This window comes from Arctopsyche grandis, chromosome 9, assembly GCF_051622035.1.
Source record: "Arctopsyche grandis isolate Sample6627 chromosome 9, ASM5162203v2, whole genome shotgun sequence".
In the NCBI taxonomy this organism is placed as follows: Eukaryota; Metazoa; Arthropoda; class Insecta; order Trichoptera; family Hydropsychidae; genus Arctopsyche; species Arctopsyche grandis.
This window is the reverse complement of record NC_135363.1, coordinates 23755826-23827914: the sequence shown is the minus strand read 5'-3', so window position 1 is coordinate 23827914 and position 72089 is coordinate 23755826. Positions and strand designations below refer to the sequence as shown.

The window sequence follows — 72089 nt, the reverse complement described above, 5'->3', positions numbered from 1 at the left end:
TTCTTCTGTTGAATAAAAAAAATATCTATCAAATGCAGTTTTAGTATCGTATTGATATATCTTTTAAATCCGGAAGCTACTCATTCATCCTCATTATCATTTGCAGTTTCAGGTGGAGGCCAATCTCAAAACACGGAAAAATCTCTACGGACAAAACGTCGAACGACACAACGTCTACGACAAAATGATAACGCGACATAATGTCTACGGACAAAATATAACGCGACATTATATACATATGTATATATGTATACACAAAATATTCATATGTTCAAAGACTAATTTTTTAACGTTATAAATGTACAAGTATTCAATAAAACGCCTGGCGACGAAGATCTATACACGTCTTTTGACATATTATTAATAAATAAAAATCATATGAGCCAGTCTGAGTTCTCATGATAATATTAATAACATAGTATTTTTAATTGTTTTAACCTATTTTTGCCAGTATTTAAATGTGAAAGGTCAGTATTTATATTAAATGGTCAGTATCCATCGTTCAGTATACAAGTGGCCAGTGTGAATAATTAATGGTCGGTATTTATATTAAATGGTCAGTATTTAAACATAAATGATCAGTATTATCAGTATTATCAGTATTATCAGTATTAATGTTAAATGGTGATTTTTATTTTGAAAAATGGCCATTATTATATTTTGATTGATATCAACACAAGGTTGGTACGATATTTATAGGCAATTCCATCCAACAGGAAATGCTTTTTGCTCTGGTGAATGTAGGTCAGATTTCCAATTTATTTTATACTGTCCATTTGCTATTTATGCTGACATTTAGTAAAATAATACTGACCATTTTGTTAATAATTAATTGAGTTAAGTAATTAAGATGTATTTTTACATACCTCCTTTACGTTTCACATGACTTTCATGTCAGTGGTCATTTATATTTAAATTAGCTTGATAGCTAAGATAATATATAAATAAATAAATAAATAAAATTAATTTACATGTGTACTTACCGAAGTTGATTAAAATAGTTTTTATTTATTTATTAATAAATATGTCAAAAGACTTTGTATACATTTTCGTCATCACACGTTTTAATCGTTAAAAAAATCGTTTTTTAACATATGAATGTTTTGTGTATGTACAAACATTATGTCGCGTAATCATTTTGTCCGTAGATATTATTTCACGTTATTATTTTGTCGTAGACGTTGTGTCGTTCATCGTTTTGCCGTGGAACCCTATTCTGGGTAGCATTCTATCTAAATCCAACATATTTTTATTACTAGATGCACTTCCATTCAACCATTTATACTATATTTAGGTACCATTCCAACACTTTTATCCATTGCCATTTATATCTCTTCATCTGTTTACTATTGAGCTACCCTTATCAAACCTCTAGCCTATGTGTATGTTTCCAATCTCTCCTCGTTCCATACACCTTTGAATACATTGAACTTTGTGTAACATTCTGACATTCAATGCCTAAGTTCGCATCGTCATTACTAGCATACAGCATTCATTGGCCCAAATGCATTACATCTTAATTTCATTTGCACTCTTTTCGCTACCAAAAATTTGCCCTAAATAAATAAACAATCAATCTTTACTTGGAAAAAATCACCCATCACTTCCTTTATACATAGAACAATGTACTGGATCCACCACACGATAAACACGAATAGTTTAACTCGACGTGCTTGGAAATAGCTAAAATCGCACAGCCATCAGTGAAAGCCTTCATAAGTATATATGTATATACAAGTATGGAGATGGCAATTTGAGGTACACGATAAGACATCAGTGTCGTGTCGACTATAATAAAGTTGTCCACCTGTGTGCATGCGGTGGTCTCGCATGTGGACCACTAGGCACACGAGGAGCAAGCACGTCTTGCGTGACAGCTGATGGTACTACAAGTACTACCTACAGCACCGTGAAACAGTGGTTCAACACCCGGACTTGCACAAGGAACTGGTCCTACATTGTACGTATCTATTATATGAAGAATCTCACGCGGATCCAAATGAACTGATTTTATCAATGCTAAGGTCATCGTCATTAACCTTGTAAAGAAACTGATGTAAGTAGGCAGATATGTATGTACGTATATGGAACTAATGGATGTGAGTTGAGGTATGGTGTGGCTCGCTTGACCTGTTATGAAAGCTTTTGAAAGTTTTGAATCTTAAAATGGAAATGTTGACGATGTCTGTATTGTTCACATGCAAGAGCTCATCTCACGATTGACTTAGCACGCCACCATACTGTCTCGACTTGCTGTTTTTTTGCAAAACAAATTAAATTTCTTGAAACTGTGCATGCGCTTCGTATAATCATCACATTGTGGTTTAGTACCTACCTAGGTACTAACTATGTATGGAGATGTCAGTAATCAGGTTAAAAAAAGTACCAACAAGTCAATTAAATAAAAAGTTTCTATACTACAAAAACAGACTTTTACTTTCATTTTCGAATATTCCAGTTACGTACTTGTAAAATATAGGTCTGAAGGGTATTCGTATTACATATATGTAGAAAAAAAATCATACTATAAATATATGAATTCCTCATTATGTAGAACTTTGCCTCTGCCAAAAATACCCGATTCGACGACTTCAAAAGACATTTTTGGCTTAAAGAAAATCAATACTAATGTGATACGAAAATTTGCTAAAATTATCTCAAAATGATATAAAAACGTTCATTAATATTTATATACATACATATGCTTATAAAATGAAAAGGTTTTTAAATAATTTTGCATTTTAGTCATGCTTCAATTCACTATGATTATATGCTTTGAAGATTTAATTTAAAATCATATGTGTGTGGATGTCGTGTTTGATGATCATTTCAAAAGAAATTGAATTTAAAAATACCGTTTCGAAATTCGCAATGTTTCGTATTATAATAATACAAAACTTCCATGTACAATTTCATTTCATTTTGCGCACAGAATTATGATAATTCTGAATATAAAAGTATTTACATAACTGTCTACGAGTAAGTAACACATATCAATTTACAGACACGACTTGAATTTAATCGAAATACTGAAAATATCGAGAGCGAATAATTTTAATGACTTTTATTACATTCCACAAAACATGTCAACACACACACGTATCTAAAATTTGGCAATGAAATATTAATCGAAATAAATTTTATTCTGTATACATAAATAGGCGATAAAATTAAATTCAAGCACAATTTTGAATTTAAATTTATTGCTTAATTTAATACCGAAACAATCGAATGTTTTAATTTGTTTTATAATTGAAATAGTGATCGCCATTTAAGTTTAAAAGTGGTGCGGGTTTTGTGATTTGTTACGTATTTTATACATCATCATTCACAGCATCCGAAACACATGTGGACGGAACACATTGCAAATTCATTTTGACTGTTTTATTTGTAAATAAAATAATGATGTGATTTTGAAAAGTGCACTAGAATCTGATATTCTTCAGATTAACCTGAGATCAGCCGGTCAGTGAGTGATTTTTTGATCATGATTTTCAATTTTCCATTTTCTTATTATATGTACTCTTAGAGTTTTTATCTAAGAAAATCTTTTCAATATTTGTTTCAACACTTGCGGATTTTGTAACTACATAGTTCGAAAATAGTGAGGTTAGGTTTTATTTCTTAAGAAATTTTGAATTCTTGTATGGCATAAAAATTAATTTGATATTATAAAACTTACCATCTCCATACAGAGATTGTAAGGGTTTTTATTTAAAACATTATTTGTTAAATTAATTTTGGTTAAAGTACCTACTTCGAGGCACTTATCGGCGCTGAAAAAATCATCAAACATTCAACAGCATAGTGATTACGAATTTCTTATGGAGCTACATATACGAACTACATATGTTTCTATATTCTTATGTACCATCTTCTTTGATGAGGTTTTCGAAGTGCTTCTTCAAGAATTTCTCAGATACCTTTAAATTTAATACGTCAAATTAAGCCGTCTGCATTCTTACTTTGTCAAATCGCAAACCGCATACCCATCATCCAAGTCATCGTTGTCATAACGAATTAGACAAGTCTCCAACTTACACGCGAACCACAGCTTGAGTAATACAAGAGAGTTGTTAATTGAGTCACCGCAGTATTTATACATTTAGTAGGTAGAGTGAACGCGTTCGAAAGTTTTAATGTGTTTATATACTAAACGTGCAAAACGTTAATTACAATCACGTACCTACCTGCTGCTTACCTGTCCCACAGACGACAAAGGGCTTTCGTAATTTCGATTCGCAGGTAAATTCCCAAAGTCAACACACTCATACACACCTCGGCCGGCAATCGTTCAAAACGTTGGGTAACCCAATAGTGAAAACCTGATGAACCACCCACCCACCCACTGCAGATTCATCGTCGAAGCGTAATTTACGACACACTCATAAATTCACCCGGTCATCGTAAATATCCATGTGGTAGCAATAGCTAACATTTACCAGCGGGTGTCTAACTTTGATCGGTGGCTAACGTGCAGTCTCGTAAATACGCAGGTAACAAGTGCTTCCTGTATACATTTTCGAAATGTATGTGTATATGTAGCATATGTGACGTCATACTAAGCAAAATAAGTTTTCTTGAGGTTCATATTCGTGTTGATATGTTGATACTATGATAACCCTATGTTGATAATTTTTATTTTATTTTATTTTTAAATACCTCCTTTACGTTTCACTTACGATTACAATTCAGGGAAAAGTTTGCCTCTTATCCGATCGTTTTTATACTTTGCCATATTGCTCATTTTGGTCATCAATATAAGTTAATGGAGCCTCCGCCATTACGATAGAGATAAAATATCGTATAAGAAGCATTTCAGATCCGAAGATATTTAATCTCGGTGACAGTTGGTAGTCATTAATTTTATACATAGATGGCGGTAGTAAAAAAATATAGGTGTTTTTATTCAAAATAATAATTTTACATACAAATTATACAAGAGGTATGCTTTTAAAAAACTTTTTTTTATATATTTTTTTTACTTGGTACCGTCGTCTGAATTTTTTTAAGCTGAAAATGCCCACGAAGGCTGCTTTATATACGTTTATTTGTTTTCCAGTACGTTTTTTCGCAAGATAATATTTTACAGACATTTTCCTGGTCAAACCATTAGTGTCATCAGTAAAGCCCGGACCCTGAGGGGGCCGTTTATTGTTCAAATGTTGTAAATGCATTGTTAAAGGTTTGCCGAACCTTTTTTACAAAGCATTTATTCGGTGACTTTTTACACATGTAGATATATGTATGTATACCAGGAAGGCCTGACAGGTAGACCCCAATGCGCCTTCCTAGTCAATAAATTATAAACAATCCAGTATTTTTATTACATAAATCACTCTATTTAGAGAGGCTGAAGAACATGAAATTAACAATTAATTATTTAATTAATTAATTAATCCATTGAGACATCTATGGATTTAGACTTTTACATACATTTTTATTACATGTTGTATGTATATACATAAATCAAATTCAGATATTTGTGATAGCAGGTAGGATTTTTTTTGCCAATTTTAAAGAACCGTTACAACAATGAAAATCAAATAAATTGGCAAACTCTGATAAGAAACGATCGAAACACAAATATCCAAGTCTAACCAGCAGTATTTAAGATTAGACCGGGATCGAACATAGAAATCTCTCGGTGCTAATTAGGTAAATTAGCCATACTGCTGGCTAATTTACCTAATATAAAGATTGTCTTTCAATCTATAAGCAATTGTATATAAACTGTAGGTCAAAACTTACTCTGAGCCACAAGATGATACTTTGTACACCTATCTATTATTTTTTCAATCCAAGAATATTTATGTTAAAATTCTGAGAATTGAAACTTTTTGCTTCAAATTGTATACATAGGTCTGTTTTCGTATATACATCTTCCTACTAATACATATGCAACTAATCTCAATTTACATTATGCCTTGTGCATACAGATACAATATGTGCCATTTTTTGTGTTTTTAAACAACATTTACCAGTACGAAACAATTATTGCTATACCTTTAAACACTTTAAGGGTAGTTGATTTAGTGAATAGAGTGACAAAATTGTAATGGCATTGATCATTGAAATGGCATTGATCATTCTTCATATGTAGGTAGAAGAATGGACGAAAGGTAAACAAAATAAGGGCTAGAATGGTACCCTAGGGAATGTAAAAAGGTAAAAGGAAAATGGGTGGACGAAATATTATAAAAATGTGTGGGATATGTACCTATATATTATATGTATATGTACATATATATAGTGACCAGTACCAATTAAAGTAAATACATATGTATATGTAGAAGAATTATAATGTTTTAACAAGGAAACATTTTAAATGCATATATTACAGTTGAGGTGTATTTTCATTTGTAATATGTATATTCCAACTAGCTATTTAGGTAATTCATGTTAGAATATAAATCTCTACATGCGAAAAAAATACACTTTCAACAATGTGCGACAGTTGTAATATATTCTTTGACAATTCTAATGGTTTTGCGAATGCTTTAGAATTCAACAATGCATTCATATTTGCTAGGTATTACGAATGATGGTAATGAATATCGTATTATGATTACTCTAAAAACTAAAAATTTGACTTTCCAACTCAATTTAATAGTCGAGTGACGTTTTCATGAAAACCTAACCTTTCCATCTAACCTGGTATTAGTTATAGTGTATTTTCAGTTGTAGTTATAGTTATAGTATACTTTGACCAGTTGGAATATAATTATACGTTTACGTACTGTATGGAATAACGCCTCGAATACTAACCTTTCCAAGCTCCAAGTAATACAAAATAAATCCCTAAAAATAATTTATAATACACCCATATATACTTACCTGAAAAAGCTGCATGCCATATATAATATTCCGTTTGTTACAGACATTACTAACAAACTAACCAGTAGATTATATGACAGAATCACTAATAACCATACTAACACACTTGTGAAGATTCTCGGTGATTACAACAAAATGTCTATACCCTTCAGGTATAAACACAGATTACCTAAACACAATCTGCTTTAGGTCATTGAATTTAGAGAGTCTTTAATTAATATTATGTATTAGATGTATTATGAGCATTTATAAGAATTGTAAATAGGTTTATCACGCTGTACATATTAACATTATAATAGTATAATACTATGATTACTTACAAAATTAAATTAAAATTGTAAAATAGACAATGATCAGTAGATCAGTAGCTATTAAAATAGATATAAGATGTATTGTGAACATAATTTCGTAATAATAAAAAGCATTTAAAAATCAAAAATCAAAAATACGTTTGCGTATGTACGTATTACGTACATAGATAAAAGTAGTTGCTTAGTGGATTATCGGAATATTTCATTACTTCCCAATGCTCCATCTCCAAAATAAACATATCGTAAATCTATGTACTACTCAATCGCTTCATTCACTCGGCGAATTACATCACACTTTAATTCATATGAACGTGTCATAATAGCACATGTGCGAGTTTTCGCTGACTCCTCGTAAACAATATTTAGAAATACACACACATGACTCTCGTCTCGTAATCGTATTGAAATTTGCCTTCTGGAAGTTTATATTTCCTCGTCCGTTTGTTGTGTGGTCTGTATTGTATTTATCTAACAATCGGCTCGTTTCCTTTCTTACAATTTCAATTTTAAACCGTTCGCTTCCGTTTTCAAACGCGAATCATGTTGCATTTGCGACCATTTTCCCGGGAATTGCACACGCTTACACCGTTTCTCGGATTTTGCAATAAGCGACTTTTCAAAGTATGGACTTGGCACTTCTCGATGGCTTCATTATCCACTTGTCGACTAATCCTTTTGATCGCATCGTGTGACCGGCCCTATCGTACATACATATAGTGGTAGACCCTAATTGGAAATTAAGATGATTTGTGGCCGTGTCAACTTTTAATTACGCTCGATAGCGGCAGTATCAATTAATTCATTAGTGGACATTTTCATTTTTTGTCTGTCACACTCGTCTCGTTAGCCACTTGATATCTTCACACAGTCGTCGAGGAATTATTTTTAATTTAAAAAATATTTAACGCGTACTCCCTAGGTGTGAAAATCCACTGACGAGTCTGCTTAGTAAAGATTGGATTTGTATGAATTAACATATGTATTTCACATGTGAATTTGTCTTCGCAAGGTGTGAAAATCGTATACCAGCTTCACACCCATTCAAGTGTGACTTGTAGCAACGCTTTTATTGTATGTATGTATGTATTTATGTACATTTATTGCTTAAGATTTCTGCCGGATGCCAATTCCGTTTCGGGTTTAATAATATTTTCCGATAAATACATACGTACAACTTCGAAAGTCGATGAAATATACGTACATAATATTCGGGCGTTCGGGTTCAATATGTTGCAACCGAAAATTCAATTTCGTTTCTGAAATACGAGGCGCTTAATATGCTTATTAAATTTGTTTACTGTTAAAAATATATTAAATTGAATTTTTTTGTACTCGTTTCGGCCGCTTCTTATATGTATGTATTGCATCTTTCAATTTTTTATATCGATTAAAATACTTCAGACCAACATTAAAATGTAATGAAAGTATCATACATGTAGATCGGGCATTTTTAATCAGTAGCTTGTATATAAACTTCTCAGAAGCCCGAAATGAGATTTCGAAAGGTTTGCAGAGTAGATTGGCACTCATTTTGAAAAATAAGTTCCTTTGAAGCACTTTAAACGCAAAATGAATAGAAAACTACGTGACTTTTACCAGGAGACTTGTACTTATTAGAAAATTATACTGTGGCGTAATTTTTACTTTATCTATGTACCTAGTAACAATAGATGAAGTTTTGTGATCATGCGAAAGTTAGAACTCGAGATTTTGACTGATTCGAACTCAGAATCGATTACTGATCACGTTTTCATGATCTAGAAAAAATGTGTGTGTGTCTTGGAGATTTTTTGAACACTGTTAGTCCTATCAAACCGAAACTTAGTATCAGTTACTGAAATTTTTATCGACACGACGTAAATTTTTAAGTTGACCGGAAATGGTACCTCCCCTTATAGGTGTCCTCTTTTTTTTTAAGTTTTTGAATTCAATTATCTCTCAAACCACTAACTTAATCGGATTAAATCTTTTTTACATATAATAGAAATAATAATTTTTATAATCTTATATTTTTTAAATATTTTTATCTGAACCAGAAGTAGTACTTTTACTCTAGAGAATCGAGGTTTTTTATGTTTTTCTCAGAAACCTTTTGGTATATTGAACTGAAATTTCATATCTAGAAGTTTAAGCGTAATACCAAATTATGTATAAAATTTGGTAAGCATCCCCCAACCGGAAGTGGCAGTTTACTCATGTTCGATTTTTCTTCCACTATTTTTTACGACCCCTTATACATGTGTGATCTTCACGAAAAAAATCAAGTATAATTCTTCTATCAATGTGATGAAAATAAAAAAAAATTACAAAATTTAATAAACCGGAAGTGGGATTTTCTCCTCTTCAAGAAAGGTCAAAAATGTTGTGCCCACTACTCTGTCCACACCCCTGAATGTATTAAGCTGAAAATTTATATTTGTATTCTTTATGTACTAACTTAGAGCTGCTAACGTTTTGGTCAGAATTCGTAAACCGGAATCGTTTGGGCAGTCAGGGACATCTTTACAATTATTTCGCTTAAAGCTTAGGTATTATATTCTGCTTTTTTTTCTATAATAGTTGTTTATTCACTTTTTGTTTGATTTTAACCTATCAATTTTTTTCAACTTTAATTTTTTGTTCTTTATTTTTTGTTTCTTTAACTATTTTGTTAGAAGCGCGTTAGGTGGTGAATGAATGTAAATGATGACGATGATACATATCAAATAGATTAAAATGCAAACCTACGAATACAGTAGGTCCATATGTATGTATGAAATTGTATCCACTTTAAATCAATGCAAGCTCTCAAACACATGGCAGAGGAATTTTTAAAGCAAAATATTTCCATATTAAAAAAAGTCAAAAGACCAGGTGAACAAGCTAATGTTTCACGCTTGTCACCTGACCCTCGGTCGCCGTGTGACATATGGTCCAGATAAGAAGCAATACTTAAAACTAGAGTATGCCCAACGACGATTAGGGTACAACGAGCGCCATAATTAAGGAAGCCAACCCTGTCCACCTGTATGTATGTACCTGCAATCTACATATGTATGTACTTAGATACATGGACATATGACTAACGACACATTAACGCTCGCAATAACGACCCACTAACGACGTTCGCCGATAAATCATATCAAATCCAGTCACCGCCCGGTCGTCGATGAGGTGCAGAACTTTTCGCGAGGTGGTACATATGTACATAAGTAAATTCCTTCATAGGGCAAAGTTCGGGCAAGTTCCCGAGGGACTTCGTTGACCGTGGAGTGTGGTCAACGACGTTACCGAGTTGGTCTCGTCGGATTACGCATTGACGGTCGGAGAGTATTTGCGACTCATTTGCGGTAATCGAGTTGTGGGTCAAACTCGGGATAATTTCGTTTGTAGGAAAAGTGGAGCGGCGTCGACGCCCCGGGGCAAGTCCATGGGGGTCGTTTCTGGACTTCTTCTGGTCCTCCATTCTCTCACTGTATTTCTTTCTCTTTCTCTCTCTCTCGCCGTGGCTAATCTCGTTTGAATTGTTTTTAATTCGCTTTGCGAGCTCTTGCCTCACTCGAAAATCCAACTTGGAAATGAAAGAAGTTCGGTTTTGTGCGGTGACCGTGAATGAGGTGGGTCGGGTAATGAAGTATAGGTGAAATTCTCGAAAGATGGGTGTTGGGTGCTCATTTCGCAGTAGAACGATACATAGGCAGTTACAGCTAAGAAGAGTTATAATTAGAGGTAGGACCGGAACCGTGCTTTTTCTAGGAAATAGGGCGTTTTCGGTATATTTTCCAGGAAACAGGGCAAACTACAAAGCTAGAGAGCATAAAAAGGTACCATCATAAAAATGAACAAAGCACGGCGAACAATGAACAAAGAACGGCGCAAATTCGGTCGGCTCTTTAGTTATAATTATTAGAGGTAGGACCGGAAGCGTGCTTTTTTCAGGAATCAGGGCTTTTTGGGTCTATTTACAAAGCTAGAGTGCAAAAAAAAGGTTCATCATAAAAACTTTCAAAAAAAAAGTTTCACTCGTCATCGGGACTTGCTAAAGAGCGTACGTGCCCACTCGTTTATAATCAATCTAGTGTTTCTTAAACTATTCATTACAAACTCTATTTATTTATCGAATATTATCTTTATCACAATATCCCAATGTTTAAGTGTGCGCGTTGTAATTCTGAAGGCTTAGACGGTGTTCTATGTACCTTGAACAGAAATTAAACGAGAAGGAGCAATGATGAAATAATATTGAAATCAAAGGGGTGCCACTCTCTAAAAGCGAAAATCTGATTGACGCCATTGTTAAACTGTATTGTTATTTTTTTTTCTTTTTTATTGGCCTTCATAGCAATTTCCATTTTTCATTTTTATGCTATTTGAAGAAACTTTTAATTGGCTTATGTTTAACTATTTATTTTATTATCTTTGTTTTAGCTGTAAGTTTCTCTCTGTTTATTAAATAAATAAATAAAATGAACAAAGCACAGCGAACAAAGAACAATGAACGGCGCAAAGTTGGTCCGCTCTATAGTTATAATACACAGATTTTAAATAAATGAAGACACACGGAGATTCCGTGTGTCTTCACGAGGGTCTTGTGTCTCCATGTTCCATAGGTGATTGAACACCTGTGTCTGTTCAATCATCTGGATATCGGGACATAAGGCGCTCACCTTACTGTGTTTCTAATTTGAACGCAGTGTAAGAAAAATATAATGTAAAGATTGGGTTTATTCTAGTTTCTACCCGGGTCGAAAAGAAAGGGGACAGAAATTCACGGGAACTCACGGAATTTTGGATTTTCCGTGTCCTCGGAATTCTTAACTCGAATCCCGGGAAAAATAAGCTTGTCAAAATGTTCTTTAAATGGTTTAATAAATGCGAATGTATGTATACCCTACGATGAAACTATTATGTATGAAGCGAGAGTATCCTTCTTGTATTGTCGACAATGGAAGAAACTCTTTTAGATTCTGATGAAGGTGAGGCAGTTATTGTGAGTTTGTACGGTGAATGATGAGTTAAATAAGGAGTTATCAAAGACAAAACTATAACATGACGTAAATATAGATAGCCTCGCCGTTAAAAAATAAATGAAAATAGGTACACATGCTGACAGGAGAAAAACAGATAGATATATAAATAAAAAAATAGTTTTCGTCCCCCTTTTTTGTTAACTATAACATGAATGAGTTTAAGAAACTGAAAGAGTTTTTTCCATTGCTGGAAATATTTGTGCCAAATCTAGAAATATTTTTAAGGAGCAATTTCAAATAAATTTATTTTTACAAGACTGTATGTACATTTTACTTCGCTAATCGTTCAGATAGTATTCCTACATTCTTCCGATATGTTTGAAACTTTGGCATTTTGCATGATTTGGTCACCGATAGAAATTTAAAGTGCTTCCGATAGTTATAAACACGTTTAAAAATACAAAAATTTCGGAGACGATGACATTTCGGGGCCTGTAACCTTATTTATTTGATTTCCCCCCCCCCCCCCCACTCATTTTGTGAAATTTAAAGGCCTATAACTTTATATTATTACATTTTTCCAATTAATAGATCCTACATTGTTAACTTTTGAAAAATAAATGAATTTTACATATATTAATAACAAGTTAAAAAGTCAATTAAATTAATTTTTTTTCATCCCGATTCTAAGCTCCATCCTTGTCCTGGGAATTGGAATTTAGTTGGAAGGAAGTCTGGAAAATCAGAAACTATAAATTCTGACGGATAGGAACCGTGAAGATTAGATGTTGAGTATTATATAATAACATATATTGAAGATTCACACATGTATGTATGTATGTACATTGAAAATTTGATTTGACTTTATGTTTTGTTACAAAAGATAAAATTTGTGCTTTTTTTTGTTGACGAAACATCTAACTCGTCTAGAACCCAAAATATATTTTAAGTTAAAAAAATCCGAATTGAGTCTCGTAATTCAAAAGACATTTTGCTGATTGCGCAAATTAGGTAAAATTCTTGTTCGCTTAAGAAAAATTCAGAAAACTTTCGGCTAATTCGTTTTAATTGGCAATTCTACAGACTCAGCGTGATGTAATTATTGTTATATATATTGTTTACACACTTAATGTATTGTTTTCGTGCAAATAATTGACCTTTAGAGCACTACTAATCTGTGCAGATGCTTACATCAGATATTGTCTCGTGAGTGTAATTTTACGTATGTATTTGAGAAAAGTCTGAATTTCATATTATATAAAATTTTGTGTGAGAATGCAATATGTACTAGGCTAAGTAAATAAATACAACAACTTTCTCATACATATCATACTATTGTTTGTTGGTTAATCGTATCATATGACCATTGATTGTTATTAATTTTTAAAAGGTCTGACGTGAAGACGCATCATTACGTTTTCCCATAAAACATAGACCGACATGTGTATCTAATTTTCTAGATTGATGTTATCCAGTTTCGAATTAGACGCACCATATATGAAGTGAAGTTCCCCTCTCTAATATGGGCTGCAAACTTATTTCAATCAAACGCATTTCTCATATGGTTGTGTGGCGGTGTGTACTCATGGCAAACATTAATATCGATGATACAATCTTTTATTACCGGGTCGTCGAACTGGAAATCGTAACTCTTAATTCGAAACACTCAATGTTTGCTTTAATTTCAGTTCGATTCATAAAGCCAATAAGCAAACATTTTAATGACGGCGGGATCCTCGGACAATGTTCAACGGTAAAAGGTCCTATTTGAAAATATTTTGCATGAAATTATCTGTTATTGTGACTGTAGTGGAGCATCTGTAAAATATGGTTCAGTAATCATATCTCATATGATGATCGCTCACACAAAGATTAGCCACACGGAAAATCGGTCACACGAAAATTACCATATGAGAAATTGGTCATGCAAACATTGTTTTTACAAGATTTTTTTAAGATGTCAGTTCGTGGATCTAATTTTTTGAGCTAATTTTTAACGACTTCCAGACTTGATTGACGTGATGACTTGGGGTCTGCTTTAGAGTCTATTCGATCGTTTGTTAGTAGGTTTAAAAACATGAGATCGATAGCTAGAAAGTAATTAATTATTTAGTTACTAGTTAGGCAGTTAGATAACAAGTAATTATGTCTAATTAGTACTACATAGTACTCTATATCAGACCCGATGACTTGTTAGCTGACGGATCGACGTGATGACATGTTACCCACAACTTTACATGCTACATACTTAATCGGATACAACAAATTGCGTTTCTTTCATTTATCAATAATTTGTTAAAATTTATTCATAGATGTCTCTATGATACTTTGTCAAAATTATTCTATGTAAAAAAATGTACATATATCGAAGTTTGTAATTGGCCAGGAAGGCACATTGGGGTTTACCTGTTAGGCCTTACTGGTATATGTGTGTAAGTTTAAGTAAAAAAACTTATGTAATACTCATATTTACTGGAGAGCAAATTTGTGAGTGCTAAAATCCAATTTTTAGTGTTTGATATTTGATATATCTATACTGATATTTGATTTTATAGATTTATGTAGTGATTTTTTTCATCGTTCGAAGTCTTGTTTTTTTTATATATACATATGTACATATGTATTTTTGATCTTAAAATATTTTTTTAGGATAATTTACAGAGCATTGATTTTAGTAGCAGTCTCTTACCATACGGAAAATTTTCAAATACATATGTATTTAATATCATATCTTCTAACTTATTCCTATTAGGTCCTATTGAGTACAGTGTTGGTCATTTTGTTTCAACTCGATAATTTATGGAATAGAGAATTATAATAATATATACAAAAAGATATTAAAATAATATTATAAGATTATTAGTGAAAAGATTTAATGTTGGTGATTTTACCAGAAGATGTCAAGTTTTTATATTCGGGAATTGTAGGAAATGTTTAGATCTCCTGCTTCATGATAACCGTTCGCCGGCCGGTGAATAATTATGAGCTTATTGAAATTTTGTTTGCGTAAGTAGTGTTTATTTTTTGTTTCGTCATTTTTTTTTCAATAACATTCTCTATTCAAGATCATTGTCACGATTTGTTATTACGGTGTTAAACATCCGTACGCCGCAATGTATATGGCATATAATCGGAATACATAATCACAATGGCCGGAAGGAAGAGAGCGCTATTATCCGGCAATCTCGTACACGACCTATCTAATTTCCCCTATCTCCGATCGCTGAAATAACGTTCGAACGCGGGCCAAAATATTGACTAATAATAAGATTAAAATTTCATAGCAATTACGTGAGCCTAAATGCTAAAGTCAAATATTGAATTTAAGTACAATGTATGAACTATGTAGATACGTACATACACCGGACGTTGCTGTGTTGAAATTTACGATGTGAAATTACACGAACATAGATAGTGAAGAGACTGCGGCTAAAAATGTAAAATAGCGTTTGGAAGGATTAAAGTGATCATTATTGATCACACTGGTAGTGGCTCGTAGTGAGTAGTGTTTGTAATTTTAGAGAATTTGCATATTTGGTGCATATTCATTAATCAAAGTAATTATGTATAATATGTATCTCCATGTGTACATTTTGCTCTAAGATGCTCATGTAAGGAATATTAATGTAAATGTTAGTTTTGTAACACAATAGAACGACGACTTGATATATATCTATCTACGAACAATGAGCGATAACAAGTTTATACTATATTTTGTTTAAGCTAAATATTTGTGTATAGAATGGTGGGTATATAACCAGTGTAGTGTATACATATTTTAATTTAATTTTTAATTAAATTTGAGATAATTTGAATGAAGTTGATATTGAATAATCTCTCCATATATGTATGCATGTATAGTATATTATTTTGTATGGTTGTATTGGTCGTTAAAATTCACTCGAGTTGAAAGTTAGTTCAAATTTCGGGTTATAAATTAATTCCACTTTTATATTTGCTTTGCGAATTTTCACTATTTACATTTAATATGATATAATGAGTATTCAAACACTGTGTAAAACTTTATATGATTTAATATAAAGAAAAATTGGTGTAGTACATATGTATGTACATATAAAAGCACGTATGGAAGAATGCAATTACAGCTTGTAATTATAAAGTTTGCGCTTGTTATGTACTTGGTATTGTAGTAGTTAGATGATTGTTCACAATTTAAGTTACATTACCGACTGTAATTACAATTTGTATAATGTATACATATGTACGTATGTTAGGCCTGAGCAAAAAATGAGAATGTAAGATTTCCCTCGATTGAAAGTTGGTAGAACATTTTTTAAATACTTTTACCAGAACTGAAAGTAGTACTTATATTCGGGAGTTTTGAGATTTTTAATGTTTATCTCCGAAACAGTTCAGCGTATTGAACTATATAAATTATATATCAGATTGAAATGGGCAGGTCACGTAGCTAGAAGAATGGGCGAAAGATGGACAAAAGAAGTGCTAGAATGGTACCCGTGAGAATGTAAACGGGTGAAAGGAAGGCCGCAAGGAAGATGGGTAGACGAAATTAGGAAACTGTGTGAGGTGAGATAGATGAGATTTGCGAAAAACAGACGATTTGAAGCGTGTTGGAGAGACCTTCATCCAGCAGTGGATGATGATAGTAAGTATAAAAACCAATATTTATTTAATAATAAATTTTTTTGGGAAACAAATGGATTTGGAAAAATATTTATTTATTTTGGAAAATTTACAGTTTAAATAAAATAAAAATAATAAAATATAGTTATTCAAAAGATAAACCATTTATAAGAAAATTTAAAAAAGAAAAAATAAATTTCGATATTAAAAAAATAACAACAACAAAAAAAGAAGACGTTATAAAAATATTGGAAACAGTAGTACTAATGATATCAGTAAAAAATAATATTAATAATAACGTATATTAAAATCATAATAAAAAACAAATAATAATAACAAAAATTTTAATTCCATATTTCGGCAAAATAATTTTACTTACGATTATTGACGATTATCGTAAGTAAAATTATTACTTACGATTATTGACGATTATTTTTCACCATCGAACTATAAAAATCGATTGAAATTTCCATCGTTGACCAAACCGCTCAAAATGGCAAAGTTTTGTATTGTATTGTATTTATTTGTATTGAGCCAAAACTTTTTATATACGCATATTTTTGGGCTGGCATATTTTTTTTATATTAATTATACATTAAAGTATACAACCCATATAAAATTATTTCAAAAAATAGCAATTTTGTAAAATATTTGACAAATATTGCCGTTTGACAAACTTTTTTTGTGAGCGATATGTATTTTATTTATTGAACAGACATAAAATTATGCTTTCTCAGGAACCACAAATATATATTTATTCTATACTCAGAAATGCAACAATTATTGGGATTGACACTTACTTCGTTTTGGACTTTTGCACACATAGATTATTTATCAATTTCATAGTTTAACTTTTCCCGTTTTGTCCGTCTACCGATGCACAGAGGAATTTTATTATATGTACATAAAAAGTATAATACATTATAAAATATGTTCATTTAACTGGCGTGCAAGTTCCACCATTGATACACTCAGTAGTGCTACTTATGATTTCGATGTTTTTAATGCAAACGCATAACAAAAATTCGTTTATTTTATCGAGTTAAGCCAGTTATCAATAAAATTTTTGTTATTAATCGACAAAAATAGTCGAATTTTATTTAATTCTCATATAAAGAAAATTTAATATTAATTCAATTCAGATTCGTGTAAATACGAGTAAATACTAGTACGAGCGTTTAGCTCCCAATTTTACCGATTTAAAATTCAGCACACTTCCAATTAACCCTTTTAAACGAAAACAAAAAATAGTGTGACCAAGACAGTATCTCAATAAACATCTTTCAATAGAAAATACTCGATATAAAATAGTATTAACAGTGGTGAAAAATCCCAAGTGAAAATACGTACTTTTGACTTTTGATTTGAACTGGACGACTACTTAGAGAAATTTGAAAGCTGAAAATTACTACAAATGACAGATAAAATACCCGACTATAGATTCCAATATTGATTTTGAACAGGAAACTGACAGATTTTGAGACATCGACCGAACAACACCAAGTATAGAAAAATCGCGCGATTTTAAAAACACATATGTACATCTCCGAATCTCGAGCCAATCAACATTTTTTATTACCAGATTCGTGTTTACTGGGCATAGATCTATAAGAAAAGTCATATCTCGTCTCTGAACCATTTTTCGTGTATTCATTTTTCATATTTTTAATATAATTAGTTTTTAAAAGTTAAGGTGTACCAAGTGAAGAGTATCTATGTAATATTAGGTGTAAAATAGCTGAATTAAAGTTCAGTGTGAAAGTTCAATTATATATTCCCCCATTCCTGTTCAAAATGAATATTGGAATCTATAGCCGGGTATTTTACCTTTCATTTATAGTACTTTTCAGCTTTCAAATCTCTAAAAGTAGTCGTCCATTTCAAATCAAAAGTCAAAAGTACGTATTTTCACTTGGGATTTTTTATCACTGTTAATACTATTTTATATTGAGTTTTTTCTATTGAAACATGTTTATTGGGATAGTGTTCTGGCTACACTATTTTTTGTTTTCGTTTAAAAGGGTTCATTGGAAGTGTGTATTTACACGAATCTAAATTGAATTAATAGGGATAATTTATTAAATTGTCCTTACATGAGAATTAAATAAAATTCCACTTAGAAAAATTATATTTTGACTAATCTTGTGGATTAATAACAAAAAATTGTTTATTTTATCGAGGTAAGCTATTTATCAATAGAATTTTTGTTATTAATCCACAAGAATAGTCGAATTTAAATAACACATGTATATCTCCGAATCTTGAGCCAATCAACATTTTTTATTACCAGATTCATATTTACTGGGCATAGATCTATAAGAAAAGTCATATCTCGTCTCTGAACCATTTTTCGTGTCGAACAGTGTTCTTGCAGATTTATGTTTTAATGAAAAACACAATGTTGTTCACTAATTGATCATTTGAATTGTGAATTGTGTGCGAAGTAGATTGTACGCAGTAACAATCTACTTCGTTTTGGACTTTTGCAATTTCAACCAGAGTTGTGCGACGGAACGAACGCAAAGCACATAATAAAAAAAACGGGTCTGTCTTGTCCATAAGGCTAGCTAATCGGCAACTTTTAATTGTACTTGAAAGTATAAGCGAGATTAAAAGTTTGAATGTTATATGCAAGTTATAATGCCCAATCAATTCAAACTACGTATGTATGTAGTATGTAAACAAACACGCGCGCGCGTTGCCAACATATGGAAGTCAACATCGAGCACTTTCTACCAACATCCCTTCACATACACACAACACCAATAAGCCTAAAATTTTTACACGGCCTATATAGAGGGCGCGCTTCATTATCGAAGAAGAGACCTATGAAAGGGGGGGGGACCAGCTGGGGGGAGGAGCGACGCGAGGAGAGGGGGGGGCGGCCTCCTCTCTCCCCGCTACCGGCACGTTTTGCGCCAGGTCAGTTATCGGTGGCGCGCCGAGTGGGATGTGCGTGTCGCTCGTCCAGCTCCGCGCAAACGCACCGCTCGTCACGTGCTACCAACAAAACAACACTTAACACAGTGCCCCAAACACACAACTGTCCAACGGCCATACGTTTTGCGCTATGTGTTGACTTTTTTTTATTTTAATTTCACATACAATGCGCGCCACTCTGTGCTTCCTGGTCTTGGGCGTCTACTGCTCAACAGCCGCCCCTGTCGGAGGACTCGACGCCGCCCCTCCTGGGTGTCGATGGCTGCGCACCCTCAACCCTGACTCCGAAGTCCTCGTCCAGCTCAGCTGCACCATCAGAACTGCGGGAGCCGCAGCGGGCCTCCTCGGCAACCTGACAGCACCTCAAATCTCCAAAATAGACGCGGTACGACTCACCTGCACGGATGTCCTCTTCTTCGAAAGCTCCCTGCACGTCAACTCGAGCGATTTCGTCGGCAGGCTGCGACGCCTTCGGCACTTGAGCATCGAAAACTGCAAAATACGGTACGTTCCGGCCATGGTGTTGTCTTCCCTGCACGATCTGACCGATTTGATACTTCGCTCGCACAACGACAACTGGTCCGCCATGACCATGGAGTTCCACGAGGAGAGCTTCCGGGGACTTCGGGAGCTGCGGCATTTGGACCTGGGCGACAACAACATATGGACTTTCCCGGCCGGTGTGTTCTGTCCGCTGTTTACCCTCAAATCGCTCAACCTGACGCTGAACCACTTGCAAGATATATCCGAAATTGGGTTCTCGGATTGGGGCAAGGGTCCCACCGCTCCGGGCAAGTCGTGCAACACTGGACTCAAAGTTTTGGACGTGTCTTATAATAATCTAGTGTCGTTGCCCGATAACGGACTGTCCAGTTTGCGCACGCTCGAAGTGCTCAATCTGCAAAACAATTTGTTGACGGAAATCGAGGATCGCGCTTTCGTCGGTCTGACAGCCCTTCGAGTGTTGAACGCCTCGAGCAATAGGCTCGTGGCCCTCCCCCCCGAACTCTTCCTCCCCTCGCGGGAAATTAAGGAGATCCTCCTGTCGAACAATTCTCTCAGTGTTCTTGCTCCCGATCTGCTCAAAGGACTCGATCAGTTGTTGGTTTTGGATTTGTCGTTGAATAAATTGACGAATTCGTACGTGAACCGAGACACTTTTGCCGGACTTGTGCGCCTGCTCAGATTGAACCTGGCCTACAATGAACTGACGCGTCTCGATCCGAGGCTGTTTCAAGATTTGAAGAGTTTGGAAGATTTGAGTTTGGACAACAACGCTATTGAAAGTATAAGCAAAGGCGCTTTCGCCGATCTTTCCAAATTGCGCAGACTGTCACTTGCGCAGAACAAAATGAAGCATATCGAAGAATATTTCTTTTCGAATTTGTACGTGTTGGATGAATTGTTTCTGGACGACAATCGTATCGTTTCGATTCACACGCACTCGTTTGAAAATATAACGTATTTGCAGAATTTGGGATTGAGCGGAAATCAACTGAACCATATACCTGAGGCCATCCGGAAGTTGCGCTTTTTGAAGTCTTTGGATATTGGGAAGAATAACATCACTTTCATTGAAAACACTTCTTTTGAAGGATTGGAGGAGCTGTATGGCCTACGTTTGGTCGATAACAGTATCGTGAACATTTCATCGGACGCTTTCTTCTCGCTGCCGTCACTACAGGTGTTGAACTTGGCTTCGAATAAGATCGAGCGCGTGGATAGAGGAGCGTTTGACATGAACCCGGTGATAGCGATCAGATTGGATGGAAATCGATTGACCGACATCAGTGGCGTCTTCAACAAGTCTCGCAGCCTCGGCTGGCTGAATGTGTCCGATAATGCGATAACCCACTTCGACTATGAGAGCCTGCCCGAGAGTCTGGAGTGGCTCGACCTGCACCAAAACAAAATATCCAAGTTGGAGAACGTTCGTGGCGGCGCCCGCTCCGAGAAGATTAAATGGTTGGACGTCAGTTACAATCTCATTTCGGAAATAGATGAACTGTCAGTTCCCGACAGCGTGCAAGATTTATTTCTGAACAACAACAGAATTACGTCAATCAGGGTGGGAACGTTCCAGTCGAAACGCAGCATCAAGAAGGTCGTCTTGCACGGCAACCTCATGAAAACGGTCGAATTGAACTCGTTCAGCCTACCCGTCATCCCCGACAATAAGGACGTGCCCCAATTCTACATTGGCGAAAACCCATTCGTTTGCGATTGCACAATGGACTGGCTCCAAAAGATAAATCAATGGAATCAACTGAGGCAATACCCCCGCTTCATGGACATGGAATCCGTCACGTGCCAACTAGTACGAGGCAGTGGCGAAATTAAACCCATATTAGAGCTGCCTCCGACGCAATTCCTCTGCCCTTATGCAAGTCAATGCGCTTCTCATTGTTATTGTTGCGATTTTGAAGCTTGCGATTGCAAAATGACCTGCCCTGATCGATGCTCTTGCTATCATGACAGCAGTTGGTCTGCAAATGTTATCGACTGCTCCAACGCTGGTTATACTAACGTTCCTGAAAAAATTCCCATGGACGCTACAGAAATATATTTGGACGGAAACAATTTTGGCGCTCTCGGCAATCACATATTCATTGGCAAAAAGAAACTGAGCGTTCTCTATCTCAACAATAGTAATATAGTATCAATAGAGAACGGCACGTTCAATGGGCTTTATTCCCTCAAAACGCTACATTTGGGGAACAACCATATATCAGATCTAAAGGGACACGAATTCAACCAAACAAAGCATTTGAAGGAATTGTACTTGGACCATAACGTCATAAGCAACGTCGACAATAACACGTTTGCTTCTGTGACGTCTCTGAAGACCCTACATTTGGAATATAATAAAATACGCGATTTCGATCCGAAAAGCTTGGGGTCGACCCATCCTAACTTGGGTCGCATTCATCTCGACGGCAACATGTGGTCCTGCGACTGCGACAGCGTATTCGAACTCGAAAAGTGGACCAAATCTAGCAAGGAGAATTTGAAGAGTATGATTTGCATAAACGGATCTGATGATGGCGGTAATTTAACCGTTTCTGATGCCATATTCAAGTGCTACGAACTGCTGCAGACGAACATTGTACCTTCGGAAAATCAACCTTTCGCCTTTAGGGAGATGGACGTTGGGATAAATTATGTGCCTTTATTGTCAATAATACTGATTGCTGTGATTTTGATTTGCTTGCTGGGTGCTCTGATGTTTTCTTTTCGGCAAGACGTTCGTCTGTGGGCGCACTCTAAATATGGGGTGCGAATCTTCAAGAACAACTCCATCGGCGATTGCGAACTGGACAAGGATAGAATGTATGATGGATACATGGTGTACAGCATTTTGGATGATGATTTCGTATCGAGAGTCATATCACCCGAATTGGAACAATCTGGGTACTCGATGTGCCTGCACTACAGAGATTTGCAAATATCTTCCGACAATTATCTATCCGAGACTTTGATGAACGCCACTGATGCTTCGAAGCGCTTGATTTTGATCGTATCGTTCAGCTTCCTACAGAACGAATGGTCCAAGCCCAACTTCAAGAGAGCTATGAAGGCAACTATAGAATCTATAAACCCACCACTTCGTCGACACAAAGTTGTTTTCGTGCTGACTACGGACGTGAGCGCTTTGAACTTGGATGCTGATCTTCAGTCTTTCTTCAAAATATGTACAGTCATCTTCTGGGGAGAGAAGAGGTTCTGGGAGAAGATTCGCTTCGCCATGCCGGACATTGCTAATCTACAATGGAATAAAAGTCCACTGAAGTCCGGCAACCAAATGCTACCCAACGGAAGGAGGAGTGCTTCAACTCGGTACACAGCCTCTCCAACATCTTTAGACCAGTGGTACAAATATGCTGCTCTGCCACCGCAACCACTGCCAGCAGTTCCCACTCCAGGAGACGATGCTTCTCTTCTCACCAGCACCACAATAGCCAGTCAACAATACGATGGTGATCCTCTGAATCACAGTTACGTCTCCATCGATACCCATTGTTACGAAAGGTCTCGTAGGGACGGAAGACTACCTCTGGACGACCAGGGATATTTACGTCCCAGACCGGCGCCTCATCCTGCATGATCATAAACATTTAATTGCATTGGATCAAACTGGACTGAAACTATTCGTTATAATAATATTTAAAAAAATACACCAAATTGTACTTAGCATAAAAACGCATATCGGTCCGGTTTTGTCTAATATTTTGAAATTGTGTGCCACATTGGTAAAGAATATTTATTATTTATTATGATGCCAAATATACATTATATATATATACGACAGTATTACGTGTAAATGAAATTAATGTTATTTAAATTTGTACATAATCAATCTGATCTATCGAATGTATTTTGTAATTTTTTTCACTCAAAACATTCAACTATTGCCATTGTTTTTCCAGAAAATTTAAATTCCTATATTAAATATATCTACCTATCTACATGTATGTATAATGAATGATTGTTGAAATATTATCGATTGCATTTATAAATGAATATATTTGTATGTACATTCCAATGTATTATGTATAATAGATTAATATTTGAGACTGTTAAAAGCTAAGACTTACATATTATCAATGAATGAAATTTGCCATCTTATCACTGAATGGAACATATATTGTATACCTGTTTTTGTATGTATATAAATTTTTGTCTACGGATTTAATTTCTATTTAAATAGATATAAATGAATTTAAATATCGCTGAATGGACGTTGTTGATATTGTAACATTTTCCGTGTTTGTTACCAAAAAAAAACTATATAAAACGATAAATTGATATTGTAATTATTATTGTAATAATACACTAGTCAAATAATTTTGAACTACTACCACTGTATGTACATTGATAACTATTGTAAATAATATGTATAATATAAGTTGTTATTAAAAACAAACGAGAAATATTACATTCTTTTCTTCATATTACCCACTTCTTATTACATTTGTTTTCAGATTTTATACATACATACAGAAAAAAGTGCTATTATAGAGTGTGCTCTACTTGATTTCTTTCTACTACATACTATATATAAATTTGCCCACATTTTGAATTATTATTATGTACATAGAGCACACTTTATAATATCACCCAAAAATCAATGCAAATAATTAACTAAATTTATTCACTCACATTGACACTTAATTTCATGAACTTTTCGATATACATATATATTTATGACGATTGAAAGACAAAAATATAAAATGCTTCACAAAGTTTTAAAAAAGCATTAAGTTATTATAAATATTTTCATGCATTATTTAATACGATATCATCATCATCATCATCATCATTAGAGCCGTTCACCATCCACTGCTGAAAGAAGATCTCTCCAACACGCTTCCACTCGTCTCTGTTTTGCGCAACTCTGACCCATTTCAACCCACACATTTTTCTTATTTCATCCACCTATCTTCCCAACAGTCTTTCTTTCACCCTTTACATTGTCTTGGGTACCATTTCAGCACTTATTTCATCCACCTTTCTTCTAGTCATGCTCTCTACTATGTCAACTAGCTTTGGCGTACTTCTCACCCACATATTCCATTTCTTATTTTTTCTCGATATGCCGAGAATATAAACGTTCTATACATAAGGTGCATTGTACTTGTAAAATAGTACAGATGCAACGTTTCGTAACACGTCCAAATTCACTTAATTCAAGCTTTTCAAATATTTTTCTGATTTCATCCACTTACCTCCCTTATGGTCTTTCCTTGCACTTTTTTACATTATTTGGGATACCATTCGAGAACATACTTCATTCGGTGATTAATAATTACTAATTATTCTAGCTACGTGACTCGCTCATTGTCATACTTCTCACCCACGTATTCCGTTTTCTATATCTCCTTATTACGCCGAGCATATAACGTTCCACATATTAGGTGCATTGGAATCAAATTCACTCAATCCTAATTTCATATGTCTCTATTTCACGATAAAACTTCAGTTACAAAACAAATGTATAGATTCTTAATTTTTCTCCAATAGAAATTTCATTCATCGAAATTGACTTTATTTATTTAAAATTGGCAAAGTAAATATATGTATGAGAGAGTTTGTATAACATGTAAAGTAAATATTATTGTTACAAATCGTTTGCGTAGAATAAATAGTGAACGAATGTGTCTGGAACTAAGCTTCAAGCGTACATAATTCATTTTTACAAACACATCGGATAAAAATAAACGAAGGGGTGGGTGGGTGGGTGTTGAAGATGCGGTGAACGAAAGCACCGAAAATGTGCCGCAGCCTAAAAACAGCGATCGATGACCAAAACCGAGAGACCTCTTTTGCAAAGGGTGGGTCATAAATAATGCAGTTGGCCGTCGACAGCCGGACAATGTCGCGTAGGGACTTTGTTATCCGCGACTATTACAAATGTCCACCGGAGTGCTTTCTTTATTTATACTTTTATGGTTTTATGGTTATTTTTTCGGTGTAATCACTTTACTGCGCCTATCGGTCGTGACCGCGCTTATTGTGTTTTCGGAAGCCAAATTTTTAATGGCCACCAGGTACCGACACTAATGTGCTTTCGCATCTTTTGTTTCCCTCGCCTCTTTCATTCTGTTTCCCTTTTATTTTTATTTTTCCTTTGCTTTTATTTTTCTCCTTGCCTGCTCTGCCAGTTCTGTTAAACAATCGGGTCTCGTCTCCGTATTGAACAATTTACGCCGCATGAGATATGACCGTGGTTTTGAAGAATTTGCATTGTTCTTCCACACAAATATTTTACGACGTCTCTTCGGGTTTTCTCTTTTTTTTCATCTTTGCCAAAATTTATCGTGTACTTTTAGGGTATCAGTGTCTAAAAAAAGAAAGCAATTCATACGGAACATTTTACGTTTCATCGTTGAGCTGCTAAAACCTCAGACGTGAGAACGTTTTGTGGCCATTTTTTCGTGCCTAACTTAGTTTTTTTTTCCAAAAATGGACAAATAAATATACATACATAAATCGCTTATATTCAAAGATTTCAAAAAAAATGTACATTAAAATTTAATTCTTAAACAGTTATGTGATTATGTCTCATCAAAGCTTCAGTCATTAGACGATGTTTTAAACTACACAATGCTAAAGTTATTCAAACCAAGCATGAAACTTTGCTTAAAAGGTTTTGGCGAATTTTAAAATGACTTTAATCGAATTAAACTACATATTTACATATATTTATTTTTTGTATCAAATTTGTAACTTGAATTAAACTAAATGTTAAAATACGTACAACGAAATAAAGTATACAGAGTGAAAATAAAATGATTATTCATAAATAATAATGCTAAAAATATCTTTAGACTTTCTATAAATTTAATACAATTAATTGGCAATGAAATTTCTAATACAATGTATGTATATGTCGTTAGAAAAGTTTCACGTGTTGTTCATGGTTCCTTGGTTCGTATGAAAAACTTCATAGTCGGCTTTTTCATAATGAAAATTCCAGCTATTATTTGAAAATAACATTTGAATTATTTTAAATTAAATTCATTGAAAAATTTAATTTTGCGCTCAACAGTCTTCATATAATATAATAATATGAAATTAATATTTCAAAAAAAGTCTGTAAATCACTATTTGATTATATTACTGTTTAAGTTAAGTACGATTGTGTTATATAATATATTATTTGTGATACGAAATTAAATATCGGACCGGATCTAACGTTGCCTTCAGGCTCCAGCTTTATTTTATATCACGCAAAAGATCTTCTTTTTTTTTGTCTCTATAATTGAAAAAGTTATGTGACGTTCGCGTCCCAGAACTATTGAATTATATTCCTTCAGATACACACCTACATAGACTCGATATTTATACAAAAGCATGAATGAAACCGCAAAATAAAATTGTTCGCGAAAAATCCGATAGGAGCTTTCGCGCACGTCATTGAAAGCCTCCTAGCACGTGTCCGAGCTTCATAATATAAAATCCGTCAAAAATACACACATACGTATTTGCCGTGCATAGATGTTTCTCCTATGGACCTTTTTCTGGTTGGGTGTGGTGGTCCTTTGATGTTGTTCGATCCCGTACTCTTTCGCACAATAGGTGGAATATTCGGGGTCGTTCTTCTCTTCTCGGACTCTTCAAAACAAGCAGGTAGCGCGGGAATCCATAAATTATCTCCATGTTCCCATTGTGGCGCTCTGATTTTTGTTCACAAACTATGCGAACCCAGAAAAAATTGTGTTCGACTCGAATAGACTTGAAAGTGCGCACAAAAAAAGCGACCATATATCATTTTCGAAGTAATGACTGCTTAGTGTCCATTTTTCAAAGGGCTATCTGTAAATCTCACGCTGAGGTTTACAAGTAAATGATGTGAACTGACTTCTGGTTCAACTTTCTACGATACAATCGTTTTATTATGAACAATATTTTTGGGAGCTCGTAGTGTTTAGATTTTAGATGTTTAGTTTAGGTGTTCTGTAATACAAAACACTCGGGTATTCCTTGTATATTATCTGTAATTGTATGCTTCGACCAGCACTGACTTTATTTACAATTTGACTTGGTTTTGATTTATTCATGTAAGCGAATCTTTATTTGTATACAAGTGAGTAGCTATAGAATCCTGCAATGAATTTTCATAGCTGGTTAAGTACACCAATTTCACAGTAGTTGTTTGCATTTATGGAAGCTACTGTACTGAATGTACCTATATTTTATAATACTCGCAACTCAATTCAAATAAATCTTCTCTTGATGATATTCAAAGTTTCTGTGTAGACAGGTACGTAGTATACACTCGTATGTTCACGTGTGTTGAAGAGATGGACGGGTTGTTCGATATCTTATTTGTTTTTATTTACTTTTTTCTCTTTGTGCCGAAAGATATGAAGGTGGGTATTTCACCTTGTTTTGGATGAGGGCGCAAGGGAGGGGTCCAGCACGAACTTGGCAAACTTACGGCGAAGGATCAAGAGAAGGGATGAAGAGCTGAAAGATGCTTCAGAAAACTTTCAGTGGGTCCACTTCCGTCAGGGTCTGAAAGTCATATTTCATCTCGCCGATAGTCAATCAACCGTAAGAACTTCACTCGGCACGACGACCAAGCAAAAATACCCACTCAAATATTTATTTGACGAAAACACACATATTATACATACAACAACTATACAAATATAAAAATAAATATTTTATTTAATCGAAAATTAAATTTCGCGATGTTGGTGGATAATAGAAGTGTTTGCCTGTGTGACGTGATAACTCGCTATGGAAATTGAATTAGTGCCTAACGCGATAAAACAACTTGCAAAGTGCATTATGTTATGCGGCAGTTCAAGTGCAATCATAATATTATAGCTTTGTAATTATTATGCGATATATGTACATATGCATGCCCGCATAAGGACGCCTCTACTTGAATGGTTTCGTTAGTCATATGCACAATTGCAAACTTGAATCGATATTGACAAATTGCACATTTGTGAATATCGATTCAAAGCGCAGCAAAGTTCTAAGCGCACAATTTGACTTATGCAACTTGAACTACAAACGTGTGAGTTCTAAATTTTCCACACATCAGTATTGTAGGTATCATTCGCATCTTCTAAATCTTGGATGAAATGTATCCAAATTGAAACATCATTATGTATGTACGTAATGTCAGCCATTTTGTTTTAAAGGGGAATAAGTCCTTATAAATAATTAAATACCTCCCTTACGTTTCACATGGCTTTCGTGTCAGTGGTCATTTTTATCTCTTATCCGATCGTTTTCATACTTTGCCATATTGTTTTTAATTTAATTCAGATTTTTTGCTGCGGTGGTCGTACACCTGCAATGGAAAATATATTCATATATGTATGTACCCATATTAAATTGTTTCATTTGCCATCATATTTATTTTAATCATGTAATATTATATAAATATTATGCACAAGATACATATGTATGTGTATTTATCTAGCATTTCTTCATCTTCATCTTTTTTCAAATAGTTTTTGTTAATTAAAGTATTAAGCGACAAAAAAAATACTGGACTAATCAGTTCTGACTAAGGTTGACTCACTGAATTCGAATTTGACATTGATTTTTGGTGGTTTTTACTTGTTTATGAAAATATGAGCGATTAAAAAATGCGTTTTTTTTTTACAGATTTTTAGCTTATGCAGTATTTAATTCAAAATCTAGTATTACTGTTTCAAATCAAAAATAGTATTGCTGTTTCATACAAAAAGTATAGGAATCAATAGTCAAATGTATTTTTCTATTGATTGTGATTTTGTATTGCTTTAAAATATCTATAAATCAATCTTTATAAACATGGTAAAGGGAAAATAAACTCTTAATATTATGGAAAAAAAATATATTTTAGACTTTTAATATTCGCTAGATAATTCATTATAAATATTTTAAAGCAATAAAAAATAACAATCAATAGAAAAAATGTTGGTCTATTGATTCTAATTTTGTGTTCAAAATTTCAAAAGGCAAAAATCTGTCAAATTGCGGTTTTTTAAGCGCTCATATCGCAGTAACCAGAAGGCACCAACAAAATTCATTGTCATATTCAAATTCAGTGGGTCAAAGTTGGTAAAAATTAATTAATTTCCGCTACGGTAAGTAAAAAACGTGATTTTTTTCGGTTGCTTTCGTTATCAATCGTCAGTTGTATGTACTTCTTGAGTCCCCATTGTATTATTATTTTTTTGTAACATCTGTAGAAAATGCTTCAGCTAGCTTACTTGATCCATCTCAATAAAGAAGATTACCGAGGAACTTTCTGATCAATAAATTAATTAATCTTCCATAATAAATCATAACATTGATGTCGGATCTCTTTAATCGTGCTTTCACCAAGTATTGATTTTGGCAAATTTAATCACAGAGAAATTCTTTTGCGTTTATTTAACGGTGAAGAATGGTTTCATTTTGTTATCATATGATAATAACAACAACCAGGAAATTTTAGTGTTGCGAAATATTTACGTGTAAGCTTTTATGTACATAAATATGAAAATGAGAATATACGTACATATGTAATATATTCGTATGTATATGTTCATATGTATGTTGTTGAAAAGCAATAAATGCGTTCATATATTTGGAAACGGTTTTCGCAAAGTGCTTACGTCCCAATATTTACCCGACGAAGGGGTTTATATGTATGTATGTGAGTAAATGTTGATTGGTTCTTTTTTACGTAGATTTATATCAATTTTTATTACTTTCTATATAAAATGTGACTGAACGGAACACGTTTGTGGTTGATAGTGATTGAGATATATGATTATGTGAATACCTACGAATGATTGTTCAGTATACTAACAAAGACTGCGTATGCACATATTTATTTATATTTTTTATTAGGAAATCTTACAACTGACTGAATGATTCACTACTTGACGGACTGACTTACGACTACAAATGTGAATAAATTCTCACTAGGTACGAGTAATGGATGATACATACCCGTGTTCGATCATTGAAATGCATGTCGATTCGTGAGAAAATTCTATATTTGGTTGATTCATACGCGGAAAAGTACCTGCAATAAATTTTCCGATTATTCACACGCATCGTGAGGTGATATCATATTGGTAACTAAGGGGGGAAGAGGTTCAAGCTTGAAAGTATATAAAAATAATACGTACCACATCCCACTCAGTGTTTTTTCGCCCTAATTTGATTTGACTTTATGCAGCATTATACATAGCGTTCAATGCCCAAGTTTCACATTTAAAATTCGCCTCTTTACCATCAAAATATCCCAAAGGTATGTATCAGAGATCTGGAGCAGCCACTTTTTTTAGTTGCTCCGCTCCGACTTGTAAGTACTTGCTCCAACTCCGCTCCAGCTCTTTATTATTAAAATATTTAATATTTAATATATGTATGTATATCATGAAAATACATACATAAATGGATACATATTAAACACAAATAATATAACTATACTGCATGGTGCGCACAAGGTAAACCATCAAATATTGAATTTATCATAAACTAGTTGTTTTACCCGGCTTCGCTCAGTACTTGTAATATAAACAGCGTAAACATGGCGAATCTAATAGTAAATATTCATTTTATTTTACTAACCTCTTCTTAGTTCAGAATCGATTTTGTCGTCTGACGAAGCTTGGGTTCTTATCCGATCGTTTCCATACTTTGCCATTTTGCTCGGTTTGGACATCAATATAAGTGGAAATGACGTCCGCCATTACCATGGTGAAAAATAATCGTAATAGACAGCTTTGAAAATTGTAATCTGACAACAAGTTCACAGATTTTCCGTAAACCGATGATGCGTTCCAGGCATTACGTATCCGGCCATCTCTTTCTCACCCAGTCTCTTCACCATGATCTTGTTTACTATGCCATCACGTATGCAGCCATCTCTTTCACAGACCGTCTGTTATCGGTGGAAAAATGGTCTGTGAAAGAGATGGCTGCATACGTAATGGCAGAGTAAACGAGATCATGGTGAACAGACGGGGTGAGAAAGAGATGGCCGCATACGTAATGCCTGGAGCGCATCATCGGCTTACGAAAAATCTGTGAACGAGTTGTCGTGTCACCGTTTGAAAATACTGCATCTTCCTTCACAGTCCACACTGTCCCGTTTGTCCACACTGTTCTGATCGTTTTTTCCCTTTTCGCCTCCCTTTCGCTATGGCAGATTGAGCACTTTGCCATACTGATGATCAAAGTTTACGGAGTGAATTGGTGATTTCATAATTAAGTTTTTTATACATATATATTGTCTTAATTTTTTATTAAATTTATTTGAATCGAAAAAATATAATATGCAACCAATTGAATTGTCGTCATAGAAACTTTACATATATATGTACATACATACTTACATAAAAAGTCTCTTTCGAAATTATATATTTGATTGAAAAAGAAAATAAAAAAAACGCATTCATTTAATTTTTAAATTCTGAATGAAATTTTCGGAGTAGTGGAGCACTACAAATTTCCGTGCTCTGGATCCGCTCCTGCTCCGCGCAAAATCTCGTTGTTACACTGCTCCGCGCTCCTGCTCCGCTCCAGATCTTTGGTATGTATGCTTGAATTAACATTCTCGATTAAATTGTTGTATTTTTGAAATTGGTTTATTTTTATACATGCCATCATGTTAAATGAATAAGTATTGTGTTGTGTGTGTATTTGCGTATGTATGCGATTCATCCGAAGGAGTTGCGGGAGTCTCCAGTCGTAGTATGTATGTCCATTGTGCATACATATAGCTATTGGAGATGCACTGTACCGATTGGAGATAGTCCGTAGACAAGGGGCAAACGTCAAAATGACGGCTCGACGAGTCGAGGGTTGAGCACCGCTGTCTGGAGATGACACGTCGGAATGCCAGTCGACCGCACACAATGGACACCGTGGCCAATGGACGCCTCGCAGCGTGAAATGTTAAATAAAAGACGTGGTCTCCGCCGACTACCAACCAACCTGTAAAGCACGACGAGGATTCGCGCGACCAAAGCCCAAGATCAGATTCAAATCGAAGAAAATGATCGGAGAAAAAAAAAGTCGTTCGAGATTGATAACGCTCCAGATAGAGAGAGCCGGCGAGCTGAGCTGAATCTGGCGGTAGCACGTGTAGCGGTGATGTCTACTTTCATGTGCAATTTGCAGATCTGTTCAAGTATGAAAGTAAGTGCACTTGTATGGAGATGTATGCTTGGAATGAAATAAGTACAATGACTGTGGTTGGAAGATGGATAAAGATAAAAGGACAGAAATGATACTCAAAGCTAGGAAGAGTGTACTTTGTAATCGAGGAAAACATGAGAAACATTACAGATGAATAAGGGGTACCTGTTTCTCAAATTATTTTCTACTAGTGGTTTTACCCGGCTTCGCTCGGTATCTGTAATATAAACCGCTTAAGCATGACTAATCTAATAGTAAATATTTTATTAAATTTATTTGAATAGTTTTATTTTATATAAATTTATTTGAATACTCATTTGTTTATTTTATTAAATTGACTGTCACGAACAAACAAACATATATACTAATTCTCTTTCGAAATTATATGTATACCAGAATCCGGTGCCTGCGCCCCCGGAGCCGTCGTCCCCAGAGGCTTCACCCTCGGCGGCTGCGCCCTTGGCGCAAACTTTCAAATGGTTCAAACTTAAAATAAATAAATTGTTTGGATAAAAATTAAATTTATTTATTATTATGAATTTACTTCGATGTATACTTATGACACGGTGACACGACAACTCGTTCACAGATTTTCCGTAAACCGAGGATACGCTCCAGGCATTACGTATACGGCCATCTCTTTCTCACCCCGTCTGTTCAACCAAGATCTCGTTTATTATGCCATTAGGTATGCAGCCATCTCTTTCACAGACCGTCTGTTCACCGATAACAGACGGTCTGTGAAAGAGATGGCTGCATACGTCATGGCATAGTAAACGAGATCTTGGTGAACAGACGGGGTGAGAAAGAGATGGCCGTATACGCAATGCCTGGAGCGCATCCTCGGTTTACGGAAAATCTGTGAACGAGTTGTCAGGTAACCGTATGACACAATTCACCTGAGATTTATTTTGAATTATTTACGATTCAATCTACATATGTAGGCTAACGTTTTTAAGAAAATTAGCTAGCTATGTAATCGACTTTTTTTTCATTTACCGGCTAATATCGGTATACTGGTAGTAGGAAAAATCATTTACCGTTAACCTGCATATGAAATTTGATGGTAAATTGCAATCCCTAATGACATCTTAAAGGAAGCCGCAAAAAATGGGTATATTATTATTATTCAGAATTATTTTGCTAAGTACAAGCATACATACTTCTGAATAGAATGTTTATATAAATAAAATATCCCTCATTACGAAGCATGTTTTTATCATTATTATTAAACATATCTATTATGGGAATATTTTGATTTTTGACTTCTAAAATAAGCTCCCATCCCATATCCCCAAAAAATGGGGTTCGGAATTATTATTTTCCCAGGGCCCACTTTCGATCTCGATGGTCTTAGATATATAATATGTAGGTTTAGATCAAATATGTAATATAAACAATTTGAACAATTTGATAGAACGCATTACTTTGGTGAGATGATTTTGAAACAATTATTGACTTAGTATTTTTTTTGGATCTCAAAATGTTAATTTAATGTAGTAACAGTAAGTATTAGATTTTTACGTCAAGAAGCGATAAATGTAATTGATCGTTAAGAAAACCACTCACCAAGCAATTAATCGAGTGATAAGTTGCTTGCTCGACATCGTTTCTGAGAATATCTTATTGAATAATTTTTCTTTTATCAAATGCAATTTTGTAAAATTATATTTGTGGGTCTGAAAAATGATTTATGTCTAGTTAAGATCATCTGACTGATTGTAATGTGAGCAAAAGCCTTATTAACTTTAATTACTCAGCAAATTGTCAAAGCAATCAAACAATTTACAGGGCGATAATTTGACGGTTTTAAAGATGATCTATTTGTACATATATACAGTATCAATGTGTTAAACATAGCAAATCTAACTAGTTGATCGTATGTTAATCAACTATGTTAATCAAAATGTATGCATACACATGTATTGTATACACCTAGCTCAATGTATTCAGTATCAATTGTCAATGCATCAAACTTCGACATGAATACTACACACTTTTTTGGATATATCTACATATATAGGACAATTTTTTACTGTAGATGTCTTAATAAAGTAATAGTATTGATGTTTTCGATTCAAAATAAGTATTTGCAGTATTGTACCTGTATAATATTGCAGTCACAAGTGAACAACTTGTGCATTGTACTTACCAAGGCAACGTTTCAATAAACGGAAGCTTCTCATAAATATAGAACAAGTAACAATATGTCTTTCATGCATCAAACATCTTGTAAACTGTTTTCCATTGTATGTACGTATTTCAAATTCTCATACAAACATCGTTTCTGTATAGCTCCGATCTCGACGAGCGACGCCGCTTACTCAAAGTAGGTTTTCCTCGCGGATTATCGCAAACGACCGACACCGATAAACTTATCTGTACTTTGGCAAGTGTAAAGGGGGGTGTAATTTCGTTCGCATGTTTGTGAATTTTCCGAAATTAAATTAGGCCCACGCTGGCGCGGGAGTATGTGTACTTATTCGTGTGTATGTCGTCAGTATCTCGATTTTATCTGAAGAATGTAGGAGCGGAGCGCACGGAAGCTTATTCCCGAGCGTATTTATGGGAGACATTCCCCAAGTGAAATGCTTGCACGTATAGTAACTAGAGTTTATTTCGTTATTTATTGTTCGGCACAGAAAGCCTCTCATCCAAAATACCTATAAATCATGTCGCATTTTGAATGTTTTCAAGGTTTCAAAAAATAAAATATGAAATAAAACCGCTAGCGACAAACGAGAGTCCGATGCTAAGCCTATACTGTATTCAGTATTGAACGAGCATTTTTGTATGTATTCAGAAACTCATTTAGTTGGTGGCAGCTAAATGTAACCCTTTCAACTTTAATTTTTTTTCAGACAACTCGAATAATAAAACGATTTACTTAGAAGTAATATATGTACATACTGTACATGTATTAATACAATTGATTATATTACCAGTGCGTGAATGAAGGGATTAATTTATTTCATTCCGAGAATTTCAATCAAATTAATTTGGTTCACAGAGTTTGCGTTTTAAAATAATTTCAATTCGTTCGTGTTAATTTTAATAATAAGTTTATTTATACAATGAAATATTATTATGTTTTCCATCATAAGATTGCGCAATTTATAGCAATTACATACATATGTATATGAAATAAGGTAATAATTCAACATCAACTTCATATTCAGCCAATAATCATCAAAATAAGTTTATAAGTCTCTGCGATATAAAAAAGTACTCTTAGTTTCATTACTATAAGACGATTTTATATGACTCGTAGAATGCGGTCATGAATTTAGCTTACAGTCGAGCGATCTACAAGGCGAGTGATGATGAATACACACTAGGGATTGCAATACCGGTATACCGGTTTACCGGTAAAACGCCAAAATTTCACCATCGTTAATTACCGGAACCTATTTTATCGCAAATTAAGTACATATTCACCCATTTAATAGCATAAAATTACATTAAAAATCGATGCAACTGGCGTATTGTGGATTAGGTTGTCTGTAATTTGTTTATTTTCGATAATAAATATGAAAATTCTAAGTTGATAAATTCACTGGCAAAACAGACCAACCAAATCGTAATAAATGCATTCAATTATGATCGAAACTTTCAAATGGTCCAAACTTTACATAAATATGGTTGGTTAAAAATGAAAAATATTTATAGTTTCGAATTTACTTTAATACATTTATACGATTTTATTCAGGTGAAATTTATTTTTAACTATTTACGATTCAATATAAATTAACGTTTTTAGTAAAAGTACCCACATACAGTTATCGAATCAATGAAAAAACTTTTTTTCATTTATCGCTAAATACCGATATACTGTTAGTAGGAAAAACCATTTACCGCTTACCGGCTTATTAAATTTGCCGGTAAATTGCAATCCGTAATACACACCCATGGAATAATCTGGGAATTTAATGTAAAAAATCACTTTCAACCACTCTTACTCATAGCCCATTCCACTGGTCGGCAATCTGCATCTACCATATTCCTTGCATCCATCGATAGATTCAGATCATTCCGAAAGATAGTACTAAGGGAATTGCTCATATTTCACCTAACCTCAACTTGCCTCATTTAGTTTCATATATGAATTGGTAAAATACCGTTACTATTCTTGCTCATCAATAGAAGCTGTTATATTTATAGAGGGCTACCCCTACTCAGAATACGTGCGCAAAATTCACGGTCAATACACGATCCTAGCGTGTGCACTTTTTCTTTGAGTTGGGGGTGGGTCTTTATGAATGGAGCGACCCCTATTTATTGAAGCATTTCAATCTTCACAGCGTGCATATAGATATAGGATGAGGCATGATAAAATCGATCAACTTTGCTAATGAATTAGTACAATAGTCCATGAAAAGCAGCTGAACCGAGCTCGTGTCATGTCCTGATCACGATCAACATTACAACCGTCACAATGGATATAAAGATACTGGCACGATTACATCGTCCAGCGTCCACAGTTGAATCTTACCACTATTGTCAATATGGACACGTGTCATCAGGGCCTTTGACACTTCTATGCAGTTATCGCTGTCATCTTTCGACGGATCGAAGCCGGCACAATGAACCGCCAAAGTGACCACAGGCGGAAAAACAAATATGAATATATTATTAACCGTTTGTGTAGGCGTTTGTTTTTTGGAATCGACCGAATTTTCTCACGGATTTTGACTGACGAACGTCCGTCTCTTCTGAGGGACTGGGAAATGGTTTTGTATAGTGAGAGGATTGAGAGCTGCCGCTCTACTATATGACAGTGCAGTTTTGTCTGTGACTGTGCAGTCGTGAGCGAGCTTCGAAACCTTCGAATTTGATTCACAATTTGATTTCGATGACCGATTCCATTGTCTAAGATTGCTCGTCGACCGGAAAACGGATGTGAAAATTGATTCGTTTGGTCGCTCAAGACACGTATCGTCGTTAGAGTTTGGAATAGTCGAAAGTGGAGCGTCGTACGTTTTGTTTAGAATGTTTGAATATTATTGATGTTTCGGTTTATTTATTTATGTACATATGTTCATATACTCGGTTTACAATAAATTTACTGGCTCAGTATCAAACTGGGTCAACGGGATTATGGGAATTTTCTGGTGAGTATATTCGACGACGGGTGCGATTTCAGAGCATTTTACAAACGAATGCAGTTAAAAATTATAACTCGTCAGCAAATGTATACATACATACACATTACTTTTTAAGGGTCTGCCAAGTCATTTTTGAACGACAAAACGAGTCATTATCAACGGTAGAAATGTATTCAATTTAAATCCACCCAATTTACATACTATAGCATCTTATGGTACTCTTATAATCCACAAAATGTTCTTAAACAATTTTATTTTTTCTAAATTTTACCCATTCAAAAAACGTCGGGTAATCCGAATAGTTATAAATTAAAAACATGGTATAGTTAAATTCCTTATAAAAAATTAAGATAAAATAATAACCGTATTGTATTTTAACATTATGAAAGTGTATGCAGTATATTTTCTACATACATGAAATTAAGTGTAATAATTTACACTGTATATGTTTTTAAATTAGGGCTAAGATAGAGGGAAGTGTAAGCATACTAATTGGGAATAGATTACATATATAAATAGATATCTTATTATGACACCATGAAAATATCAGTCTCAAAGGAATGTAGTGAAATTCCTGATCATTGTCACGTACCGTAATTTTGGCTTTGATTAAATTTTTCGTAATTCGCCGACACAAAATGGCGCCTATTCTAAGGCGCCTTTATTAAAAGCGGCGCCGCAAGCGCTATATGCGTAATTGGTAATAATTAAAAAGCAATGAAATGATGTCACCAATTGCGTCGTCTAGTAAACTATAATTACATATGATATATATGTACAGTAAAAACCAATGATACAGAAGTGGTCCATTACATACATAATCGGCATCTTATTGACGAAACATTAGTATATTATATGTATTAATCATTTACTCGTCAAATCAATGAAAAGCGTTTGCTATTTGTGAGATCGGATTTCTCAGCGAAGTGAAATTGAAAGGCTCAAGGACGTCTCGTTCATCTTATCTTCGTCTCCTATTCAAGTTTGCGCTTACATAGAAGACCGTTCGAGTTTCGAAACAAAGTTATATTTACGTTTGTAAATATCATACGGTTGTATGTACGGGACGAAAGTTGGTTCGTTGGCATCGAAATTTTCCAAGTTTTCCGGGGCGCGTTGCGATTTTTCAATATTTGAAGTGTATCACGCTGGCGCTCTTAAAAATTGACAGATCGCTTAGGACGACGTGCAACTTTCAATTTTAAGATCGGATCCCCATCCATCACAGCTGACGTTTCAATCTATTCATTTTTCTGGAAAAGCGTCTGGATTTACGATCGGAAGCGCATTTCGAGATCCAGACGTTGGCGCTTTGCATCCACTGCACTACGTACGAACTTGTTTCGAAGACGTAAAAACAATATCAAACTTTTTCGATATACATATGTATATTATTTTACTATAGATTGAAAGTACCTGGATCCACCCAGACAGCAGCTTTTTTTTATTTGACATAGTAATATAGCAATTGTATAGTCAATTAGATCACATTTTTATAACAAGACATGAGAAGATTGCTACTGGGTACTTGAACTAAAACATTTTAATAAATAGGACTATCACAACATTTTAACTAGGATTAGATAGGTCAAATCCAGTTGTGATGATTTGCTTGAAGTACGTTTTATATTTAGAAGAATTTTAAATCTGATAATCTGTCTTAATCTTTTCCTCCTTTTATAGTCAAGATATTCGATTATTCTATTGGTGAGTCTGTCTTGTTTTATCTCAAGAACGCTTTCTTCATCTACAAATGAAGCTGGGTCTATTCACTTATCTGCAAAATCTTTACCCTTTTTAGTCCTCTAACTGAACTTCTTCCTTTTAGGACGTGTGTTAATATGGTATGCATATGTTATACATATAAGCTCTTATGGCATGCTCAATGAAAGACCCAATCAAAACATTTTTTTTTTATAAAATTTTCTTCTACAGACTGCATGTTGATTTTGTGGTATTATATAAGTTGAGAGTACATAAAATTATCATAGAGATGACATTTAAAAAGTCTGATCTAGTTTTGTTAATGTGCAAATGAACAAAGAATACAGTAAACTATGTACATATATATGTGCTGATATTCAATTAATAAATGTAGATTGAGTATGAGAAAATTGATTCATCAGAATTGATGGCCGCATTGTGGCATAAAACTTCAATTGATGTAATATGCATAATGCGTATAAACCGACAACGAGCTCTAGTGGTTACGTCGATGCCAATAAAGCACTGGTGCACACATTTGGTGCAGTGTCATCTTCAGATTGGCTCGATTCGCTCGATCAATCAATTCTGGTCTATTGACCAAAAGTCAATTGGACCAGCTTCGTCACTACTGGCATTCGTGACGTCTCGCCGACGAGCTAGAAAAAATTCTTCAGCGTTTTAAGAGAAGACGAGGATTCTCGTATCAAAACAGGAATTTAACTTCATTTTTTTTAATCTCATTACATAAAAACATCAAACCTACACAATTTCGAATTATATTATGGTGGAGTTGAAAATTTCATTACATAACCAATTAATTTCAATACGACTCGTAGAAGTGAAGAAATTAATCCGTGGATTTGAACGGACGTAAAGTTGTGCGTTTCTACTAGCATTAATCGGCTTATATTACTCTCTCGGTTACAAACTGTCAGTAGCTAGTAAGACATTATAATTAATTTTAATTGAAAACTATCATCCAGTGACTTTCGAAAATACAGATATTACTTCATCTACATATGTATGTATTGTACCAACGAATTAATGCTTAAAAATTTTCTGATTCGTGTTTTTATACCACGAATTCTATTAGTCAGATTTAATATATTAAGACCAATACCACTGAGCAACAAAAAATGACGTTTTTTAGTTACCGGAGCGGATATTAATCAATCTTTACTACATTTGATCCACTAAATTTGAATATGACAATGATTTTTGTTGTTTTTTCTCATTTATTTGATATGAGCGTTTAAAAATGCACAATTTTTACAGATTTTTTGACTATTGCAGTTTTTAACTCAAAATCTAGAATTGTTGTACCAAAAGTAAGTATTGGAATCAATAGTCAAATGTATTTTTCTATTGATAGTAATTTTTTATCGCTTTAAAATACGTATAATTAATTATATAGTGAATTCGAGAAGTACTGATTGGAATTCAACAGGTTAACTAGGTAATTGTCATTTCAAAACAGTTTCATTCTTGTTGCGTATATATTGTTTTAATTATATTTTACCATGATGCCATTACGGGTAGCCCCTGAGCGATACCTTTGGGATTAAATTCGAAGATTTTAAATTCGAAATCATATTTAAATAGTGGGGTTTTGTCAATTTGATGAGGAACCGTTTCAACAATGAGATCAGATAAACTGGTAAATTGTGATAGGAAACGATCGACTTGGAGCCACAAATATTCAAGTCTGACCAGCAGCACTGCAGACAAATTCCAAAAAAATATTTTAAATTGAGGTCAACCAATGTCTCGAACTTGTGAACCTCTCGGTGGTTAGAATTAAAGCAACCACCAAGCAATACTGTTGGCTATTATACGTATCAATTCGATTTTGCATGCGATATATTTGTTTAAATGTAGAGCAAAGTTTATAAATAAATTTTGGACTGAAATTCACGCCCATAGTATTTGATTCAGGTTTTTTAAACGTATAATTTACCCTCTGCGATATTTTTCCCCGATGCTATAAATTTTCCATCAACGTATCCCGACACATAGTAGGGATGGGGGGGTACATTTTCGCTCCACATTTCGAATTTTATCCGGATTTTGGGTCACACAGGGTGTAACATGCAACCCATTTGCGGAGCATTGCCGGGTTTTGTTCGGCAATTAAGAGAGACAGGCCCATTGCACCCATAACTGCAGTTTGGCAACGAGCGGTGCATATCGGTGACGTCACCCGGAATTATGGACACCGGAACTAATCCACCTGTGAAATTAGTGGACGCCCCGGTGACAGGTGCGTGGGAAGACGAACCCGTCAAACGTGACGGGAACGAATCGAGAAGCTATTGCCACTCACAAGAAAGCCGAAAAGCGGTGACCAAACACGCCGATAAAGAAATGACCGATTGATACGAACTTGCCTACTCCTCGTTCCATTTAACTGGCATCAAATATTGGTCTGAACGATATCTGGTATATAATGGACAACATATCATACTTTTTTTGAATCATTAAAGACGAATATATAAGCGAGCGCACTGCATAATGTGCACAATGTGTACGCATTGCGCAGCGTGTATATACATATATATATATATATATATATATATATATATATATATATATATATATATATATATATATATATATATATATATATATATATATATATATAATATTATATGTTACAGTCGAAGTGTATTTTCAAATATAATATATTCCAACTAGCGTTTTAAGTCATTCATATTCGATTACAATTCAACTAGTAAATTATACACTTACAAGGGCCAATACACTTTCAACAATGTGCGCAAGGTGTACTATAAAAGTTGAAATTTGATGGCTTTGATGTTTTTACGAATATTATAGAATTCAATTATGAGTTAATATTTGCTAGATATTACGAATAAAGATAATGAGAATATTACAAATAAATGTAATTCTGAGAATTTAAACTTTTTGCTTCATATACATATGCAACTAATCTCGATTTCCATTATGTCTTGTGCATACAGATGCAATATGTGCCATTTTTTGTGCTTCTAAACAACATTTAGCAGTAGGAAAAATTATTGCTATACTTTTAAACACTTAAAGGTTGGTTGATATTGTGGATAGAGTGACAAAATTGAAATGGCATTGATCATGTATGATATGTAGGTAGAAGAATGGACGAAAGGTGGACAAAATAAGCGCTAGAATGGTACCCGAGGGAATGTAAAAAAGGTGAAAGGAAGATGGGTGGACGAAATATTATAAAAATGTGTGGGATATGTACCTATATATTATATATGTATATATACATTACAGTACCCATGTTAGTACATAAATGTAGAAGAAATATAAACATTTTAAATGCATATGTTACAGTCGAGGTGTATTTTTTTCAGTTGTAATGTATTCCAACTGGCGTTTTAGGTAATCAAAATTTGAATTATATTAGGTAATTAATATATAATAACGTTTTAGGTTATTAATATACAAATCAATTAGTAAATTATAACTCTACACGCGAAAAAAATACACTTTCAACAATGTGCGACAGTTGTAATATAACATCTTTGACAATTCTGATGTTTCTACGAATTCAATAATGCGTTAATATTACGAATGATGGTAATAAATATCGTATTATTATAGGTACAACTCTAAAAATGTGTTCAAAACAAAAATGTGACTTTCCAACTCAATTTATCAGTCGAATGATATTTTCACTAAAACCTAACCTCTTCATTTAACCTGGTACCAACTTACAGTGTATTTTCAGTTGTAATATATTTTGACCAGTTGAAATGTAATTCGCCATTTGAATCAACATACGTGGATCGGATGGAATATATTCCGACTGGTCAAAATATATTACAACTGAAAACACACTTCAACTGTAACGGTAGTGGAATACATATATGGAATTATAGTAGTTGAATATATGGCATTGTGGTAGGTAGTTGAATATATGGTACTAGGATATTTGGAATATATTCTATCTAGTCCAAATATATCACAACTAGAAGATACACGTCAACTGTAACATACATATATATGTAAATTGATTATTGATTGCTATTGTATATCCAACGTCGGTTTTTATTTATTTTAAAATATATTTCGCTTCCTGTCTAGTAAAATGGAATGTGTAGTATAGAGGCTTGACAATTAAGCATACTGAGTACTTATCTGTGCCCGATATTAACAGGTTTAGGCCACTCAAAAATGTAGATGTTGAAATTTGGGCAGAATGTGCGTTTGACTCGTGAGTGAGGGATAGAATTTGTACGTTAAGTGGGAATCGATCCGATCTTCATTTACCACAGTTCGCCAGTGACGCCGGCGTGTAATCGCGGAAATAACGCGAGCGACAAAAAAATCTCCGATAAATTAGAAAAAAGAAGCGATCAGCTTCTATAAACGGAATGGAAGTGGAAAAAGTTTCAATTGTCGCGAACGACCCCGTTTCGCGGAGTTAATCGTGCGACGTGACCGCAGTTACGACGTTACGAAATCGATTGACCTCGCGATTCGTCGAAAAATTCACTTTAACCCTTTTCGGTCCGGAGAATAGCTTTTTCACTTCCTTGTTAACAGTATACATATATATACAATGGTACGAGAAACTGAATATAATTTAAATTTATAAAATGGATTTGAAGTTACATATGTACCTATATATGTATTTATTTATTTATTCTAAACAGACCATTGTGGCATAATAGGAATTCCTAAAGCGCCACAATGGTCAAAAAATATAACACAAAAAAAAAAAAATAACAATTAACCATAAATTAATACATAACGAAAATAATATACTCATCAATTATACATAAAAAAAAATACATTTGAACATAAACATAAATACATCCATACATAAACATAAAAAATAGCATTTAATAATAACAGATAAAGTAAAAATATCAAATAAAAAATATAGCATAAGGAATGCCTTGCACCTACAGCCAGTTCCAATAAATATGTAAGAAACAACTACAAATACAAAACATCCCTGTAAGGCCCAAATGGAAGAGAGTTAATCAAAATTTCACTCATAAATCACAATCAATCATTAAAACAATGATGAGCGCAGACTACCAGATAAATGGGTTAGAGTAATTTCCGACAATTTACGCTCACTAAGGTGGAAAATATTACATTCAGTCTCGGCAGCAACGATTTCATTAAGAAGTCGAATAGCTCTTGGAATACGAGCCATTCGAAAAACACATAAAAATGTATGTACATACTTACTCACATATGTATGTACATATGACGAAATATGTCAACGAGTGTCATTTTCAAGACTGTAAATATTTTGCAAATTTGTATTATGTATAATATATAGTATATAGTTAAAAAAAATCTTTATGACCTACATTATATGTATTTTTAGAACTTATGGATGACTGACCAGTGTCATGTCAGCAAAAAAATAAAAATAAAAATCGGATGTGACCAACTTAAGACTTAATATATGTATTCGAGGAGTATAAGAAGTATAAAAAACAAAATTCGATAATGATGCACACACAACGGCTATGGGTTCCACGACAACTGGCTCACGGAACTTCACTCAACGGCATTACGCGCACAAAATTTCACTCACGCGACAACTGGCTCACAACAGTTACCTGTAGTTCCAAAGGTTTGTTTTCGGTCAAATACTGACACCACCAGTATCGGTACTTTCGGTAATGCCCGTGAGCCAGTTGTCGCGTGAGTGAGATTTCGTTCGCGTAACGCCGTTGAGTGAAGGGTCCGTGAGCCAGTTTTCGTGACACCCCGGCTATGAGAGCATTTTCGATAAAAGTTTGAGCACTAATGTAGGAAAACTCACACAAGATAAAAGTTCTACTTCCAGTACTCGGATTTCACTATTTTTTTTTTAATTACTTAATATCACCATATATGTATATTATAAGCATAAAATATCAAGAAGATATATAAACTTTAGTGAAGATCCGTCAACCGGAAGTGGCAGCTTGCTATTGTTCGATTTTTCTTTCACTATTTTTTTGACCCCTGAATAGGTATGCTCTTTAGGAAAAAATGCCAGTACAATCCTTGTATTAAGGTTATGTCAATAAAAAAAATAGTACAAAATGTTGTACGTATCAAACTGAAAAAATATTTTTTTATTCTTTATTTACTAGCTTAGATTTGATAAAGTTTTGGCTAGAATTCGTAAGCCACAAGTAATTATTTTAAGTGATACAAAGGAATTAATTTTTTTTTAACAAAATCCGAGTACCGGAAGTAGAACTTTTTTCTTTTGTCACCACTACATTAGCGCTCAAACTTGTATCGATAATGCTCTCATAGCCTTTATGTGTGAACGTGCGTATGCGTGTCATTATCGAATTTTGTTTTTTATACTACTTATGTTCCTCAAATACATAGATAAAATCATGGGTTGATTACATCTGAATTTTTTTTAGTGTGATTAAATAAAAAATACATACAAAATATGATATTTGACCTAAATTTTTAACAATGCTATAGAACGACGTTAGTTTTGAATTATCAGAATTTTTGCCATCAGGATCATAATCCAACCCATTAAAGCTCTATACACACACACACACACACACACATGTACAAAAACATGAATATTTATACACCGGTAATTACACACAGCATTACCGAACTGTGGCATTTAAAAAATACACCTAATGTCCTAATAGATACACATTTATACATTTTTTTGTCCGCTTAATGATACATTATTTATATGTGCGTAGAATTTAGGGTTTTCAGCGCAGCGGTCGCATCGAGCTATTAGTGTCGCACATAACTTTTCCATTTAATATTACAACACGCATTAAAAATATTTTATACACACCCGGTCGGTCGGGGTTGTTCTCTGTCGGCATTCTAAATAAATTATCTGTGTGTGTGTGTGTATTGGGTATATTACATTTTTTGGTTTTTTCGGTCAATATTTTCAATTGGGCTATTTTTTCCGAACGCGAAAAACTCTGTTGGGATGATTGATTTATCCAACGGCAAAATCAATACTGACCGCAGTTGAGTTTTAGTCATCGATTTTTAGCCGAGTCACTCTTAACGAGAATCGTCATTGTCGTTTCGTCCGTGTTCGAGCTTTTATCCGTTAACAAAAGGACCGTGTACGAGGAAAATATTGGTATTTGTGTGTCAAAAGGATGTGCGGTTAATGTTACACACACACACAGGCTGTGTGATCTAAAGAGACGAGGCTGTACATTTTAAATGGGATGAGTCAATGATTTTAAAACAAACAATCGAAACCGACATTCGTCGCGCTATTTGTGAGGTGTTTACTTTTCGCGAGTTCACTTGAATGTGGCTTAGAAAAATTAGCATAATAGATGGATGCATTTAAAACATACATACATCTTGAAAATGCATGTATGTTAAATACATTGACGGTCCATTTATGGCCTTTTCGAGGTATGCAGATCATATGGAAATTATACATATATCATTGTGTTAGTTCCATGAAATACCTGCCCATCAAAAATTTGTGCTCTGATTTTGAACCACTTCCATTTTTTAGATCGCTTGATATTTTACCGACATAAGGAGGATTAGTATCAATAAAATAAACGAACATCTTTGACATGACGTTAGGGGAATTTAATCACTTGCCTTACTGTGCTCAAAAAACCCACTAGCCACTGTGCTGGACGCTAAGCGTCCAGTTAAAAATGTTTATTTTAAGTTAAAATAATGCAAAATATGCTAATAATATAAAATAAGTGCAAGAAATAAAAAAAAATAATAGTCTTTTCCGTGCTGAATTGTACCGAGCTGTTGACTTGCAGTGTTGGATACATAGATATAGAATAACATTCTATATCTATGGTTGGATACTATAAACCAGGGTTTCCCAAACTCTTTCTACAATGGAACACTTCGCAAGCCCGGAAATTTTAACGGAACACTTTGCTTATTTTTAAGATTGGGTAATTCCTACTAGTAAAAATTAAAAAAAAATGTTATTAAAAGAAATAATTTATTTAGTAATTATTTTTAAATATAAAACTATAATATAATATAAATATAAAAATATGAATAAATAAAGCACTTAATGACTGATGATTTTGAGTCCTTGAATTGCATATCTTTTTGATATTAGGCACAATATTTGTAAGCTTAATTCTAATATCTGGTGTGGCGTCGAGTCTATTCCTGCACTTTTTTTATCAAAAGATGCATTTTTTTTCTGTTGTATTAAAATTATTTGCACTTGGTAAAACAATCTGCCAGATATGCAACAACCATGAAGGATTTGTTAAAATTTCAATAAATAGTGTTTTTCCTCTGGATAACCATATCACTTCAGTATGTAATAAAAGTTGTTTGTGTCCATTACCCATTTCATCGCACAAAATATTAAATAATCTGGATTGAAGTGGTCTTGGTTTTACAGTTTATCACTTTCATGGCTTCATCCATAACATTTTTTAAATTTGAGGAAATTTTTTAGTCACCTATTGTAAAATACAATGTCAGCCGGTCAGGGAAAAACAATATACCCCATCTCTTTCATGTGCATGGTTTGAGAAAATATTTTGATTTATGATTTTTAAATGCTTTTTATTATTACGAAAGTACGTTCACAATACATCTTATATCTATTTTAATAGCTACTGATCTACTGACCATTATCTATTTCACAATTTAATTTAATTTGGTTAGTAATCATAGTATTATATTATTCTAATGTTAATGTACAGCATAATAGGAAAAAGAGCTCAAAAACCTATTTAAAATTCTTAGAAAAAATATGGTCCTCCATCTGTACCTAGATACGTGACGTCATAAACATCAGTTGATGTTGATCATCACTCGCCTTTCAATGTGAAGTAGAAGATCTTTAAATGTGTTGTAGTGTATAAAACCTTTCCAAATTGTCGCGGAACACCTATTCAGGAACACCTATTCAGCGGAACACTGGTGTTCCGCGGAACATAGTTTGGGAAACCCTGCTATAAACGGACCATAACGCTTGCACAAAATGTTAAACCCCATCTAACATACAAGTGAATCCAATAAAAAGCTTGTGAAAAACAAAATTCTTGCTCTATTCAATGATATAGAAAGTAGTATTGCTATCTCTGACTTTCTGACTTATTTCATTTACGCACTCTTTACTTATGCATTTTCTAATCTACATACACATGTATCATGGTTTATTTATTAATCCGATACCGTTTGAGGTCGTTTTGGTTTGCTTTGATTTTCCAAAAGCAATCTCAAGTATGTATACATATGGATGTTAAATTTACGCGATTCGTTTTCAAACTACCAAAACTAAACACACAAAGCGACAAAGTTTGAACCTTTCACTTTCAAAATTTGTTGTAAAGCGTTCGGTCCTATTTTAAGCTGCAATCTTGCCAATTGGCAAATAAACGATCCCACTTTGAGCCAATTATATTTGGTCGAAATGAAACGCAACAGGAATTCACATGTCGCATGGAGAATTAATGCGCGCAATTAAACGGTACACTTTCAATTTTATTTCAATTGTGCATCCGAGAATGCAACGAGTGCGTTATCTCGAATTCCAAACCGTCCATCTCGACTTCAATTACAATGGCATCTTGCGATTCAATCCTAATCTATTCAAATGAACGTCTTCCGAGACTTGCATGTTGTAGGTACCATTGTCGTCGAAAGAATCGAAGTTGATATTCGAGCAGTGTTGATTTTCAAACACGCACTAGCCACCCGGTTGCAGTCGCTGCAAAGATGATATTTATTAGTACTAAAGTGCATTCGTTGAGATTGAGTGCATCTCTTTCTCGCGTAAGTGCTTTAAATTATTCACATTAATTTGTCCGCTTTATAAAAGCGGACGCATCGTCTTCAGATGTGAGTTACGAGCGAGATTATCGCGTCTGATGCGATGTGACTTTTCAGTGATTCGTTGACCCTTTAAGGTCCTGCAATGTAGCCATAATTTTATGACACTGTTGGACGTGTGAGAAAATCAACTTTGTATGAATGAGAATTAATTTAATTAAAGTTTTTACGATCCTCATACACATGCATGTATTTCTTTAATATTGCTACATAATCAGGAGCACATTTTGCAAAGCCATTTCCCATGTGATTTTTGATGGCTTGTACATAGTTAATTTTTGTTTGTTAATGCATAGTTAGTGTTTCGAAATATTGAAACAAGAAAAAAGAAAGTTCTGAAAGACAAATTTGATAAGTTCCGTTTATACGTAACTATATGTATAATTAAAAAGGCAAGCTATAGTTTGAAATGAATATGAAACACTGTCTATTGTCGTAACTTAAACTGGCTTTCCAAATAATCATGTATCGTATTTTAACATACATGCTATATTGATATGTAAATATGTATGTTTATTTCATCATAATATAAAACCTTCAAGGAATCTGTAATTAGTTACTTCTTTGTATGTAGTTGAATGTATGTACGTTCTGAATCATATGAATTACATGTATGTATGTACATACCAGTGGCGTGTCGTGACTTTTAAAACAGGGGGCTAGGTATAGTCAAAAATATACATACATATGTACATATGTATAAAATATATATTTTTAATTTCTTAATTATAATAATCTGTCTTGATGTGCACAATTTTTAATTTTTGTGCTAACAGAAATATTTTAGTAGAAAGCAGACTACATACCTTTCTTAATAACATATTTTTTGTCTTCAAAACTTAATCTCCCGAAAAAGTTGTCTATCCTGAAAACTATTTTAATATTCGATGAGATCGGCCAATTTTTGTCGTGACGAAAGCGCTTGAGTAGCTACAACTAAAATAATATACATAATTTATGGCAGGATATCGCGTCAAGCTCTCTCCTCATTTCTCTTAAATAATAACGAAAGTTTTCCCAGAATTTGCACACCGTCGTCTCCACTGGTATACTGTTTACAATTGTTTTTGCGACAGTGTTAGATAGCAAAAAACTATAGATTATGTCGTTTACCGATTCAGTTGTACAACAGAACAATATGGTACACAACGACTTCAATGCATCGTATGTTCCAAGATGTTTACAAACTCCAATCTTAAACCATCAAAGTTGTTAGAATATTTCAACAATGTGCATGATGGTGTAGGTGCAGGTCATAGTCTGAATATCTTGAAGTCAAAGAAGGCTCGATTTGATGCCAGTGGTGCAATCACAGAAGTATGTGGCGAAACAATTCAAAAGCCCTTGTTTAAAGTGTCCTATCAAATGGCATATCTGTGCGCTAAGAAAAAAAAGCTTGCAATAAATATTCCAAAACTCATTTTTCAAGGGGGTGCGGGAACATATTTTCAGATTCAAAGGGGTGCGGCTCACTGAAAAGGTTAAGAGCCACTGCTCTAGTACAATGCTGGTGCGCCACTATACATACATACATACATATATGTATTATGGTTTGAACTGTATAAAAATAGATCTCACTCTTCGGAAGCGGTCACCCAAAGTAATGAATAGTTTTTCGGTATTGAAAACCTAATAAAATTCAATATACACGGTGTATATTTTTTGGGTCAAATATCGGCTATCAAATATCTTGTCATCCCTTCAACGTGACATGATTGCGGATCCTTCAAAAGCCCAAGGAAATGTTGCCGCCGATTTTTTCGGCACGTCATCCATCCCAAAAAGGGAGGAGGAAGGACTTAGTGTCATAATTCGTGTTTTCGGCCAGTCGCACACAAAGGGATATTCCAAAAGGCACCTTTTTGGGACCCGTTGTTCTCGACCTTAACGCCGAATCAATTATTGCCATGTCAATTCTCGTCTAGAACATTTTTTTTTTGTTTCTCTGCTTATGTGTACTCCCGCATCTCGAGCTGCACTATGTATCTACCTGTTCCACCGGGCACGCTAACACGGCAATTTAGATTAGGATCTGTTTTGGTCCCGTGTCCGTTCTTCATTTTTTTTTGTAATTTTTAGAATATGCCACGGTCATGCCTCTTCATTTTTTCCACCACTAAGATTCTTATTATTATTTTAATTCTACCATTGGGACCTAAGTTGCGAGGTTGATTATGCATCGTCATCTAGGTAAATTCGTATTTGTATTCGGGATAGAAGCCCGCCAAATTTCGATGTCTGCAAGTATGTAGTGTGTGGTACAGGCTTGTTAAACATTCGGGTCGCAACCCCTTAAGAAAATTAATACTTTCAATAATATAATCTATAGATTCTGGCGAGCACCTTATATAATAATACTTGCGAATGGTTTTAATTTGTCTCCGAAAACTGTGACGAAAAATTTCTTAGCAAAACGATTAAGCATTGTCATTTGTTTTTTCGTATAAAAATTAATTTCAAGAACATTTTCATTTTTAAATAATTTAATAGTATCGTATTAAAAATAAGTGGTAGTAAAAGGGCTACGGAGTGAGATATTTTAAGTCATCGATGGAATCTTTGCAAGGCTGGGCGATGACGACGATAACAAGTAGGAAAGCTTTTCATCCAAACCCAAAAAAACGTATGTGTAGCTGAATAGAATGCTTTGAACAAGGTGGTCACGGGTTCAAATATCACTGGCCAGACCTTGGATTTGTGACTTCAGGTCGAACGTTTCTTGTCGGAGTTTGCCAATTTATCTGATTTTCATTGAAACGGTTCCAACAAATTGGCAACTTAACGCATTTTCTCGCAAATATCGAGTTTTCAGCAATCTCAGATTTCACTGAATTGTATAAAATGCTGCAAATTTACATATATGTATGTCTCTATGGATTTTAATTGATATGAATTTACTTTGTATAATATTATCTATGTATCAAATGTACAGTGTTTACCTGTAGGCCTTCCTGGTATAAATAAAATAATACAGTTGAACTTCGATTATCTAGACAATACGGGGATCGAAACGGTTCGGATAACGAAAATTGCGGATAATTGAGGTTATTCTGTACACCATATACATACACATTGGTAGTCCGTTACAGTTTGAGAGTTGCTATTTCTCAGAAGGCCAATCTCGAACTGCGAGATGACGTCCAGTATCGAAATGTAATCTCGTTTATATAGTTTGATATGCGATCTGATATAATCGGAGTTTTGCCGCGCTGATTGAGTTACTTGCGCGTTTGTTTCAATCTTGCACAACAAATAAAGACGCACTCGGATATAATGTAATACAAACGATGGTTGTATGTTTGTTTATTCGTTTGATGCAGGTGTGAGATACAGATAGTCATTGTGATTGGGCTACTATAATATTGCAAACCGAGCGATACAAGTCCGGCTCATTTTTGATAGTCATTTCAAAATTCCCAAAGAGCATTGAACAAATTTTTCGATTTGTAAGTTTCAAAATTTGTATACTTTTTGAGCTTACATCGTCAAAATATCGTTTGTTAAGTCTCTTAAAATTTTCTTAATAAGAACTTTACCTTCTTTAGCGGTGTTCGAACAACGGCTGACTGGTTTTTCCGGCATAAAATGGGGAAATTTTATGCATATTGGACGAAAATGTTGCTAGCCAGATAATAGTTTCTCATTACTAATAATGTGAATTTTACTATATACATAAACATATGTAGGCATATACAAATTGATAGCTAACTTTTAAATGAAAATGTTTTTTTATTCGAGTTAAAAAATTGAAACTAAGCTTTCAACCATTCCATTATTCAATATTAGAATAATGATTAAAAACTTGAGGGAATACTTGATTTGGATAAAAATTATCAGTAAGACTGTATGCAATGGTAAGGTTAAATTATTATAATGCATAAATTTATTTATTTAAAAAAAAGGGTCTGGTCTTCCTGATCTAATCGCACACACAATATAACCTCACCAGATCAAGGAGATCGTCTCCAGGTCCATCCTTAGCTGCATCAGGCGAGATCTGATGAGCTAAATCGTGAGTGAGGATAATTATCGAACAGGCTTACTACTTTGAAGAGGCCAGTAGAGAAGCCGCGCTTTCGTGAGGTTGGTTTTAACACCACGAAAGCCGACCATCAGACAATTAGGGTGAAAACACACTGAGTGGTATGGGACGTCATGTGTCCTTGGCTCCCCGCTATGCACGTGTAGAATGGATATGACATATCCATATGCAACCGACAAGTTTCTCCTACATTTCTTCAAATATAGGATTCACCGTTATCGATCACTGTCAAACAAGGATAAATACAAGGATAAAATATCACCGAAAAAACTCCAGGGGGTGATTTTTAGGATGTTTGAAAGTATCTAAAAAAACATGTTCCACGTCCCACTCAGTATGTACATATGTACGCATATATGAACCGTTATATTCGAAAGTGGCAGAAGTCCAATTTTGAGTTCCAAAAACACTATTTCTGTTTGACTTAATTCACAAATTGTTATCATTTCTTTTAACTCTTTGAGTGCTGACGTTTTTTTCTATTGAAAACCCGCCACGCTGGAAATTTCGCCAACATTTCCAAATAGAATTATTTAGCAATCCAATATAAATCCAAACAAACCCTAGATCACTACCCTAGATAGCTACCGCCGAGGATTTCGAGTTTTGTAAAGGTGTGTTTAGACTCTCTAATATATCTTGCAACAATATAAAATACACAAAAAAGTCTATTAATGAATGTATTTTTCCAAAACTAGTTTCATCTTCTTCATTGTTGTTAAAATATAATGATCATAATCTAAATTCCAAGTCACAATCTAAAATACTCAGCAGTTAGGGATTTCTATCGGGTAATTTTGCTATGGTTATAAACAAAGTGAGTCTTTATAATGGTTGACAAATGAATGACACGGATGACACGACCTATGTTGAATGGATTTTTTTTCAATGCTACATTTAAAGGCTTAGCTAGTAGTATTCTTGTTTTTGTCGATGCAATATTTACAACGCTTATCGGCGTTTTGCAGGCCTATGGACTTGGTCGGCGTTGGTCAGGATTCAAAGGGTTAATTCAATATATCTAGAATCCCGGAAAAGCAGAATAAATTTCTTAGAGGCCACCAGTATTTTTCAAATACATATTTTTGAACGCGAAACATTATATTTCTATTGTCGATTTGGGTATCACTTTTGATCCTCAGCTCACCTTTCACAACCATATCAAAAAAGTCGCTGACGTTTCCTTTCGTCGACTTGGATTTGTTTTGAGATATGCAAGATTATTCTCCAATCCTTTGTCTTCTCGCTTGCTTTTCAATTCGCTTGTGAGAAGTAAGCTAGAGTATAATGCGATTGTGTGGAATCCGCATGAAGCAAATTACTCTCTGATGATTGAGAAAGTGCAAAAAGCATTTCTTCGTTTCCTATATAGGAAAGAATATGGGTATTACCCATATCTCTACCCCACTCCTTTCCTTTTGGGCATGCTTGGGTATAATTCCCTTGAACTTCGGAGAAACTTCTCATTAATTCGTTTCGTTCTCCTGCTCTTACGTGGTAATACGTCATGCCCGTTGTTGCTGGAGCAGTTGGGGCTTTATGTCCCTAATCACTATGTGCGTGGTAGACATCATCATTTGCTGGCTGTACCTCCTGCCCGCACAGTCCTTTTTCGAATGGCTCCTATTCCAAGAGCTATCCGACTTATTAATGAAATCGTTGCTGCCGAGACTGAATGTGATATTTTCCACCTTAGTGAGCGTAAATTGTCGGAAATTACTCTAACCCATTTATCTGGTAGTCTGCGCTCATCATTGTTTTCATGATTGATTGTGATTTATGAGTGAAATTTTGATTAACTCTCTTCCATTTGGGCCTTACAGGGATGTTTTGTATTTGTAGTTGTTTCTTACATATTTATTGGAACTGGCTGTAGGTGCAAGGCATTCCTTATGCTATATTTTATTTGATATTTATACTTTATCTGTTATTATTAAATGCTATTTTTGATGTATGTATGGATGTATTTATGTTTATGTTTAATTGTTATTTTGTTTTTTTTCTTTTTTGTGTTATATTTTTTGACCATTGTGGCGCTTTAGGAATTCCTGTTATGCCACAATGGTCTGTTTAAAATAAATAAATAAATAAATAAATATTTAATGTTTTGCGAGATATTTCTCGAAATGAAGAAAAGTGTATTTATGCCACTTACAATTATAACGGCTCATATATTGGAAAGGAACAATTTTTTTATTTTTTTTCATATAAAATAATAATTAGTTTTAAATAAACCCTTTGGAATAAAACTCAATGGGAGAATTTCTCTTCAAACATATGAAGTTCACTGGGATAAAAATCCAAAAATGCGACAGTATGATTTAATAACATCCCCACACATGAAACCCCCAACAAAACATACTAAACAACAAATTGAAAATGTAATTGGAATTTTTTTTACAAAATGATTAGAAATTCTATATCAAAACGTACCTACAACATATGTATGTATATATGTAACTACGGTCAGCCAATTGCATTACGCGAAGAAAGGGGTTGCGCCAATTTTAGCAGATGTGATTCTCGATTTCTTTCGACCGGTTTCTCATTCGTTCACCCACTCCACCCTCTGCCCTCCCACCTACCCTCAGATGGGGAGGAATTGTATGGGATACTAATAGACTCTGGTCCAGAGCTAAGGTGACTGGGTAGGGCGCTAGACACTCGGCCGCGGTCCCCTGATTTACGTAGCTCAACTTGGATTTAACGCAGCGTAACATACCCTAAACAAGGCAGCCCTTAATTTACCAGTAATTAAGGATAGATCATTTGGTGTGTGTGCACTCATTACACGTGTCGACTGATAAACTGCCCCCACGTGTGGATTCCAAACTAATGCCCCATCGTCTGGGAGAGCCACTAGACGTAATTAGCTCAGAGGAGGTCGCCGACTTAATGGAAATAAGTGGCGATGCATTCAGGGCTGGGACTTCACTATCTATATTCAACTTAGTATTGTGGCTATCTCAGTATAGACTACTCATCGTCACTTTATGCTACATATGTACATACATACATACATATGTATATGATGACAACTATTAGAAAAATCAAACCCTTAAGTTTGATTTTTATAGTATAGTAGGTATTGTCAGTCAAACTTTGATATGGAAGATAGTCTTACAAAATAATGTACTTATATTTTTAGTGGTCTTGTACTGTTATTATACTAAAATTAAAAATGATCATATGGTTATTCACACACACTCCTGGGTGAACGTCACTTCAACAAACACAATTTCATTTATCTCATTCATCTAACCCCACACGTTTCTTTATTTGATTAACCCATCTCACTTACACCCTTTAAATTCTATTAGGTACCGAACGAGCACTTCCTTTGTCCATCTTTCGCTGATTCTTCTAGCTATGTCACGCGCCTTTTACCTTTTCAATCTCTTCAGTCGCTCTACTATATCAATTATCCTTGTCATATCTCTCATCCATGTGTTTTGTTTCTAGTCTCTTCAATTGGAATTTGTGTAATATTTAGGTATTTAAGCACTCAACCATGTAATTTATAGAAAATAGTATGTAAATAGGTTTTTGATCTCTTTTTCTTATTATGCACTACATTAAAATTAGAATAATATAATACTATGATTACTAACAAAATTAAATTAAAATTGTACAATAGAAAATGATCAGTAGATCAGTAGCTATTAAAATAGATATAATATGTATTGTGAACATAATTTAGTAATAATAAAAAGTATTTAAAAATCAAAATCAATAGAAAATAATATAAGTTGTTTAGTAAAAAAATTCCCGTAGCACATTCCAAATTAGTTTTTGCCTGTATGAACAACGAAATAAATACTCCAAGTCGGTTGTTTCTTATCAAGGTTTGCCAATTTATCTGATTTCATTGTTGAAACGGTTCCTTCACCATATTTCCAAAAATCATTCTACTCACTATTTGAATATGATTTAAAAATTTATAATCTATAAATGTATACATGTACAAGTCCAATACCATAGATGTCGCTCAGAGGCAACCCGTTATCACATAATGGGGTTTTTAAATAAACTACATATTTACATATGTACATACTTACATATTATGTATTCTAAAGTAAAAGGATGATCAGTGATTAAAGTATTTCGGAAACTTCGGGCTAGCCCTGAGTGCACCGTGGGGTCAAGAGATAGATGCATCTCGCAACTGTACGATTTGTCTAAATTTCTTTCGTTCACTTCGCTTGTTCTTCTTCGACGCCGCTACTTGGAAAAATTAGCCCCCGCTCAAGGGGTTAACACAATGTAAAATTTGTGGACTTATTATACCTATACATATGTACACACCACATCGGCTGGGATAATCGCGGTCCTCGGCAAATATTTTATTACCGTCGGCACCTCTACGGGTTCTATTTGCCTATTGAGTACCAACATTTTGTGTACCTCTGACCAAATTTTACGAGGGTTTGTCACCCTATACCCCCCATCCCTCTCCCATCCCGAAGGGAGTGCCGGGATCGATTATTCCCGGTGTCCGTGGTCGCCTAATGCCCCGGCCCGATTAACTTACATCTGTTTGCATTGCATTAGCTGATACAGCGGGCGCGTTTATCTCCGGTTTGACAATGTTATTTTACGCAATTGATTGTTGTTGCTGGCGAGCTTGTATTGTCAGCATTTGGTCAGGGGTGGCAAACAAAGTCGGCCTGCATAAATTTTGTATTTTACAACCGTAGTAATAGTGCTTAAAGTAGTGCGAGATCGTATACGCCTCGAGTGCGGCATAAAAACGTGATGATTTTTAAATATCGGAAATTCAAATTTAAACGCAATATTTACAGATTTAATAATTGCATGTAAAATTCTATACGTTGATGGTTAGTAATAACTGTAATGTAATGATTTTGTTAGAATTTTCCTAAGAAATAATTCCAATATAAATTATATCTAATATATATGTATATGAAAATGAAGAATATAATTCATAATAAAATTAAATTTCATTGCAATTACTTAATTTTTAAAATTGCATATAAAAGTTCATATATTTATTTATTATAATTTAGTTATTTAAATCGAATTTTCCAGTAATGATTCATATGTTAGTTCGTAAATGCGCAAGTACGGCATAAAAGCCTGACGATTTACATATATGATCACATTTTATAAATTTAATAATATAACACATACATTTATAGTGTATATGAAGTCTTATATTTGTATTATATATACAATATGAAAGTTTTGATTGAAAATGTTCAAGGGAAAAAATTCAATCTTACCGAACATCTTACTTAGTGGAGTACTTGCATCGCCTATAAAGATTACCAAACCTGATCGTATGTTACGTTTATCTTTGGGAATATCTCAAATAGAAAGTTTACACGTCGATACGACACGTTATGTGCTACAAAGAATCCAAGTATCAAGATTCAATTGAAGAAATTCCGTACACATCGAAGAATGCATTGGAAAATTGAACTTTTATCTGGAAACGGATTTTTTCCTTTGATTTAGAATTATTTAATATATATTATATATGTTTTTTTGTGGTATATATACACATGTTATTATGTTGTCAAATTCCGTCAGATTTGTGTGCCTCACACATTGTATACAAATAGATGCGTTTAACTTAATCGTTATATAGTGACACCGGAATGATTTATTAACGACTGTAGATATGGAAAACGTGTTTGGCCACTTTTTGTAAATATCGATTGTCCTTATCAGAACCACATTGGGTTATGAACCTCTGGAATTGATATCGTTTTAGAATTCATTGAGCCGAAGGACCCGGGGTCAGCATTTTGTGACTCGTGAAGCACCCATACACGTACATATTTATGTATATATATATAATAAAATTATGTACACACATACAATAAATCTGAATACACGAGTTCTAAATTTGCATCGCATGTATGGGTGACGATTTTACATTCAATAAAGTTATTCGAAACGACATCGTAAAAGTTAACAGCTTAGCTTCTATCGCAGTGCTAGTCCTAATTATATTTACGGAAGGTTGCTTTAGGTCCGATAGTAAATTTGCGAAATTCAGAGATGAACGTGCGCTTTAATTATGCGCTATAAAAGTAAAAGTGAAATATTATTTCTTGAAATCGTAACGAGAAAATAAAATTTCGTTATGTCGAAAATTAAATTAGCGGAAATAGAAATTGAGAGAGAGATGGAGCGTTAAATCTTTCGACGATTAAAAAAATTCATAAAAAATTATTTGCAATCAAGTGGGAGTAGATTTTGTAACAAAATTTAAAGACCTTTTCAAATTAAAAAATAAATAGCACAAACAAAATTTTGTTCCAACTTATTCATAAGAGTACGAGTTTTGCAGCTTTTGTAACCAACATATTATAGATCAATCGGATGAACTTTAAACAGAGCAAACATTTATTTTGCAGTTGGATATTCTATTCGACTTCGCCAGAATATGCAGTTTGAAATACGCGAAAATTATCCGAAACAAAATAGAAGTGCGCGTCTTTGTGTACTTTTCGTGTTTACAGTGCGTTAAACTCGAGACGTGCACGTTTGTTTCGCCAGCGACGATTCTGCAAAAGAGATTCTGTCTCGCGTTCGGTTTAAAATCGTAATTTTTGCATTTTACGCAACATACGTTCATGTTTATGCTTCGGAAGACTCGCCAACAGTGTGCGAAATCGTCTGGAAATCGCAACTGCGACAATTGTTTCGGCAAAATTCGATAAAAATCGCGCAACCGCATCGCTAGAATGCGAAATTGTTAAAAAATAATACGCCAGTTTTGATATTCGCATTTTTGATATGCGAAGATCGTAAAAGATGCTCGACCGTAAAAACTTAGACGGGGGGGGGGGAGGAGGAAGAGGGGAGGGGGTGGTTCGCGTTTTATTGCGCTCGGATTTGATCTACCGCGAAATGCGCATTTTGATGCGAATTCGTCATATTAAAAACGTACCAAAATTAAGACGGACAAAGACGTATGTACTTGCAATAATACTGAAGCAGATTCGCCATCGTAAATAATGCAAACGACCCCATAAAAAGGGCATATTTTTGTGCGAATCAAGGATGACAAATTATATGTCATTCAGTTCCGTGACAATAATAACTAAAGGTTCGTTTATACCAGTACAGCTCAAGCAAGCAACTGCACGTAAACAGCAGTACAAAATATATTCCTTAGTAAATGGCTCCGTAATACATACATATATGATATATACATATGTAGCGTATCAGTAAGCAGCAGTAAGAGTAACAAACACTTATCTATTCATATTATACAGCAGTACATGTCCCCGAATCGTATCAAGAAAAACCGGTTTACTTTGTCCACTATGGAAATTTTCACACATGACGTGACGTCATAGTAGCGAGTGCACTATATAACGAAATATAACGAAAGTGCTGTCATGTTCATATGAATATTTTTGGAAACATCATATTGTGACAATATTGGCTCGACAATAGCACGCAAGCAATATTGTATCTTATAGCCACGCTTTGTAATGTACAGACATACATATACATATGTATGCCGATTTTGCCTTGCATTCGTCCAAAACAAGTATGAACGTGCCAAAAACGGTCCGTGCTGTATAGTATGAATAGAAGTGGTATTTTCCATGCAATGTTGTGAGGAGCTGTTGACGTGCAATGCTGGATAATATAAACGGTCTTTACATTTTATTAGGCTTTTCTATGTTTCACTTCGCAAACGATTGAGCTAAAATTCCTACAGTCTTCCGATCGTTTTGAAACTTTGTCATTTTACACGGTTTTTTCATTAAATCTTACAAATATAAACAAACTAGCTGAACCCGGCATGCGTTACAATGCCACAGTAACACTTGCAATTTCCGTTCCCGTTCGTATCGTAAAATCGTAATTAAAAGGGTTTTCCCGTTTTTTTCTTCACAGCCATCTTCCCGGACATACATACAACAAATCCTGAAAGTTCCATCGTAATGGGTTTAGTGGTTTAGGAGCCTATTCGAGACACACAGACAGACATTCATTTTTATATATAAAGAAGATTATTGTGTTTGTGATAAATTTGGACAGTACCAGTTTGGATTCCTGATTACGTTTTATTGGTTATAAAAATACATATTTCTGTGTATTTTGAGAAGTCTAACACTATTAGTTTTATTACTATACGTACATATATTGAAGCCGTCTTGTTATTTAAATTTTTATTTTCCATATTCATTTTTAATCACATTTTAATTTATTTACGTAAACCTGTCATGCTCACCATTGGATTTCACTACAGTATTCAATTTAATTTATTTTCTAGAACATCAAAAAATAACAATATATTTTGATTATGTTATATACACACATACTTATGTTTACATTACGTTTATTATTACATATAAATAATAAATGATATACAAAACTGAAATAAATTAATACGAGCGTTTCAAACGGAAACATAAAATAATAGTAACGTGTAAGACGTGTTCAATAATTCCCCGCTTTAACTACAACGCGCGACAATCTGTTCCAATTATTACATTTAAAATGTACGGTTTCCAGACATTCAAGATTATGTAATATATAATAATAATATTCATGCTCACGAGATGGAGATTACAACTGAGAACAATCCGCTTAGTTGGATTTTCCGTCTTCGGTTCAAATTTTTATCGTAGCATTGATAAGTGAGATTTTTATGGTGTGTAATCGTAGATTCATTGCTTTACCACTCTGCATGTAGCAAGTCGTAAATGGCATTCGTAAAAATCAGTTATATGACGTGTTAACATTATGAAATTACGAGCAGAGCTCGACAACCTGTTGCATTTAAGCTCTCGACGAAATGTAGCGACTTTGGGAGTGCTTTTCGCTGATATATTAGGACCTAATAAAGTAGGTATATTCTGGAAATTACTTCCATCTTTGTTTGGAGGATCGTAATAAATGTTATTAATTGTCAATTTATTTTGTAATTGAGTAAATCCTCTGATGTTTCATTAGAATACAAAATTTAAATGAATTTGGATTTGCTTCTTCTTTTTGCTCATTCCTTCAAGCCTGTCTTCTGTCGGGCTCAAAGTATTAACGAATTCATCTTAGTCTACAATATTTTGTAAATTTATTTTGAGGACATATTAGACAGCTGAAGACGAGGAAATAAAAAAAAATATTTATTAAAAAAAAAACACACATTACAACGTATAGCATCGACACCAAAAAAGTTTCTAAAGATCAATGACAATGAAAAAAAAGAAGAAAAGAGATATGGGATACATATGTATGTATGTAGGTATGTATTATAAGAAAAATGAACAAACAAAAGAAATTTAAAGCAAGAAATGGAACAACAAAAAGGATCAATATGTGGGGGAATATTATTAAAAGAAGAGCAAGGTCCATATAAAAAAGAATTACAGGAATAGTTGGTCGAACAAGGATTAATGTGAAATAATGAAGAAGGGATCTGATTGGACATTGTAAAATAGTTTTACTTAATAAATAAGGACTATCAATTATATAATTATTATTATGTATTAATTTCGTTATTATGTTTTCACAATTATTTTCTGTTTCACAATTATTTTCGTTATGCATTAATTTATGTTTCATTGTTATTTTGTTTTTTTTTTGTGTTATATTTTTTGACCATTGTGGCGCTTTAGGAATTCCTGTTATGCCACAATAGTCTGTTTAGAATAAATAAATAAATAAATAAATAAATAAATAATTCAAAAGCTTAAAACAAAAAAAAACATAAATCATAAATTTTCCTGCTGGATTTTTAGGATAATAAACGATATAATTGAAGCATTGAGCCGTTATAATTTCAAGTGGCATAAGTCCACTTTTCTACATTTCGAGAAATATCTCGCAAAACATTAAATATAATGTTTTGCGTTTAATTATATTTAAAATTACTGATGGCCTGTTATAGTATGTATGTACGTTTATTCTGCTTTTCCGAGATCTGGACATATCGAATTAAAATAAGTGATATTAATTTACGAATTAGTATTTTTGGAATGAAAATTGGACTTCAGCCACTTTCAAATATAACGGATCATATGTACATATATAATATATGTATGTGCTGCGACTTTTGCTAACATATGTGTGTACATAATATGTATGTATATACTCACGAATACACGTAGCCGTGCGTCAAAATCGACCGAAAAAGCCTCTTTTCCTAATCCGACGATTAATTTTATTACTGTCTACGTAAAATTGTTTAACAACAGTCCCGATAAGACAAGCCCAACATCTTTCGTAAACGTTTACCCAAATATTTAAGACTTAAAAAACGTGTTTGCTCAGTTTCCGAATACCACGACGAAGTCGAGTAGTTTAACCCGTTCGGCGCTCGGCTACAATAGCGTGTCAAGTGCTATCGTTGACGTGGAATTAAACTGTGTGGGCCAGCGTGTTTACACGGTCTAATGAGTCGAAATAATAATAAAAAAAGCAACGCACACACATTAAAAATAAATAATATTATAAAAAGGCGGCTCGTACTTATGGCAGCCGGCAATGGGCATTGATTGACGTGTGCTTTGATCGCGTAATCCATACAAATTGAGCCGGACAACGCTCATTCACCTGAGACCGGGGCTCCGGAATTCTTTTACATCTTTTTTTTCCATTTCGCCCATCCCACTTCCTCCTGGGTCGGGCAAACATCTCCTCTAGTGTTGTCAGATGTTCTTCTGCTGTGTCGAAATTCTATATTTAGTTAGGTACTTCCGGTTGAAATGCGCGCGACATTGTAGAGGTCAACGCTGTCGCAACGGCATGTGAAACTTACATTTGTTGGGTATTAAACTATGTCGGGAGAAAGTTATGTGTGCAGGTATTGGATATGACTTGTGAGGTGCTATTGCACTGTTCCGTAGTGGTTTCGTCTACCTGAAAATTAATTGTTGCTTGTTTGTTCGGGCGTTTTGGAATTGCTTATGTAAGTCGAGGTTTTTTTTTGTATTCAGGTATGTGTTTTTCGCAAATGTGTAATTTGTAGTAATGTTAATATGACAGGTTAAAAGTGGTTTCGATACCTGTGTACGAGTCTATACGTGGAAATCAAATAAAAGGTTCACTGTTAATGGTATTGGCCATGCAAACGGTTAGTCAACTAACGTCAATTTCTCAATCGATCTTTAGATACGTCTGATGGAAAATTGTTCGAGTTAACGTTTTATATTCAATATTTCAAAAGTTGACATTCGTATGTACGTATAATTATCTGCATAGATCCATACTGAAATAAAAATACGTATTTTAGAGAAAGAACTCAAAAATTTAATACTTTATCATCGTATGTTTATTCAAAATAAATATGCTGCGTTTATGTAAATTTTCTTTTCGTTGAATGTACGCATACTAGGGGTTCCAAAAAACCGCCCAAAAGAAAAAGCCGGTTTTCGTTTTTTTTACAAATAAAAAGCCGGTTGACCGGCTTTCACCGGTTTCAGATAATAAAGATTTATTTAATTTAAAATTTTTATATCGAAAAAAAAATTATAAACATACGTATTATATTAAGCAAAAAAATAATTGCTAATAAACATTGTGAACTTTAATAAGATCATTAGTATATATTATTATTACAAATATTATAAATAATCAAATTTGTACTATACATATGTAGATATATCACAGCCGTAAAATGGTAGATCCTGAATACGCACAAATAATTAAATGATTTAAATAAGCTACTATCAAGAATATATTAAGAAAATAATACGCAATAAAAATACGCAAAAACTACAAAATATGGAAAACCCAATTTGTCGACATTTTGAAAGGCCATGAGTAGGTTATTGAAACTACATACTTTCAATAATATTTTATTGGTTTATGGCCAGGTCTTCGTCCATAACTTAATCTGGAAACCACCACTAAGTGCTGTACCTTTTTTTGTTGTTCAACGAAATATACGTCTATTCAAGAAGAAAGTTTGGATATGCAAACTTTATTTTAATCTACACATTTACATATTTTGGTCTTTCATAGAAATTTGAAACTCATTATTGTTAGTTTTGAGGAAAAAAACATTAATTAAAGAAAACCTTAAAAAGCCGGTTTTCGGTTTCGGTTTAAACCGGCTTGGAAGCCCTAATGTAATACAATCGTTCCATACATTTTATTTAGTATATGCAATATGATGAGTGTTTATTTATCTGTTTGAAATTTAGTTCATGATGGTAAGAACACACTCGAAAGTGTGGCATGGGACATGTTCAAGGTTTCCATCTGTGATCGGCGTATCTTCATGTCATTGTTAATTCGTACGATTTTATTACTTCGACAAGTTTCTCCTACATTTCTTAACTATTATACCGTTATCGTACACTGTCAAACCTATGTATGTCAATACAAATATAAAATATCACCGGAAACGCTCTGGAGGTGAGTTTTGCCAAGGATCGCGATGATATAGATTAGGCGTGCTAGCGTTTTTTGCAAGTGCAAAACTATAAAAAAAATAGAAGAGGCTTGTAAAAAAATGTGCCGCGTACCACTCTGCGTGTCTAAACTTTAAGGGCGAAAACATACTGAATCGAATGGCATGGGCACGTTCTTGGCCACCTGATGTGAAAACCCGCATGGTTTTTTTTATTCCGACAAGTTTCTCCTAAATTTCTTCAAATATGGGAATCACCGTAAGCGATCACTGTCAAATTTATGCCAATACAAAGATCGCATATCGCCGAAAATGATCCAGGGGTGAGTTTTGCCAAGAATTGAGACGGTATAGATTAGGCGTGCTAGCGTTTTTTTGCAAATGCAAAACTATAAAAAACATGGGACATATACCACTCTGCGCGTATGAACTTTAAAGACGAATCATATTGAATCAAATGGCACGGGCACGTTCTTGGCTTCCTGATGTGAAAAATCCGCACGGGTTCTTTTTTTTTCGACAAGATTTCCTACATTTTTTTACATATGGGGAGATTTTTTTACATATCTTATATGGAGATCACTCGATCACTGTAAAACCTATGTATGTCAAAGCAAGGATTTAAGCCATAGCACAAATTTTTAGCGTATTTTTACAAATGCAAATTAAAAAAAAGCACGTGTCGCGTGCCTCTCCGTGTGTCTGCGCCTTTAAAATCGTTCAAACACTCCCTTTGTCCAATTTAAATTCATTAAGCTTATCTTAAATAAGAAGTGTGATGCTTTTTTGTGTCCGTTTTCATAATATTCATCAAATATAATACACTCCAACTTTTATGGTAAAATGCAAGTGCAAGCGCTTAGTGCATTTTATACTTAGATCAAAGTTTTATAAGAGAACTTTGTGAAGTGTACATACTTAGTATCTAAGTACCTACACGAAAAACTTTCTTAGATTCAGTACTTTGTATTTAGATACATTTTATTTTAACTTTTCAACCGAAATTCGTATGTAAATTCTTCGACGAAAGACAAATCATCATTTGGACGGATCAGGAAAATGTTCAAACTTTCGCAAATGACGAATTCAAGAGACGCCGCTGCGTGAGTAATCTAAAAGCCCCGTCTGTACTGCGGCAAATATTTGCCGTACAAATTTCGAGATTTTAGCGCACATAGTAGAAAGGAAAAGGAAAGATTCACATAAGTAAAAAAGGATTTTTATCAATCCGATGTTTGCGAAGAGCTCGTAAAGAAGTGGGGCCTAACGCACAACAAATCGCTAAGTGCTACGCCAACAAATAAATATGGATAAGCTAATACAATATTTATTTAGTTCAGGGGTGGCCAACCGATAAACGGTTTTATTGTCGCATTACCCACGAGCCTCTCTCACTCTCTTGCTGAGTAAGCTCGTAAAATAGCATATTTCACTGGAGCGCGGCCATAAATATCAATAAACCGCGAAAATAAACGAAATTAAATCTAGGCCACACCATGGGTTTCGACTACAAACTACCCAATCCATCGAAGCCTATTTCAAGTCAAACATGCCCTTGTCAATGTATCTTCCTGTTGATACGATTCAATACTCAAACGGTTGGTTACTATGTACATATAGAATTACTGTTTCATACTTTTCGTTTCATACTTCATACTTTTGAAACACGTGTAGGTTTTTGAAAATATGTTGACATATACATATATAATATATAATCTTTTTCCATTGAAAACTTATATTAAATTTGTCCAATACGATAACACTTAGCAAAAAAAGTCACATTTTAAATTAGATAAATTAATTTGAACTAAATTCGACCCAGTTAATTCGAATATGACGATGATTTTTGTCCGTTTATTTTCGTTTATGAGATGTGAGTAGGGATTGATATAATTTATCGTAAAATTTCACAAAGCGGTAAACGGAAAAATGTTTTTTTCCTATTTATACCGGTATTTACCGGTAAATGTAAAAATGTTTTTTTGTTGATTAGATAACTGTATGCGGTTACTTTTTCTATAAACGTTAACCTAGATTGAATCGTTAATAATTAAAAATAAGTCTCAGGTAAATGATGTCATATAAATAAATGCATTAAATTAAATATATAAATTTTATTTTTTACCAATCCTATTTACTTATTTAAAGTTTGAACTATTTGAATGTTGCGATCATAATTGAAACAACCGTCTGATTGCATTGATTACGATTCGGTTGCCGGTGAATTTATCAATTTGAAATTGCCACATTTAATAATGAAATTAAACAAATTCCAGACAAAATAATCCACAATACGCCATTTGCATCGATTTTAATGTAATATTATGCAATTAAATCCGTGAATATGTCCTTAATTCACGATAAAAAAGTTTCCGGTATATACCAATGGCGAAATTTTACCGATTTACCAATGGATTGAAATACCGGTATATAAGTATACCGGTATTGCAATCCGTAGATATCAGGGTTTAAAAATATGCACAGTTTTTACAGATTTTTGGTTTTTGGAATCTTTAACTCAAAATCTAATATTACACTGCCAAAAGTCAGTATTAAAATCAATAGTAAGATGTTTTATCTATTGATTTTGATTTTTTATTACTTTAAAATACATGTAATTAATTATCTAGCGAGTTTTAAAAGTTTTTTAAATACATTTTTTTGCATAATAATATGAGCATATTTCGTCATTCACTTTAATTTTTATTTTAAAATTTTAAAACGAATCATTGCTATTGATATATTTTTTAAAATATTCGAAGCGCTCTTTTGTTGCTGCGGGGTTTGTCACCCCGCCCTTTAATCGGCGCGGTTGCGTCAGCGTGCATTTGTCCCGCGCGCTTTTAACTGTACACCATATAAATATATGTACTTAAGATATATTAGTAACCATAATCTAAATTTATCGCGATAAATTGCCCAACTTATTGTAATCCAAATCGCTGCGTCTATGTATATTTTAAGGCAGGACGCATAATGAAAGCTCATTAACCGGTGAGTCATTTCCTCAGAAAACAATATAGCCCAAGTTCGTAGATAACTTAATTTACTGATCACGCAGAACATTACGGATATGTACGAAGGCAATTTGTTAACTATGTAGAGAGAGAGAGAGAGAGAAGGGAGAGATGCGTATCGCAGCTCGCCGGTTTCCCATTAGCTCTCTGGCTCAAACTGGGGCTCGAACGGACAGTTTCGCCAGATAGTATCTTCCATTTGAATAATGATTCCAGCCTCGTTCAAATCAAACAAAATCCGCTGACGAGCTTCGCTTTATTATTTATTCGCGTTCGCGCTTTTTGGGAAGCGCTGCTGATTGCATCGCTCGCGCACGTCACTCTGAATTGGACAGTTTTACACTCGGACATTCATATTCAATTACGAGCCTTGAATAAATAGTTGATGTGACGGTTAGTTAGTTAGTAAGTTTCGAAATTTGAAATAAAATGGCAAAAAATAAATTCCCATCGAGCGGTCGTGTTTTGTATTATTTATATGTATATATTCTAATTTAAATTGTCATTCAATACGCAATGAAAATTGTTGACGTATCTATATCTCAAAAACGAGACTTGAATAAATGCCGATTGTGTTGTCTTGTGAAAAGAAAAGAAATTCAACGATAACTCTACTATGTATGCATCTTGAATTTATATTGTGATTTTATTGTTTAATGTTTATTGTATTTAATCGAAAGTGTTATTATTATGTTATGTATTTATAAATACATACATATATTCCACCTTGGGGAGCGTAGATTGTCGGATATTATCTTAACATATTTATCTGGTAACCTGCGCTCATCATTACTTTCTTAATTTGAATGTGATGAATGAGTGGAATCTTAATCTACTCTCTTCCATTTGGACCTCGCTGTGATTTTATTTTTTATTCATATTTTGTTTTATTTTATTTTATTTTTTCTTTCTCTTTTGTACATTTTTATATACTATTTTAATTTTGCTCAGTGTAAACAAAGAATGGGATTTATGGATTTTATTTTTAATTTTTACACTTTTGTTATTTTTTTTTCTCTCTGAATGAGGTATTATTTTCCTTTTGTTACTTTTTTTTATTATTTTATTTTACCATGTTTTCTGCTTTTGCTTTTTTCCTTTATTTACAGTATACTTGTTTTTATATCATGTTTTTATATCTTTTTCAAATGTAGGCCATTGTGGCGCATTAGGTTCTTCCTGTAATGCCACAATGGTCCAAAACTATTAAATAAATAAATAAATAAATATTAAATAAATATATACATACATACATAATTTTGAATAAATGCATCAATAAACAATTAATTGTATTTTATTTATAGTTCAATTATTGTACACATTTAGTTACAATTAGTAGATGTCTTAAATTAATCGTTATTAAAGATTAAATACATTTTTTATGAACTTGGATTACTTTTTCAAATTGAAAATGAAAATTATATTATAGTCAATATTTTTCTTTAGTTCATTGATTCAGTGGCGTCTCCAAAAAAAGCCTTTCGCGACCCTATTTGGGGTCGGGACCCATTGCTTGGGAGTTCGTGATCTAGTCTGTTATACATATAAAGATGATACCAAATTTGGTATACTACATATCTCTTGATTATGTTTTTTAAGTTAAAATTATTCGATCAAAGCCGCGCGATTTGGGTTAATAAAATATAAAACCTATTTGAAATTTATAAAATTATCAAATAATTGTTCTTCTTCTTTCTTTTCCACTCAAAACTAATTTGTAAGTTAAAAGTCTCTTAAAAAATTATAGTACTTTCATTATGTCAACTTTAATCAATTTCGGCTACAGCGAACAAAAGCACTAATAAAAATTTGTAAAATTTAATTAGCATTTATTAAATTAAATAATAATAGCAAAAATATGGTATTATATACATATATATACGTATATACATATGTGTATACCTAAGTACGAATGCTTGAAATGTAATATAAGATTAATTTGAAAACTTTGAGCACAATTCAATTGAGCACTCAAGAATCCATCCAATCAAAGAAACATACAGTTTTCCTTTGAATAAAAATTTCTTGAAGCATTCGCCATTACTGTGAACGATTCATATCAATCGGAAAAGTAAGATATGAACTATTTAAAATGCACACAAAACTCTATGATCAGGATTGGAATAGGGACGTACTATCGAAATCCACACACATAAATTGGAATTCGACTTATCTATCAATATTCCGAACCGAAGAATCGTCTCTCTTACAAGATTGAACTGCAATCCAGATATGAATCTGTGAACCCACTTTAAACTAAAATAAAAATACTTGAACCGTAAAAGAAGAATTACGTATCCATAGATTTGAATCTCTTGCCAAAATTAAAATACCAGATTTGTTGCTTCACAAACATTCACTTACTGTATTGTACCTTTGCGGTGAACATCATTTTAATTAGCAACAGCTTATTGGAATCAATAATCAGTTGATTACCACTTGAACTAGTAAAACGTTTAGATAACAAAGAAAAATATTGAGATAGAAAACCAATCCTTGAAAAAATGCATACAAATATATATTTTTGACTTTTAAAATTTTCTAGATAATTAATTATTAGTATTTTAAAGCAATACAAAATCACAATTAATAGATAAACTATATAACTATTTATTCCAATACTTACTTTGAACACATCAATACTAAATTTTGAGTTAAAGACTACAAAAGCCAAGAAATGTAAAAATCTCATCTTATATGTATAAAATTTCGAAAGAGACTTTGTATGTAAGTATTTTTGGTTGGGAACTTTTGGGAAAGTTTCTATGACGAC

The 72089-nt window shown here is 33.8% G+C and overlaps 1 pseudogene across 1 annotated transcript; it reads left to right on the top strand.

Annotated features, from left to right (window-relative positions):
- Positions 1–19808: 19808 nt before the first annotated feature.
- Positions 19809–24551, top strand: LOC143917319 (toll-like receptor Tollo pseudogene; annotated as a pseudogene). The gene has a single exon (XR_013261052.1). The product of XR_013261052.1 is annotated as a toll-like receptor Tollo pseudogene (transcript).
- Positions 24552–72089: the final 47538 nt, after the last annotated feature.